The sequence below is a fragment of the Phaseolus vulgaris genome, chromosome 3, assembly GCF_000499845.2.
Source record: "Phaseolus vulgaris cultivar G19833 chromosome 3, P. vulgaris v2.0, whole genome shotgun sequence".
Classification (NCBI taxonomy): Eukaryota; Viridiplantae; Streptophyta; class Magnoliopsida; order Fabales; family Fabaceae; genus Phaseolus; species Phaseolus vulgaris.
The window spans coordinates 25,319,106-25,391,194 of NC_023757.2; the positions used below are offsets into that span (position 1 = coordinate 25,319,106).

At 37.7% G+C, this 72,089-nt stretch overlaps 3 protein-coding genes and 2 pseudogenes across 3 annotated transcripts; 1 reads left to right on the plus strand and 4 right to left on the minus strand.

Moving 5' to 3' along the window:
* Window positions 1–6,433: 6,433 nt before the first annotated feature.
* Window positions 6,434–7,261, minus strand: LOC137839424 (uncharacterized). The gene has a single exon (XM_068648541.1). It carries the CDS (start codon window positions 7,259–7,261, stop codon window positions 6,434–6,436), a length of 828 nt encoding a protein of 275 aa, XP_068504642.1.
* Window positions 7,262–15,227: 7,966 nt separating this feature from the next.
* On the minus strand, window positions 15,228–42,594 carry LOC137839425 (uncharacterized; annotated as a pseudogene).
* A 5,174-nt stretch (window positions 42,595–47,768) lies between these two features.
* LOC137839426 (uncharacterized) lies at window positions 47,769–49,496 on the plus strand. Its single transcript, XM_068648542.1, has 2 exons — window positions 47,769–47,902; window positions 48,002–49,496. The coding sequence occupies exons 1-2, from the start codon at window positions 47,769–47,771 to the stop codon at window positions 49,494–49,496; spliced, it is 1,629 nt and encodes a 542-aa protein (XP_068504643.1).
* Window positions 49,497–54,984: 5,488 nt separating this feature from the next.
* Window positions 54,985–56,747, minus strand: LOC137805838 (tryptophan aminotransferase-related protein 4-like; annotated as a pseudogene).
* Window positions 56,748–62,535: 5,788 nt separating this feature from the next.
* Window positions 62,536–63,444, minus strand: LOC137839427 (uncharacterized). The gene is made up of 2 exons (XM_068648543.1): window positions 63,183–63,444; window positions 62,536–62,930 (listed from the first exon to the last, which is right to left on the minus strand). Exons 1-2 carry the CDS (start codon window positions 63,442–63,444, stop codon window positions 62,536–62,538), a joined length of 657 nt encoding a protein of 218 aa, XP_068504644.1.
* Window positions 63,445–72,089: the final 8,645 nt, after the last annotated feature.

Genomic DNA, 72,089 nt, shown 5'->3' on the forward strand with positions numbered 1-72,089 from the left:
ACATGTTGTGTTTGATGAAACAGATTTTTCTGTGCCCAAATCTGTTGTGGATGAACCTGGTATGGATGATTTAAGAACAATTATGCAACAAAATCAGTCTAGTGAGCTTGATGCTACTAATCCAAATTCTGTCAAAGAATCTACTGTGAATGCAGGACTGCCTAAAGAATGGAAGACTCCAAGGGATCTCACTCTTGACAATGTAATTGGTAAAATTTAGAAAGGAGTCTCAACAAGGAATTCACTCAATAACTTCTGCAGAACAGTAGCTTTTGTGTCACAGATTGAACCCAAAAGCCTGGAAGAAGCACTGCAAGATAGCAATTGGATAACAGCAATGCAGGAAGAGCTGAACCAGTTTGAATACAATGAAGTATGGACCTTGGTTCCAAGGAAGCATGAGATGAACATCATAGGAACCAAGTGGGTGTACAGGAACAAGATGGATGAACATGGAGCTATCACTAGAAATAAAGCAAGACTGGTTGCTAAAGGGTATAACCAAGAAGAAGGTATTGACTTTGGTGAAACCTATGCACCAGTAGCACGTCTTGAAGCTGTCAGACTTCTTCTAGCATTTTCCAGCATACAAGGTTTCAAGCTGTTTCAAATGGATGTCAAGAGTGCATTTCTAAATGGCTACATCAATGAAGAGGTGTTTGTATCTCAGCCTCCAGGATTTGAAGATCACAAGAATCCAGAACATGTGTTCAGGCTTAAGAAAGCCTTATATGGATTAAAGCAAGCACCTAGGCAATGGTATGAAAGGCTAAGTGAATTTTTGCTGTCTCAAGGTTATAGCCGTGGCAATTCAGATAAAACTCTCTTTCTAAAGAAGAAAAGTGAAGATATCATACTTGTGCAAGTCTATGTAGATGATATTATCTTTGGATCCACAAATGAAGAGATGTGTGAAGACTTTGTGAAAACCATGAAAAATGAGTTTGAAATGTCAATGTTAGGAGAAATGAATTTCTTCCTTGGTCTACAAGTTAAGCAACTCAGGGATGGGATTTTCATAAGCCAAGAAAAATACTGCAAGGAACTGCTCAAGAAGTTTGATATGAATCAATGCAAAGCAATCAGCACTCCTATTTCAACAAATTGTCAGCTGGATCAAGATTCTGCAGGAAAATCAGTGGATCAAACAAAATATAGGGGTTTAATTGGTTCCTTATTATATCTAACTGCCAGCAGGCCTGACATTATGTTTGCTGTATGTCTATGTGCTACATATCAATCTGATCCAAGGGAATCACACTACAATGCAGCAAAGAGAATTCTGAAATATCTGCAAGGATCTAAAGATGTTGGATTGTGGTATCCTAACAAGGTATCCTTGAATTTGATTGGTTTTTCAGATTCTGATTTTGCAGGCTGCAAAGTTGATAGGAAGAGCACAAGTGGGACTTGTCACATGCTTGGATCAAGTCTAATCTCTTGGCATTGCAAGAAGCAAGCTTGTGTTGCTCTCTCCACAGCAGAAGCAGAATACATAGCTGCTGGAAGTTGTTGTGCTCAAACCTTATGGCTAAGGCAGCAACTAAGTGATTTTGGTATTCTGTTAAATAACATACCTATAAATTGTGATAATACAAGTGCCATAAATTTGTCTAAGAATCCTGTCATGCATTCTAGAACTAAACATATTGAAATTAGACATCACTTTTTAAGAGAACATATAGCTAATGGAACATGTGATATACAATTCATTGGTACTGAATTTCAACTAGCTGATCTATTCACTAAGCCACTTGCTAAAGACAGGTTTCACTTTCTTTTAAATGAATTGGGTATTATTAGCTTGAATTGTCCTCTGCAGTGAAAATTTCAATCTGTTGTTTTATGTTTTAACATGTTTCATTCCCTGTTTCAGAAATCACAACTGTGACTAGGAAAGAGAAAGATTTATTTTTTCTCTCTCTCACTTTATTGTTGACTGCTTTTACGGTTATTAACCAGCAGGCCTATGCCAATTAGCTTGTGGGTATCCCAACTGATTGGATTGTGTGTAAGTGCAACAGATTTGATTTATCAAATTAAAATCTGGTTCCAATATATTCTTGTGCAAATCAATATCTGAATCTGCTGCACCACAGGAATAAAATCTGAAGCATATCAAATTGATTTTCTTTTTAATCCATAATTGCTGAAATCTGATTTAAGTGATTTTCTTTTACAATTGGTGATTTCCAAAATCTGATTTAAGTTCTATAAAAACCTAGCTCAAATCAGTTCTTTCTCACACTTTCTCATTTGTGCTATAAGCTGTCCAGGTTCACACTTGCTTCACCACAGGTTTCGTTTCTGTTCTGAGTAATAATCTGTGCTGTTTTTCTCTAGAATTGTATGTTAATAAACTGATGCAGGAAAACACAGATTAAGCATGGCATCCTCATCACACAGAAGGAAGAAATCCAAAGAGCAATCCAGCAGCAACCAAGGCATTCTGGAGAAATGGTTTGCTGGAGATTCTGAAGCAATGACAAGGTACATCCATGAGACAAGCAGGAAGCAAGTCAATGCACCCAAAGTGCTGGAATTTTCTTGGTTGAGAGAAGAAAATCTGACTGAAGCAAAAACCTTGCTCAAGCATCAAAAACTGAAGAACTTTCTAGAGATGACTGGAAATGTATATCCAGATTTAGTGAAAGTTTTCTACAGCAACTTGGTTCGAGATGGCAAAAATCTGGTCTCCCATGTGAAAGGTGTGAAGCTGAAGATTACAAGGGAAATATGGAGCAATGTGGGAGGAATCAAATACTCTGGAATGAAGGTAAGCAAAGGGAACACTGCTGGAATCCAGGGATTCAACAAGATGCAGTTTTACAGAAGTTGTGTGAGGAATCCTGCTGAACCAGTGGCTAGATTTCATGCTGGAAATCTCACAATCATTCCAAGACTCCTTGCCTACATCATTGCTTGGCAGCTTACTCCAAGAGGAAGTAATCATGCAACTCTCCATGAAGAGGACTTGATTTTACTATACTGCATCATGAATCAACTCAAGGTAAATTGGGTAAGTATTATGGTGGAGCATATGCTCAAATCCACAAGGTTACCAGACTATCGCTTTCCATATGCAATTTTTGTGTCAAAGCTAATTGATTACTTTGAAGTTGACACTACAAATGAAAGAAATGACACAATTAAGGCAGCAAGTGAGATAGACAACTCCACTCTCCTCAAGATGGGATTTCAAAAGGAAGATGATAGTTGGATATTCAGAAGGAATGCTGCAAACAGAGCTGAAAATGAAGCTGCTGATCCAGAAAATGAAGAAGAAAATGCTGATGGAGTGCAGAACATGGATGCATCACCAGTACACTCTGCTGGACATGAGGATATTGCTGCTACAAACCAAAATGCAATGGTTGCATATGAGGCACCTGAATACAGAGGTGAACCTCTGTCTATGTTTGAAAGACAAGTGCTAAGCAGGCTGGACACACTCACATATGAGCAGAAAGCACACTATGAAATGACCTACGCCAGGTTTCAACACTTGGATGACCAACTTGAAGGAGTTCAAGTGCAGCTAGCTGAGCTTTATTACAACAACAAGTGATCCTATTTCTAAGTCTTTATCTTTTATATGTTGTTGAGCAATTTGGAATTAATATGTACTGTTTCGTTTCTGCACTGGTTTTTAGTTGTTTTGTGATTTGTAATGAACCTCTATGGTTTATTGGTTTTATTTGAACTGTTATGTATGGCTATTATTGTTTCTGTGGTATTTTGTGCTCCCATTCTGTTTGATGAATCCAAAGGGGGAGAAGAATAGCCTAGAGAACAGCCTAAGAATAGCCTGGTACAGGTTCTGCAGATGATATTCACAGTGGCTGCTGATATGATTCAGATGTTAAATCTGCAGGTATATCATTTCTAAATCTGTTGTTCTGCTTTAACACCTGTTTTCTTTGTATACAGTTCTGTACAGATTTGGTCATGATCCTTCTTCAAAGCTGTGCAAAGCAAAGGGAATTTGTCTCCATCAAACAGGGGGAGATTGTTGAAGCTGGAGGAAGCTTCTTCCCTACCAAGGCTTGATGTGTGTTTGATGAAGAAAATGGCATGAGTGCTTTGAAGATTGTAATAGGTTTTTAGATTCATTTGTAATTAAGCTTGTAAGTGTGTATGATTGCCTTTTGCTGTGTAACCTATCCTAGATGCCTAACCAAGTCTAGATCAAGCACATGATGTGGTTAAATGGTTTTTGAAAAGCCTTTTGAAATGTTTTTAACAGTTTTAAAACATTACACAAATAAATCTGTTTTATGGAGAAAGAATCTGTTTATTTCTTCTCTGTTAAAAAGGCTTTCGTTAAATAGTTTTTGAAAAGCTTTTTAAAATGGTTTTAACAGTTTTAAAACAGTACACAAATAAATCTGTTTTATGGAGAAAGAATCTGTTTATTTCTTCTCTGTTAAAAGGCTTTTCTAAATTTCTGTTAAGGCACCAAGGGAAAGCTCAGTTCGTTATTTCAGTTAAGATGAGCTGGCTTGTGTGCTATACTTTAATCTGTTTCACTGTGAAAGAACAGGTTTATTCTTTGGTCTGCTGAAAGGTTTTCACAAGTTAGTTAGGGCACCAAAGGTACCACTCAGACAGTTATTTCTGTTAAGCTGAGTTGGCAGTTTTTACAAAATAAATCTGTTAAGTTCAAAACTGAATCTGTTGTTTTCTTAACTGCTTTTCAACTGTTTTTTGAAAAGAAGTTAGAAACTGTTTTCTATATAAACAATAACTCTCTCACATGAATAAGTGCTGAGGAATTACGCTTTTGACAGAGATCAAACAACTTCCATGTGAGAAGAAGGAGTGAATAGAGTTTTTGAAAGGTTTCCAAAGATATTTTCAAGTGTGCTTGTTCTAGGAAACCTTGAATCTTGGTGAAGGTGCTGGTGCAGTTTCTGCAGCAAATTGAACTACTGGTTTTGAGTTCTTGCATCTTCTTTTCAGGTGTAATCTTTCCTTTATTCTGTTTTGTAAAGATGTAAGTGTTAGCCACTCCTTGATAGGGTTTCTTGGAGTGCAAGGTGTGCTGAAATAGGGTTTTTCAGCATTGTGTGTGGTGTTCTTGTAGTGTTCAAGAACTGCTGGTTTTGTAAGTGATTGGTACTGTTTTTAGTGAATTCCACCTTGGGGTAAGGTGAGACTGGATGTAGCTCTGTATGAGTGAACCAGTATAAAAACGTGTGTATCTTGTATTCTCATCCCTGCACTCTTTTCTGGTTTTTGCTTAATTCTGTCAAGAACTAAATCTGTTCTTTTTAAATTGAATCTGTTAATTCTGGGTTAAGTGAAAACTGTTCTTCCTGATTTGTTGAAGTTTTCTGATCATAAACAAGGTTGCTGCATAGAATGGTTTAAGTGAATTGTGAACAAACTGATCATTCATTGAAACCTGAGAAAGGATCATACTTCTTGAAATCTTGTGTTGTGTAGCTTTTGATTGATTTCTAAGCATAGCTGTATCCTTCATCCTCACAATATTAAGCTGATCTGGTTCTGTTATATTTCTTGTTGAACACAATTTTACATTGAACAAAATTCAAATTGTGCCAAGACTGCTCTGAAGAATCAATCTGTTTCATGTAAAAACAATCTGTTCTTTTTGCCTCTGGAATACTGAAAAATTGTGTGTTCTTGCGAAAATTTTATAAGCTCAATTCACCCCTCCCCTCTTGAACTTAGACACTAATAGACCCAACAGAACATTTTGCCACCAATCTGCCTCTCGACCACATTGTCTACTGGTTGGGGTCGCCTATCTCGCACGCTCTCTGCACGAGACTCGCTTCTGCGACATTCGCTTAAAGGCGTCGCCTCATCGGGTACTTCAGGCGACGCCTCCTCTGATATTCCCTCCATGGGCAAGACACCCTCGGATACTTCTTCCATTGGCGAGGCCTCCCCATGTGTTTCTTCTAAGCGCACGTCTTCCCTAGGCGTCTCCTCCGCGGGTGAGGCCTTGACAGGCGTCGACTTCGCAGGCATCGCCTCTTCCAAGGGCTCTACCTCCATTGGCGTATCTGAAACGGGTGGGCATTCCATCACCATGACCACGCCTCTCTTCGTTTTTAAGCTATTTTCGTAGCATTTCCGGGCCTCCTCTTGGTCTGATTTGATCACAATCACTCTGCCACTAAGATCTGGCAACTTCATCTTCATGTGGCGCGTGGAGGCCACTGCCCTTAGCCTATTCAGCGCAGGCCTACCCAACTAGATGTTGTAGGCTAAATTGGCATTCACAACTAAGTAACGAATGTTCTCGGTACGTGACGTCGTTTCATCAGTAAACGTCGTCCTTAGCTCCAGGTAGCCACGTACCTCCACTTGGTCCCCTGCGAACCCATACAAACATCCAGTGTAGGGCCTCAACAAGTCAGGGGACAACTGCAGCTTGTTGAAGGTCGACCAGAACATGACATCAGCAGAACATGACATCAGCAGAACTGCCCTGGTCGACGAGAACTCGATGCACCTTTCTTCCAATTGTGACAATCGAAATGACCGCGGGGTCATTGTCATGTGGGACGACATCACGTAGATCAGCCTTCGTTAACATCAGGTTTGACTCCCACGGGTCATCCGAACCTTCCTTAGCAACTGAGTTAACTAATCGCACATACCTCCTGCGCTGAGAGGCAGTGCATCCTCCTCCAGAGAAGCCACCAGAGATGGTGTGTACTGTCAGGGCCGCGGCCGTAGCAGACTGGGCTAGGTAATCGTTCAGAAAACCGTTCTTCACCAACTTATCCAACTGATGACCTAGTGCCAAGCAGTTGTTGATGTGGTGCCCAAACGCCTCGTGGAACTCGCACCACGAATCTTTGTGAGGTCCCAGCACTTTATCTGTCTTCACTGGTGGCCTCAGCCTGTCAGCTATGTTAGGCACGACAATAAGGTCTTTCTGCTTCACCAAGAAATTGTGTCTTAGCGGCCTATTTCCTTCCCTCGCCGGCCTGTTTCCCTCTGCTCGACCCCTGGTCTGAGGCCTCCTCGCCTCGTAGGGGTGCCTCCTGTTCTGATTCTTCTTCCCTGTTGCGGCCTCGTTGACCCTAACAGGTTGTGCACGCGACGACGCTCTTGGGCGTGTGGGTGCAACACTTGTGTGCTTCTCGCAAACTTCGCCCTCAGTGGCGATGTGTTCCACAGCGCGACGCCTTATCTCAACAAAGGTTCGGGAGTAGCTTCGGATGATCGACTCACAGAAAGGCCCAGGACACATTCCCTTCCTGAACGCGTAGACGATCATAGGCTCCTCCGTGGTGCCAACCTTCACCACTTGCGCCCCGAAATGATTGATATATTCCTTCAAGGTTTCGCCTTGATACTACTTTACGTCAAACAGGTCGTACGGAACTGGTGGTGGAGCCCTGTTTGCTAGGTACTGCTCCCTGAACAGCTGTGAAAGCTGTGCGAAAGATGTGATATGGCCATCTGGAAGGCTGATGAACCAGTCCAAGGCCATCCCAGTCAAAGTGCTCATGAAGAGCTTGCATCTCACGGCGTCGGAGCCACCTACCAGCATCATCTGCATGTGGAACGCAATGAGATGCGCTTCGCGATCTTCCATTCCCGTGAAAGTCACTTTAGGACCTACGAACGTGTTAGGGATCACCGCCTCCAGGATCGACTGCGAGAACGGCGTAGAGAACTCCCTTGGTGGAGTGAAACACTCGCACTCATCTGCACCGCGTAGCCCTGAGTTGTTGCGTAACCCGCGGCGCAACTCCTCATTCGTACGGCATAGCTCTTCATTTCTCGCCTGAGACGTCGCGAGATCCGCCTACATGCGCTCCTGCTCAACCTTTGATGCCGCCATTGCTTCTTGCAACTCTTGCATCATATCCATGACCTGTTGCATGGTCATGTCTCCGCTCTCAGCGCGCGTTGAACATTGCCTGGTGGTCCTCATTTTCAGCGGTTTCTTAGAAATCTTCGAGCTGTTACGGTGGTTCTTGACAAACTCTCCGGCGGAACCGAATGAAATCACGAAAGAACGACGAAAACTCGGGAAACTAAAGAATGAACGGTTGGAAACTTCAAGAAAACAAAGGTAACTAAATTGGATTGACTAACAATCGGTGAGAACTGAGCCAAATCGAAAAACGATCGGTGGAAGCAGAGCAAACCACGAACAAACTACAATCAGCGGTAGATCTTGGAAGATTCTTGGGAATTAACACGAAAACTGTGACTGAAGAACTGAACACTTGCGGTGGGACTGATGTTTTAAATCGGCCCCACGATGGGCGCCAAATGTTCCTGCCGGTTGACCGAGAAAATCTTCGTGCGTGGCTCTGACTTGCAAAGGACTCCTTTGTCTTCAACTCAGATCTCCGCCTTACGCCGCCGTGAGTACCTGAAATGAAGTGAGCAAAAGGGCGCCCTCGCTGCCGTTTGCACTCCGACGATCAAGTCAACAAGCAAGAAACATCAAACACCTCCGTATCGGAGCACCGTAACTGAATGCTCTGAAGGTGTGTAACTGAATCGTAACTAACTTTCTCTCTCTCTCTCCAACCACTCGTGCGTACAGTCAGTAAGCGAGCGAATCATTAGAGTGTGTGTAGACTGAGCAAAGCGTACCTCACTAAGCTTTCAGAAAAGCTTATATACCTTGAGTTTCAGTGCTTGCTGCCACGTGGCCTCTCTGACTTAGCGCAACTCCACGTGGAAGGCCTTACGACGCTGTAACCCAACTTAGGGAAATTCCAGCGTGTAAGTCTTCCCTCATCGAAGTGCATCTGGCGCGAGGGGTGACCACCTGGGTGCCAACTCATGCGCCCTAGCTTCTAGTCACTCGCCCTGGGAGTGTATCTGCCTTCCTCTCGCACTACGCACATGGTTCGCCCCTGGGCGTGGCCCTCTCCTGGGTCGTATCTATCCCAGGGATTCTCCAGAGGTGGCGTGGGTACTTCACGAGTCAGGTTACTCCCTACTGGTACTGGGATTTGGCTTAGAAGCTACCTTTCTCTTCTCTTTATTATTGCTTTGAGGTACCGGGGCCCGAGGCCTCCTTGTCCGTACCGTGGCCTCTTACTGTGCCCCCCCCCCCCCCCACGATCTTCCCTACCTGTGGTTATCGAGGGGTGACTTCATCGACGCCTCAACCTGGCGACGCCTCATCATGGCGACGCCCCAAGAGGTCAACCTATTGACCTTCTTCCTTAGGGCCCCGCCCACCTTATGTTTCACTTTGACTTTGGTCAACGCCCGGGGACGGGTCGGTACAGATATATATATATATATATATATTGTTGAACAAGATACTTTGATGTCTCCATGATCCTAGTGGAAAGCTTGAAGACCTTGCTGATGTTGTGTGTGTGTGTGTAATTGTTTGAAACTTGTTAATTCACTCCTTAAGTTGATCCAAACTCAATTGAATCTTTAACATTTTGAAAAGATGGATTTTCTAAAAAGAAGTGAAATTTCAACAGGTTGAAATTTCGTTTTAACAGGTTGTTTGACACTTAGTAGATTTCAAACTGATTTGGAAAAGCTTTGTCTTTGTCTTTGCTGTCAAACAAATTTTAACAGGTTAAAATTTTGAAACAACAGGTTATTTGACACTTAGGGATTTTGTATGCTGTCAAAAAACATTCAATCGGTTATTTCCAAAAATCAACCGACTGTTTTGCCGAAAACCTTAAAAGAATGTTGTTAGGTGGTTTTTCTGTTTTGAATGATTCCAACTGCTTTTGGGCTTTTGTTGTAAACTATTTTAACCATTTGATTGAAAGATAAAAATGTTTTACGCTCCTATGTTTGAACTAAGAAAGAGATCAATGAAGTTTTTTTATTCTGATCTTTGATCTTGTGATTTACCCAGGTGTTTTCTATTCCCTTCCTTCTTGAAAAATTGTATTTTTGTATTGGTGTTTCCAAGAAGTGTTGTGTGTTCTTGAGGGGATCAAGATCAACATTCTTGGAGTGTGAAATCCTGTAAAGTCAGTGGAATTCTGGCTTGAGGTCTGTGGTGTTGCAAAAAGGGTGAGTGGGTTTTGTGGGATTCAAAGTCACCTCTTTGTGGTTGTGTAATTTGTAATCTGTGATTGATTACATAGTGAATTCTCAGTGGTTTCTGAAGACTGGATGTAGCTCAAGTGTTGAGTGAACCAGTATAAACATTCTGTGTGAATCTCTCTATCCTTACACTCTTTAAATTGCTTTAAATCTGTATTGATAAAACTGCTGATAAAAACAAGCGGTTATTTCGTAAAAACAACAAGTTGAATTTCTGCATCAAGCTTAAAACAGTTTTATATTTGGCTGAACAGTTTTTCCATTAATTAATTCTTCATAGCCTTTCACTCTACCTTCAATACTTGTGAAAATCTTTCAAAAACAATTCACCTCCTCTTGTTTTAGCGCTATAATTCCAACAATTGGTATCAGAGCAAGGTTCTTGAAAGTTATTCAAGTTTTGATCCTAAACCTTTTTTAAATGGCTGAAAAATTACCCTTTGGGGAGGGTGCTTCAATAAACCGACCACCTCTGTTTTTTGGACCGAATTATCAATTTTGGAATGATAGAATAAAAGTCTTTGTTGAATCAATTGATAGAGGAATTTGGGATGCTATTGTAAATGGCCCTTTTGTTCCTAAAATTGAAAAAGATGATGTTTTCATTGAAAAACCTTGGTCCCAATGGACTGAGTTCAAAAGTAAAAGAGCTTAATATGATTGCATTGCTAAGAATATCATCTCTTCTGCCTTAAATTCCAATGAGTTTTTCAAGGTCTCAAAATGTGCTTTTGCAAAGGAGATGTGGGACATCCTTGAGGATTTCCATGAAGGTGCAATTGATGTGAAGAACAACAAGGAGAATAATCAGCCATCAAATAGGTATAATACCAAGAATGTTAATGAATTTAATTCTACAAATTGCACTTGTTTTGGATGTGGTAAACAAGGACACATCAAGGATGAATGTCCAAGCAATGTGAGCAAAGAGAAAGAGAGTTACAAGAAGTATAAGAAGAAAGGCAAATCAAGAAGAGCATACAGTGATGATTCATCTTCAAGTTTTTCATCAAAGGATGATGAGGAAGCCAATCTTTGTTTCATGGTAAAGGAAGAATCTGAATCAAGCAGTGTAAGTCCAAGCTCCTCCATTAATATTGAAAATTATAGTGAACTTCTTGAGGCCTTCAATGAGACTCATGAAGAAGCTAATAGGTTGACCCTTTTGAACAATCGATTGAAAGGTTTAAACAATTGGTTGGAAAACAGAGCCAAAACTTTGGAAGAAGAGTTGAACAATTCAAAAACATATTTTGAAACTTTGGAAATTATTTACAATAATTCTTCTTGCAAGTGTGATTCTAGATTTTGTGAAAATTGTGAATCACTTGAAAAGAAAGTGCACTACCTTTTAAAAACCATGGACAAGTTTTCCAAAGGCCAATCCAATATTGAAACTGTTCTTGCTTCTCAAAAATGTGTTTTTGGCAAGGCTGGGTTGGGGTTTAATCCAAACAACAATAACAAATATGTTTCAAAACCCTTTTCAAGTTTTTTTGAAAAACAACCTGTTGTTTTGTCGAAACAACCGGTTAAAATTTGCTTTTACTGCATGAAAAAGGTCATACTGTTAGATTTTGCAGAGTAAAGAGATTTTATGTTCCTAAAGGTATTTTGAAATGGATTCCTATGGTTTCTAAGATTCCTAAGGCTCCTACTAACATCATTGGACCCAAATTCATAAGGGGACCAAATCTTGCTTTTTAATCTTTTCTTGTAGGTATCCTTGGCAACCAAGAATAACTTTTTGATGTGATTCCAATAGCCATATAGAGAAAGGTTCTTGACCTTCTTAGGAATCACCTTGAGTTGGACATTATAGAGGCACTTTTCTTAGAGTTGGATCATTGTTCTAAGACAAGAACTCACCAAAAACTAGTACCAAATCCCAAACTCATTTGGATGAACCAATTTTAGTCAAATTGAACCGAACAAAAGAGTAAGAAAAGCAAAGGAACAAGATGAATGGACTGAAATATAAAACTGCCGAACCAAAACTCATAAAAAAACAGCAAGAACACCAAACCAAAACTCAAGAACACAAGCTAACAAAAACAATAGAAAGAGAAGAAAGGAAGGAGAAGAGAGTGCTCATGAAGATGGAAGAATGTTGGATGATCTCGCCACTAGAAGTGTGGAATGCTCCTAGATGAGAGTGATGCCGCCACTTGAGGACTCCAATGATCCATCAAGATAAGACTAGAGAAGAAGGCTCAAAGCTCTCCAAAGTTCACTCAAAATTTGAGTAGAGTTTTCTTAGATTAATTCCAATCTGAATTTTACAAAGGAAGCACCTCTATTTATAGCCTAAGGTGCTGAAAAATAAGCTACACAAATTCAAAAAAACTCCCTCCTAAAAAGCTTCTAGAATTTGCGCCTAAAACAAAGCATGAGGAAGGTGTGATCCCTTCTCTCACTTTGGCACCTCCTTATTTACTCCTACACCTATCTACTAACACACCCCCCCTAAGACTCTTAACTAAAGACTAAAAGATGCTTTAACAATAGAGGTTTCTAATGTTTCCCTCTAAGCACCTTTATAAACAATATTTATTTAAAACTTGGCTTTGCCCTTCATGGGATGGTCTTTGGGCTTTATCAATTGCAAAGATTAACAAGAAAAACTTTAAATGTGAAGGCGAATGATCTTGTTCTTCATTATAAAAAGCCACCTTTAGTTGATTCTCATCACTTTTGGTCTTGAAGAATGACTGCTAAAGGAAGAATATCAAGATCAAAGTGTGTCTTTGTGCTTGTACTTTTCAATTGTATATGTTTTGCAGGGTTCTCTGAATGTAAAGAGACATCCTTGGCTCATGCATAGTGGTTGGGAAATAGAGAAACTTCAAGAATAAAGAGTATGTGTGTTTTCATTTCTCAATTTATGTAAGTGTGCCTTGTGACCATATGAACATCTCAAAGTGTTCTTTTTGGGTGAATCTATTGGGGTTCTCTGTGCAAAGGAACTTTAAGGTACATGTGCTATGATGAAGAATAATTAAAGTGATGCTTATGGTTCAAGAGCATACACCTTACTCAAATTCTTGACAAAGTTCATGAGATATGTAAAGTAAGTTGTACATGTTCATCCTATGCTTTTGGCTTCATAAGACCAAATGAAATTCTAAACAAGCTTAAGGTAATGCAAAGGTATGAATGTATTTCATTATGCATTTCCCATCTCTTTAAAAGATGATTTGCTTTGAAAAAATAACATTTTCTTGCTGTCCCAGAAAAACAACCGATTGTTTTCACGAAACAACCGATTGTTTTACCTCTGACACATTTGAATAAAGTTGTTATGATTTCTTATGCATGATTACAGCTGTTTCTTTTCTTTGAAAACCCATTGTGGGTCAAAATGCATTTACTATGCCTCTGAATCAAATAATAAAGAGATGTATTCTTTGTTTTCCTTGAAATTCAAAGCTTTTTAAGAATGGAAATCACATTGGTGGTCATGGGGTTGATGATATTTGTGAATGTGATTACATTTGAAGTATTCACCTTGCTTGGAGATGGTGAATGAAAAGGAGAATTGCTAGAAAGAAAGGGAAAATTGGTGGTTTGTGTGTTGTAATTCTGCACTCTTATGGTGTGTTGAAAACTACTTTGTTCTGCTGCTACACACATTGATTTTCTAGTTTATTCTGCTATGTATCTGCTACATATCTTCTTTTAAACTGAGTTTATATGATTTAGTTAGCTGCTACATAAATCTGTTTTTGCACCTTGCTTTCACTAGTTTTCACACTGATTTTGTTGTTTCCTTATGAGAATCACCTAGTGAAACTGGTTCTATGGTGCTATTTATGTATGGATATGATTACTTCTGGTACATGCACAAATTATGTTTTGCAGGTACTAACAAATTCAAACAAAACATCACAAGCACATCACAAGCAAACCAAGGATTTGTCTTCATCAAATAGGGGGAGATTGTTGAATAAGATCCTTTTATGTCTCCAAATCCTAGTAGAAAGCTTGAAGACCATGTTGTTGTTGTGTGTGTGTGTCTAGTTGTTTGAAAATTGTTAATTCACTCCTTAAGTTTATCCAAGCTCAATTGAATCTTTAACATTTTGAAAAGATGGATTTTCTAAAAGGAAGTGAAATTTCAACAGGTTGAAATTTCGTTTTAACAGGTTGTTGAAAACTTAGTAGATTTCAAACTGATTTGGAAAAAAATTGTCTTTGCCTTTGCTGTCAAACAAATTTTAACAGGTTAAAATTTCGAAACAACAGGTTATTTGACACTTAGTGATTTTGTATGTTGTCAAAAAAACATTCAATCGGTTATTTCGAAAAATCAACCGACTGTTTTGCTGAAAACCTTAACAAAATGTTGTTAGGTGGTTTTTCTGTTTTGAATGATTCCAACTGCTAAGAAATAACATAATATATATATATATATATATATATATATATATAATATAAATGTATTGAAGTCTAAGAAATTGTTTTAACTCTAATATTAAGCATGCCTGAAGCATTGTGTCCTGTGATGAAACCAAAACATTACACAAAGAAATTTTAAAGAGTAATTCTACTATTACATCAAAATATGTTCTTAATAGAAATTAAATAATATGTACAGAGTAACGAATAGACTCTAAAACTGTCCAAGTAGTGCTAATAATACATAAAAATTCATCATTAAAATTACTTCCTTTTCAATCTTGATATTTGCCCTTAATATCTTCAATGAGATATGATTATCTAGTCTGTAGCCCTTAATAGAATTCAAGTAAAAAAGTCATGTATGAACTTTAATAGTACACAACTGTTTCTTCTGATAAGTAAGCAATACCTCATCAAGTGCTTCAGAGAATCATCATGTATGAACTTTAATAGTACACAATTGTTTCTTCTGATAAGGAATTCCTTTAAAATATGAAATGAAATTAAAAACCTATGACAAAGGTATTTTAGAATTGGATGTACCACATTCTACAATTGATAAAGAATACGTACCATACTTTCAAGATGACCTTCAAAATATTTTTCGATAAAATAAGGTTCGTACAGACTTTTGTGTCACACAAAATCAATGGTCAAACTTATTACAGTTAATGTATATTAGTTCTCAAATTGGTGTTCATATATTACAAAAAACAATATGATAAATAAGAATATTCAATTAATTAAAGAATTTTCATACCTCGTATGTAAGGCTATAAGAATATACTTCAAACATTTTCGAATATTTCTCTAACCACATTAGTAGTTAAATTAGTGGTACTACCATTATCATCCAAAATCAATATCTTCAACCCTTTCTTAGATTTTACTCTGGAAAGAGCAACATATAACTGTCTATGTGTAAACACTGGACGTGGTAGATATAGACCAACTTTATTGAGCATTTGACATTGACTTTTATTTATTGGCATGGCAAAGCACAAAGATATTGGAAATTGCCTTCTTTGAAACTTAAATGGCAAACCTGTTTCGGAAGGAGTCATGTTCATTCTTGGAATCAATATTTGATCACCAATATTTTTCCCAGTAATAACTTTGGCACCAATAACATTCTTCCCCAAGTGAGTTACATGTAATCTTGTTCCATTGCAAAGTCCACTGGCTTGATCAATATTTCTTAGAAGCGTTATTGGAACTCCAACTTTTAATTTAACACGGTGACTGGGAATTCCAGAGCATTTGATATCGTTCAAAAATTCATTTGTAAACCATTCAGCTTGAGTATTTTCTTTTTCTTCAGATTCACAAGGACCTTCTTCTTAAATAAGTAACTTTGTATCCTGGTATTAATGATAAAATGGATTCATTCACTTGATCCACACATTCTATAGTAGGACATAATATTGCACCATCATCAAAAGAACCATCACATGTCACATTGTTTATGTAGGAGGGATAAACAAAGTCAACCAAATGCAGTAAAGGTTGTTCAACATCTAAAATTAAAATGTCTTCCGGTATTTCAATACTTCCTTGTCCCAACTCATTTAACTCCATATCTCCATCTCCAATGTGAAGTATCCAATCAGCAAACTCTTTTATTTCTGTTTGACTCTGCATTAATGTATGACTCTTTAATCTCATATTCTCTGTAAATTTTAGGACTTTGCAATGTTTCCATAACTTCGAGTAATTTATTGTTGCCTTCATAATGTCATATCATGATCCATTTTTTACAACAGGTAATATTTGTCGGAACTCTCCTCCCAATACAATGACTTTACCACCAAAAGGTTTAAGAGCATTTTCTTCACTTTCAGCTCTCATCAAATCCCTTAAAGTTCTACCCGGGCTTCAAAACACAACCTATTAATCATTGGGGCTTCATCCCATATAATTAATTTAGTTTCGATCAACAATTTGGCCTTAAGACTTCCTTGAGGTATATTGCAGGTTGACTCTTCATTTTTTAACAAAGGAATGCAAAAAGTAGAATGAGTTGTTTTTCCTCCTGGAAGTAGCAAAGAAGCTATACCGCTAGAAGCTACATTCAACACAATCAACCATTTTTCCACATGAAAGTTTTTCCGGTTCCTCCATAACCATATAAGAAAAAAAAACCACCAACCTCTGACAAGACTGCTGTCATTATATTCTCATAGACTTCCAGTTGCTCCGGAGTAAGAGATTGAAAAAGAGAACAATGCATTTCAGACATTTCTATTTTGTCATAATTCAATTCATCAATAATGAAACTATTTTGATAAATAAAAGAATCTAAATGAATAGGTTGTAGCAGACTTGAAAATTCTTTCAAAGACTTACCATTTGAAATTAATAAGTCTTCTACTTGTAGAAGAATGGTTTTGTATTTGAGCATCTTCAATTCTAAGACCTAGGAAAGAAATTATATGTCATACAGTAATTATAAATTATAAATTATAAATTGTAAATTATAAATTAGAAATTGTAAATTATAAATTATAAATTCTAAATTCTAAATTCTAAATTGTAAACTATAAATTCTAAATTCTAAATTCTAAATTCTAAATTCTAAATTCTAAATTCTAAATTCTAAATTCTAAATTCTAAATTGTAAATTCTAAATTCTAAATTCTAAATTCTAAATTCTAAATTCTAAATTCTAAATTCTAAATTCTAAATTCTAAATTCTAAATTCTAAATTCTAAATTCTAAATTCTAAATTCTAAATTCTAAATTCTAAATTCTAAATTCTAAATTCTAAATTCTAAATTCTAAATTTAAATTATAAATTATAAATTATAAATTATAAATTATAAATTATAAATTATAAATTATAAATTATAAATTAAATTATAAATTATAAATTATAAATTATAAATTATAAATTATAAATTATAAATTATAAATTATAAATTATAAATTATAAATTATAAATTATAAATTATAAATTATAAATTATAAATTATAAATTATAAATTATAATTATAAATTATAAATTATAAATTATAAATTATAAATTATAAATTATAAATTATAAATTATAAATTATAAATTATAAATTATAAATTATAAATTATAAATTATAAATTATAAATTATAAATTATAAATTATAAATTATAAATTATAAATTATAAATTATAAATTATAAATTATAAATTATAAATTATAAATTATAAATTATAAATTATAAATTTTCAAGAAATAAAAAATTTATACGTGGTAGGGCAAACTCCTTTCTTTTTTGGTATAAAATGTCATCTGATAACAACTTCCATGTTTTGTTTCACACTTCATCTGGTCTAGACATAGTATTCACCAGTAAAAGAGTAACAAATAGTCTTCTCAGCTGAATTCCTGAAGCAAGGTCACTGTACTCTATAATGGCATCAATAAACTCTTTATCATCTGCCAATAACCCCTTTGCACAACATGCCTCTTTATATGTTTGGTGAATGAAACCATTAACAGTCTTGATGCTATCATAGTTACAACAACCCTTTTGATAATTCAACAATAACCTCAGATAGTATAATTCCCCTGACCCTGGAGGAATATATGTTAACCTTCCAATACTAACACCAATTTTGCTTGGCTTCCACTCTCTTCTGTCTACCATCCAAACAAAATGTCTAGGGTATTCACAATAATTCAATTTTTTTCCCAGTGGATAAATTTTGTTAGCTTCAATCCAAGCTAAAAACATTGTTCTTTTATGTTCATTGAAGTTCAATATTTCATCAATGTCTTCATTGTCTTTAAAGAGAATCGGTTGCTCGTACAATAGATGAAAAGTCAATCGTTGAACTGGAGGCCATCTATGATGAATATCAAAGGCAAATATTCTCCACACAACTTCACATGGGGATATGTATCTACATCATAATACTGTTTAATTTCATCTGTCTCTGTAGAGTCTTTATGAGTAGTAGTAATTTTCAAATTGGGCTTGGTACCTCAGTAGTAGCAATGGGCTATATAGCACAACATTTCTATTGTCCAACTTAATTCCATTTTTAAGAATGAATATTCCATTATCTTGACGTTTGTAACAAGGATATCCATCCTCATCAATCGTAGTCAACAATTTAAATTTCTTGGGGTAAAATTTAGAACATCTACCATTAATCATGCAAGGTGAGCTTATTTGAGTTACCCCGCATGGGCCATGTATCATGTAGGTTGCAACTGCCTTTGACAATTTAGGATATAAATTTGCATCCGGTAATTCTGCAGAAATGACTCCATCAATATCTGTTGAAGTTCTTAACATTTTCTCTCCATCCAACCACAATAATATGTGGGCATGAGGTAAACCCCTTTTTTGAAATTCCACATTGTACATACCTATAACAATATGAAAAATTCTTCAAATGTAATACATAATAATACAGCAAGAAAAGTGTTAAATATGGGTTAATGTGGATTACCTGCATTAACTTTGCCAAAATAGTAATATTTTTTTTAGTCAATCATCATTTGATCTAATTTCATCTTGAATACTCTATAAATAATGTCTGGCCTATCAGCAACAGTTAATCCTTTTGAGGTAACAAAGTCATGTATTTCAGACCAGTTTACATTGCAGGTAATAGTGATAAATAAATCAGGATATCCAAATGTTTTTCAAATGGCCATAGCATCTTGGCAATTGTTGAACATATACATCATTCCTCCTGTGAAAGATGCAAGTAAAATTATACGCTTTCCAATTGCAGGAGAATTTGTTTCTCCTTGATTCATTGCTTCTTGTACACCTTGCAAAATATCACAACGTATTGTTTTTTGGTTTAGCCTTATGAACGACAACCTTTGAGCTTCAACCATTGTATATGCATCAACCAAAAATTGTTGAAACAATCGACGTGAATGGACTATATTCCCAAACTCCACATTTCTTTCTTGAATTCTAAATGCAATAAATTCTCTTAATGAAATACGAATTCTTTCATGTTCTCTGCTCTTACTTCCAGAATTCCGTATTGGAATTTGTTCTTGATAGCCATTCTCTCCAAAGGGGAATATTAATGGATATTGTAATGGAATAAAGGCTTTATGTTTTTCATGGAGTCTAAACAATTGTCCTGAACTTTTTTTCACTATGATATCTCGTCCTACATCCATGTTGCTCATATCACCCACAATTAACGTTGCTATCTCATATGTTGTAGGGGTATTGTACACTCTTGGATCTATGCATCGATGTCTAGATAACCTCAATGAAAAATATAAATTTACATCGTTATGTACAAAATCTATTACCCTTCTAAAACTTTTCGCCAAAACATTGTTGTCATCAATCATCTAGGTAAGATCTTCAATCAAGGATTTTTCAAACTTCATATGTTTCAATTTCGACCTACAGGCAATTTTTAAAAATATATCATTAAAAATTATCTTTGAATTAATTCAGGTAATATAAAGTAACTCAATAAAGTAACTGAATATAACACATACACAGAGTGAGATAATCTATTTGACACTTCATTTTGAGTGTCATATATGTAAAGTTGTGCAAACTTAGGAGATGATCCACTATCAGGGAGCAAGCTTCCAATCATATGATAGTTTTTTCCATGCAGAATAAATTGAGGAGGTTCATATCCATCATTTATCGAAGAGTGAACATTCCCTCCAATTGAAGTAAATGAAAACATACTATTGTTACTTCTAATATTTTGTAGATAGTGTTCACTTCGACTATCTTGCCCATTTAATAACTCTAACAACAATTTAGGAGGTTCTTGTTGGAAAGGGAGTTGCACTTTTCCCTTTTGACAACAAATAGAAAAATCAACGTTAACATAAGTCTTAGATTTCTGAGATCTTTCGTCATACCACACCTTGCCCAAACAGTATTCACATTGAATAGTAGGTTGTCCAAATTCAACAATATCTATTTTCAAAATATTAAGAAAGGTGATATATTACTTTGTTGAGATAAATGCATTTAGTTTGCATGAAGAAGTTATAGTTAAAGATATGCACCTTCATTTTCAGCTTGTGACTATAATTCAGAACTATAAACTTTTGTGGTGTCATCTGAAACAAAAAATAATAAAAAAAAGTGGTTGTTAAAAAATTAAAAAAATTAAAATTATAAATTAACAATTTTTAGTACCACTATTTTCTTCATTTTGCACATCTTCGTCAAAATTCAATATCTGAGTCACTGATTCAAGGATTTGAACATTGTATGTTCCAGACTTGTTATGTAAGTTTAGTGTGTTACTAACTACATACCCTACACTCCCTGCAACTGAATTACCTGGACACAATATGTTCAAAACCAGCAACTAAGTAGTAGTAAAACCAACAATATGATTTTGAAATTTACTTGTCATAAAAGAATAAGGAAAGAGAATTTACATTGGTTTCCAGAACTAACCTTGAACTTTAGGTGTAAGAAATTCTTGTGCAGTACAGATTGTTTGTAAATCTGACAATGATTACGAAGTTGTATCCATCACGTTCAAATGATTATTAGATGTCATTGATTGAGAAACATAATGATTTAGTTTAAAAAATTGTCTCTTTCATTAAATGAATTTTCATTTGAATGATGAATTATTTTATAAGTCATTATTGAAGGAATAAATGTATGAAAATGAGTAATGTTTCAGTTTATATTTCTACTACCTCTTGCTTGATCACCCTTTTGCATCTTTCCCAAAATGTGCACAAATACAAACAAAAAAAATAGTTTCCAAAAAAATAATACAGAAATAAAATTCAAATGTGCTATTGCTATATATTGTAAAAAAATACAAACAAAAAAAATAGTTTCCAAAAAAATAATACAAATATAAAATTCAGATGTATATTCATGTACTATTGCTATATATTGTAATCAACTATAACAAATAATGGATTGTAAACTAACCATGAGGACGTTCAGTGAGGCTAATTTCTCCATGAGTAATTGTTTGCATTGAAGACAATGCTTTGGTAGTTGAATGCATCATGTTTAAGTCATTGTTAGGAGTAAGGTTGTGAGAAAAAGAGAAATTTGAGCCTGTAATTTCATATGTCTAATAACCAAAATCCTAACTTGATTTAAGAGTACTTTGACCTACAACAAAAAAGTTTAAATGAGTGATACAATAAGATAAATCAATTAACAATGACTATACAAGAACTTATAAATTCTTTTACATTAAAGTTAATCTTTCAACAATGATTTGAAGAACTTTAACATTTCATTGTGTTTGAATCATATATATATGATAATTATTACTACTTAATGATTTCAGCTAGTTAAGAAAATTTATAGTAAAACATAAATTAGTACTATAATTAATAAATCTAAAATGTTTGTATCTTTGTAATAATACTATAATTGTAATTAAACCATGTGAATGATCCATTAAGAATTAACCATGAACCTACACTGTAAGCCCAATTTCTTCATTACTAACTGTACCCATTGATGACAATACTTTTGTACTTGAATGCATGGTGTTGAATTCATTGTCAGGAGTCAGGTTTACAGAGATAGAATCATTTATGCCTGTATTTCGAGAAGTTTAACACCAAAATTGCTTACTTGAGTTCGCAATAGTTCGACCTAAAAAAAATGAGGCATAAGATTTGACTTTAGTACTATAATTAGAAATTTCATTGAACGACATACGGCGAGAGTTAAATGAAATAAAATGTCATTGGTACTACCTCTTCTTTGGTCAACCTTTTTGTGCTAATCATAAATGAAGATTTTCCTCTCTTCCCTTGCATATTTACCAACATTTCATTAATATAAACACACACAAAATATTCCACAAAAACAATATATATATATATATATATAAATTAAAATGTTTATTGATGTAGTATTAGTCTAAATTGTAATCAATATAATTAATAATATGTTCTTAACTAACCTTGAGCAGTTCTCTATTACTAACTGTACCCATTGAAAACAATACTTTGGTTGTTGAATGCATTAATTGATTGTTGGGAGTAAGTTTCTCATAAATAGAGATATTTGTTATCATAATTCCTGATGCTGGATAACCAAAATCGTGCCATGAGTTAGGAGTACTTTCACATACAACAAAAAGTCTGAATGAGTGATAAGATAAGGTACACGAATGACAAATTACTATGTATTTGTTTTACACATTCAAAATCAATTGAAAAATAATTTAAATTTGTTTTACACATTCAATATCAATTGAAAAATAATTTTAATTCTATTTGAAATATAAATATAAATATAAAAAAAAGGTAATTAGGTTTCACTACCTGTTGTTTTGACTTTTTTGCTGCGCAGTTCATACAATATATTTCTTCTTTTTCTTCTAGCATATTTTCCATTATCAGCATCAAGAACTAAAAAAAATTACAAAGAAAATCATATATAAAAAAAATTACAAAGAAAATCACAATCGTGCTAAGAGCTTACCAGCAATATGAGGAGTACAAGGCATGGATCTGCTGCACCCTCAGGAGGGGACAACGCCACCATGCAACAATTCATGGAGACGATGCGCACCCTCCAAGAGGCGGTAGCGGCGTCTAGGGTCGATCAAGAGCGTTTTCAGGTTGACCTAGCCGCATCACAGGCAAACAACGAAGATCTGCGCAGAACCAATGAGGAATTGCGTAGGAGTTTGCAACAGGAAGGGGAGCGTGCAGTGGATGAGCGTACCCCACCCATACCACCTAGGGCACGCCCCATGCCGTTCTCTCAGGAGATCACGGATGGTGTGTTACCAGCCACGTCCATGGGCCCGAAAGTCACCTTCACAGGTGTAGAGGACCTAGAGGCTCACCTCACAACGTTCCACATCCAGATGATGCTTACAGGAGGATCTGACGTTGTGTACTGCAAGCTGTTTATGAGCACATTGGCAGGCACAACGTTGGAATGGTTCATCAGTCTCCCTGATGGACACATTACTACCTTCGACCAATTCGCAACGCTGTTCAGATAGCAGTACCTTATCAGCAGGGCTCCCCCTCCGATCTCTTACGATGTCTTTGACATAAAACAGTACCAAGGAGAGTCATTGAAAGTGTTCTTGAACAGGTTTGGGGTCCAAGTGGTGAGACTGAACACCAAGGATGAAGCCATGACGGTGCATGCCTTCACCAAAGGAATGCTACCAAGGCCCTTCAGTGACTTGCTGCTTAGATATTGCCTGAAGAAGTTCTGCGAGATCAGGCATCGGGTTATGGCGCACATTGCCACGGAAGATCAAGTCACAGAAAAACGTGGCAGCGTCGGTCCTGTTCGACCTCGAGCAGCAGGTCGACCTCAACCCATGAGGGTGCACGAGGCAGCAACAAAGAAGAAAGGCTCAAGAAAGCAGCAACCATATGGGACAAGGAAACCCCATACTAGGGGACGCACAAGGGGGGACGCGCCCCCCAAGCACAATTTTCGTGTAGAGCTCAAGGAGCTGATCGCAATCCCTAACATAGCGGCAAGGCTAATGATGCCCTTAAAGGTTGACAAAAAGTTGGGGCCCAGCAAGAACGCTTGGTGCGAATTCCATCAAGCCTATGGCCATGCCATATGCAACTGCTTGTCACTGGGGTACCAATTGGACGAACTAGTGAAGAGCGGCTTCTGGAAAGACTACCTCCTATAGCCGCAAGGGGATCATGCGTCAGCAGCCACGGGAGCAAATCAGGAGCATGAGGTGCCCATTCATGGTGAGATCAACACCATCTCTAGAGGTTCTCAGGAGGAGGATGCACCACTTCCCAGCATAAGAAGTATGCACGAGAGGTGATGGCAGTAGAGGTACAAGAGGCAGATCAGACTCTCGATGTCGACCTCGTCTTCACTAAGGCCGACCGCCAGGACGTCGTTCCACATGACAATGACCCGGTGGTGATTTCGGTAGTGACAACAGGAAAGAGGGTGCATCGCGTCCTCGTGGATTAGGGAAGTTTGGCCGATGTGATGTTCTAGTCGACCTTCAACAAGTTGCAGTTGTCTCCAGACCAGTTGAGACCTTATACCGGTTGCTTGTATGGTTTCGCAAGAGAGCAGGTGGAGGTGCGTGGACACATAGAGTTGAGGACAACCTTCACAGATAGCACAACTTCATGCACTGCAAACATCAGTTACCTCATTGTTAACGCTCCATCAGCCTACAATATACTTTTGGGTAGACCTGCTTTGAACATGATTGGAGCGGTGGCCTCTACGAGGCACATGAAGATAAAGTTGCCTTCCCTCAAGGGTTTGGTGATCACTATCAAGTCTGATCAGAAGGAGGCTAAAAAGTGCTACGAGAATAGCCTCAAGACGAAAAAAGGAGCGTTTGTTGTTACCACTCAACCTCCGAGGGAAGAAGGGGTCACCCGCGCAGAGATCGCCCGGGAGAGACGGCTCGAACCTGCCGAAGACGTGTTAGAAAGAGAGATCGGCAGGAAGAAGTTCAAGCTTGGCAAATCCCTAGGCCAAGAGACACTTAACCAGATCACCGAAGTCATAACTCGGCACTTGGATGCTTTTGCATGGTCTGCCTCAGACATACTCGACATAGATCCTGACTTCCTGTGTCATCGTCTCACCATGGACACCCAAGTCCGACCTGTTCGCCAGAGAAGATGAAAGTTCAATGACGAGAGGTGTCAGGTCATCAGAGAAGAGACGCAGAAGCTGTTGAGCGCTGGCCACATTAGGGAAATTCAGTACCTTGAGTGGCTGGCAAACGTGGTGTTGGTGAAGAAGGCTAGTGGAAAGTGGAGAATGTGCGTCGACTTCACAGACCTTAACAACGCCTGTCCGAAGGATTCCTACCCACTGCCCAGTATCGATGCTTTGGTAAACAACACATCTGGTTGCAGACTACTCAGCTTCCTGGACGCCTTTTCTGGTTACAATCAGATCAGGATGCACCCCAGGGACGAGTGCAAGACAACGTTCATGACAGAGTTGTCTTGTTATTGTTATAAGGTGATGCCCTTTGGGCTTTATAATGCAGGCGCGACCTACCAGAGACTGATGGACAAAGTACTAGCGCTAATGATAGGGCGAAATGTCCAAGCATATGTGGATGACATGGTGGTCACCTCCCAACAGAGGAAACAACATGTAGCAGATTTAGAAGAGCTATTCACCACAATAGCTAAGTACAAGTTGAAGCTGAACCCTGAGAAGTGTGTGTTCGGGGTAGAAGAAGGCAAGTTCTTAGGGTTCCTACTCACCGAACGAGGGATAGAGGCGAATCCTGAGAAGTGCGTTGTGATCATAGCAATGAGGAGCCCAATCTCAGTAAAGGAGGTGCAGCAGTTGACAGGGTGCATGACCGCTCTATCCAGGTTCGTGTCAGCAGGGGGAGATAAGGGGCATTCCTATTTCCAGTGTCAGAAGAGGAATAGCAGGTTCATATGGACCAGGGAGTGCGAAGAAGCGTTCCTTAAGCTAAAGGAGTACCTGGCCAGTCCACCGGTGTTATGCAAGCCACAGTTGGGTACTCCACTTCGTTTGTACTTCGCAGTTACAGAGCGGGCGATCAGTTCAGTCCTGGTGCAAGAGCAGGACCAGGTGCAGAAGCCAATCTACTTTGTTAGCAAAGTATTGCAGGGGCCTGAAGTTAGATACCAGGCCATAGAGAAAGCAGCTCTGGTAGTAGTGTTCTCAGCGCGAAGACTTCGCCACTACTTCCAGAGCTTTACAATGATAGTGATGACAGACCTTCCCATTCACAAGGTCTTACAGAAGTCGGATGTTGCAGGAAGGATGGTGCGTTGGGCAGTAGAGCTATCAGAGTTTGACGTGCAGTACGAGCCTAGAGGCCCTATTAAAGGCCAAATTTATGCTGAATTCGTGGTAGAGCTCTCCTCGGCGACCACGCACCAAGAATGAACAGGTTTTAAATGGGTACTCTCTGTAGACGGTTCCTCAAACCAACAGGGTAGTGGGGCTGGTGTAATCTTGGAAGGGCCAAATGGGCTACTGATTGAGCAGACCCTGCGGTTCCCTTTCAAGGCCAGTAACAACCAGGCAGAGTATGAGGTCCTAATCGCTGGAATGTTGTTGGCTAAGGAGATAGGTGTGAAGGGTTTGCTGGCAAAGAGTGACTCCTTGTTGGTCATGGGTCATGTCACAGGAGAATACCAGGCCAAAGATCCACAGATGGCTGCATACCTAGAGTACGTCTAGATTTTGAGGGAGAGGTTTGAGGCGTTCGAGCTAGACACGTCCCCAGAGAACAGAATGCCCGAGCTGACTTGCTAGCAAAGCTCGCCAGTTCGGGCAAGGGGGGCAGACAGAGGACCGTCATTCAGGAGACCCTGAGGACACCTCGAACTGCCACAGATAGTACAACAGAAGTCTAGCAGATCAGCACTTCGGAAGAGGTGAAAAGGAGTCATCGTTCGTTGACTCAGGAGACGTTAAAAACGCCCAGAATAAGCGTGTACCCAGTTGCTGGGGAGAATTCTTTGCAGGTTTACCTAGTAGAAGCAGAAGAAACTTGGATGACACCCTACCAACGCCACTTGGTTGATGGGGTACTGCCGCTAGAGCCTACGGAGGCTAGAAAAATCAAGAAAAATTCGAGCAAGTACACCTTGATCGATCGAAAGTTGTTCAGACATGGGTTCACTCACCCTATCCTTGTATGTGTAAGTGGTGAGTAGTGCACACGCATTATGACAGAACTTCATGAAGGGATATGCGGGAACCACATTAGCGGCCGAGCTCTCTCATCAAAGGCCATTCGCGCAGAATATTATTGTCCAACCATGAGGGAATATTGCACAAGGTATGCACAGCGATGCAAGCAGTGCCATCAACCTGCTGACTGGCACAAGGCGCCTCCAGAAGAACTCAGATCGATCTATAGCCCATGGTCGTTTCATACTTGGGGGATCGACATTCTAGGGCCTTTCCATTTAGCGGTGTGGCAGATGAAGTACCTCGTGGTAGCCATAAAATACTTCACAAAGTGGATAGAGGTTGAGCCAGTGGCACAGATCACAGCCCACAACTGTGTGGAAGAACATAGTATGCCACTTTGGAAGAACAATAGCACCCAGTTCGCAAGCCAATAGTTGGGTAAGCTATGAACGGAGTTGGGAATAAAGTAGGTGTTCGCATCAGTCGAACAACCCCAGACAAACGAGCAGGTTGAGTCCGCCTACTGAGTTCTGCTCAGAGGACTGAAGAGAAGGTTGGAGAAGGCCAAAGGGACCAAGGCAGAGGAGGTTCCTAGAATTGTGTGGGCTTACCACACTACTCCCCAGTCCACTACCAAAGAAACACCCTTTAGCTTGGTGTATGGTTCAGACGCAATGATTCCTGTAGAGGTTCAGGAGAACTCGCCATGTTTCCAGAACTTTGTGGTTGAAGAGTCCAATGAAGAAAGAAAGGTGAACCTGTACCTATTGGATGAAGTAAGGGAGGAAGTGAGAATCATGGCTGAAGCTTTGAAGAGAAGGGTGAAGTACAAGTACAGCTCCAAGTTGAGACCTCGGCAATTCCAGGTCGCCGACCTGGTAATGCGAAAGGCCTGCTCATACCAACTAGAGAACAAATTAACTCCGCAGTGGACTGGTCTCTTCAGAGTGACAGAGGCCCTTGGGAATGGAGCATACAGGCTCGAGACATTAGAAGGTGGAGCGATCCCTTGTACATGGAATGCAGGTAACCTTAAATTTTATTTCAGTTGAATTATCGCATTGTACACAGTTTTTAGGGGACACTTTTTTTCTCTTATAAGGGTTTTTTAACGAGGTCACCCAATAAAATTCCAGTTAATCAGTTAAAGGAATATATCTTCAAGCATTTTGTAAAGTGCAATTACGAGCCTCTCACTTTGGGAGAGGATGGTTCGTAGAGAACACCTCCCCCTTGAGTGAGAATGCCAAGGTTGAATAGTATGGTTCGCCAGTTAAATCCTCCATTGCCCTCAAGAGCGAGGATGAGGTCAGTTATGAACCATTCACTTGGGTTAGAAATCTCAAGATTGGGATAGATGGTTCGCAGAGAACGCCTCCCTCTTGAGTAAGAACGCCAAGGTTGAACAATATGGTTCGCCAGTTAAATCCTCCCTTGCCCTAAGGGGCGAGGACGAGGTCAGTTACGAACCTTTCACTTGGGTTAGAAATCTCAAGATTGGGATAGGATGGTTCGCAGAGAACGCCTCCCTCTTGAGTAAGAACACCAAGGTCGAACAACATGGTTCAACAGTTAAATCCTTTTTTTCCCTCATGGAGCAAGGTCGAGGTCAGAAAGGTGAACTTCTCCCTTGTTTGTAAGTTAAGGTTGAGAACAACATGGTTCACCAGTATCACCAGTAAGACATCTCCCTTGTCCTCAGAGGCAAGGATGAAATCGGCAGGAAGACCTTTCCTTTATCTTGCAAGACAAATGTCAAAATAACAAGTGAGGGTTTTCCTTATCTTCGTACAATGAAGGTAAGGCCAGCTAAGAGTTGTGCGTACATCACCGATACCTTAAGACAATGAAGGTCGTAAGAAGGTAAATCAAGTGGGAGAAAGCGTGCTACTTAAAGTGTGAATATGCGTCAAAGGCGTTGTTAGCAAAGTTAGCGCAACACACGGCTGATAATGACCAAGACAAGAAAACATATTAAAGAAAGGCAGATTTGATAAGAAAAATATATACGAATTATCGAAGTGTTCATCAAGCAGTTAAGTTACAAAAGGGGGGGATTACTCCTTGGCAACAAGCTTCCCATCAATGACTCGCTTGGTCAGATCGAATTGGGAGAGATCCCTCCCAGGATGCACGACATCGTTGGTGAGCTCTTCCTCAGTCTGCTTGAAGAGTTCAACCTTGTGGGCTAACTCCCCCTCCAGCTGGCCAAGTTGGACCTCCTGTTGAGTGGCCCTTTCCTCCAGCTTGACCATCTTGGCATGCGTCTCTTCAGCTTTCTCCTTCAGCTCGATGACCTCATTCCGAAGGGGCAGAATCTTTGAATGAGCGAGAAGGGCCTCTTGAGATTTTTCAAATAAGAGCTTCTTGGTATCCTTCTCGATTTGGCGAAGATTCGCCAACTCCTGGTGCAGGGCAGTCTTGCGTTGGGAGAACTTCTTGGCTTGGAGGGTTGATTCCTCCCTCAGCTTCAACACCTCAGCCCTCAGTTATTGTGTTTGAGTTGAGGCACGGCTGGATTCGACGAGGAAGGCCCCAAGACCTCTGGCCACAGGCCCTCCCAGGGAATCTTCGCCCTGGCTATCTACTTCTCTACCTTGAAAGCCTTGGAGAACCTCTTGGAGGAAGGAAGGCAGATCATCAGCAAAAGGCATGGTGTGATCTCCCACAAGGGCGTTCTTCCCCCCGCCTTCGAGAACTATGAGTTCACGAGGAGAGGAAGCATTGAGGGGGTTCTCCCTGAAGGAGAGAGTGTGGCCATCTAAAGTAGAGAGTGATGGGGCCACGACGTCGTCCACTCTTTTCCTCTTAAAGACGAGGCATGTGCAAGTATCCTCATTTTCGGAAGCAGTAGCCTCCACCACCCCTTTTTGCCTATGGTCGATGGGGGCTGGTTCGGGAGAAATCGGAGCAGAGGTAGCCACAAGATGAGGGCCCGCAGGGGTTGAGGTGCCTGCATCGGCAAGAGCGGCCTTGCGACAGGCGACCAACTCGACCAGTTTGTTCCTCTTCTCTGCATCAAGCACCATATCTGCACAAGAAGCCAACAAAGCATAAGAAGCTAAAACATGCAACTAGCAACAAGTATATAAGCAAAGTTAGGTAAAGGCATAGACAAGTACCAATATGGGATTTCAGAAACTTAGGGTGGAACTCATTTTTTATCAAATCAACAGTGTTGAACCCATGCTAGAGAGGAAGCCACACACCTCACGATTGAGTGGGCTCAAGTCCTCTAGACTCCTTGGCTTCTTGAGCCCAGGCTTCTCCACCCAGTAGAGTGGGAACCCATCCAGCAGGGTAAGGTCGTGCACACTGCAACATACTTTAAAGAACTTCTTCCTAAAGCCTTTGTAGGACTGCTGGAAGAGAGATAAGAGAACTCTCCCCACCACTCAATTGAAACTCAGCCACAGTATCTTGCCAGGATTCTTCGCTTCGAAGAAGTACAACAAGACGTCCACTGAGGGTGTATGGCCAAAATGGTTGCACAGGATGGAAAAGGCCCTCACAAAGGCCCAGCTGTTGGGGTGCAGCTGGGCAGGGGCCACGTTAACTTTTTTTAGAAGCGCGCGCTTGAACCCCGTGAATGGCAAGCGGAGCTTGATCCGCTTGAAGATTGTGGAGTACATGAAAAAGAAGGGTTCTTCAGGGCTTGCACAATCATCGACGCATACGGGTTCTCCTGCCCTATAGGGCTGGACCGATACGTATGCGTCGTGTTCTCTCCCAAAGATTTGAAACTTCTCATCGGACTCGTTTTCCTTATAGGCCTTTACGTCCTTGGTGGAGGTTATTTTGGAAGTTTCAGCCAAGAGTTCATCAGGTGCCCAATGGTAGAGGGTTTTGTAATCGACAGAAGGAGTAGGGTTCAATGTGGTTTAGGTTCTGGCCATCTCGATAAGAAAGCTAAAAAGGGAGAAAATAAAGGAAGAAAAACGAGGGTTTAGAAGAAGATGATGGTGTGACTCAATAAACCAGAAAAGCAGAGACTCGAAAACGAAGAACAGAGAAACGAAAAATGCAAAAAACATAAACAGTCCTAGAACAGTTATAGCATGCTATGAGCATCGAAATCATAAAAGCAAGAGTAATCGTAGAGTAAAGATCATACATTTGAATAAATTTGGTTTCAGAGGTAGAGGTTTTCGAAGAAGAAGAGAGTGCGTTTCGGGAACGAGAAATGTTGGGAAATACTTAAGTGAAGTAATGAAATAGTGAAGGGAGTGTAAGGGTTTAAGGGTTTAAACGTACACGAAGAAGCACAAGCGGCAATGAGCCCTAACCGTTGATCTTGCCACGTGTACGCTGATAAAAAAAGTATGGTGAGATGTCACTTCGGTGCACTGTTCATGTCCTATGACCCAGTGCCACGTTGGTTGCCAAGGGAGATCACTTAGTCTTTTCACTAAAACAAGTTACAGTTCGAGACTGGGGGGCTTGTGTACCGACCAATCCTCGGTCATCGACCCCAAAAAAGACCTCAGACATCGGACAACGGTGTCAGATAGTAAAGATGGCCCACGTAAGTTGGGTCCCACAAGCAATATGAGTTAACATGAAGTTAACTCCAGATACTAAGAAAAGGCCTAAGTCACGAGGGATCCATGCACGCGGGGTGTATAGCGCATTCGGGCGCGGCACAAGTAAACAACCTTTGGAGGCGCTAAGGCCCGTTAGGGTTAGGGTTTCCAAGGGTAGGTTGCATGCATGGCACGTGAATACTTAGGGCACCCATAGAACAGATGGCTCCGCAACATTGGTGCATGAGTTGGTACCTTGGTGGCCATTTTGTTAGTCGTTGCACTCCAGTAAAGGGAAGTCTTATGTGCCAGATTATGTTAAGATTCTGTAATAGCGACGCAGGGACATTCTCCAAGGAACCCTAAACATGGGTAACAGAACATAAGTAAACCCTAGTTTCTACCTATATAAAGGGCGTTAAGAACCCTAGCAAGGTACACCGTTTCTAATACTGAAAATACTTTATACACTTACTTTTTCTTTGTCCCAGTACTGACTTGAGCGTCGAAGTGCAAACGGCCGCCAAGGCACCCTTTGTCTTTGCAGGTGATTCGTTCTTCAACCCAAGGAAGTTTGATTCTCAGGCAGAGACAGGAGGGCCAAAGACTGTCGTCTGAGTCAACTGAAAAACGAGTCAACCAGCGAAAGCAACGACATACAATACTTTGAAGTAAAGAATATACTTAAAGTTATGCTTACCATTACTGGATTCGGATATGCATGTTGTGTTTGGATTTTGATTCTCTGGAAAATAAAACCCATGTAAAACAATAGGTCAAATTATACACAGACACTAAAGCTATTAAAAACTATAACATACCATTTATTTTTTATATATTTTTACCACTAATTATGTTGAGAGTTCATTCATTCTTACATCATAATTGACTATGAACTTGTTTTCTGAACCTAATTTTTAAATATATATCTATATCTATATCTATGTATATATGACACTTAAAAATCTAAATATAAGTTGTAGTTGTTGTACCTGATACATTAGAATTTGTTTGAGAAAGGCTAACAATCTTATTTCTTCTATTAATATTTTGCTTGAGTTGCTCCATAACTATTGAAAGCTGAATGACTGAGGTTCAGGGATTATTGTAGTAAGAAAAACTATTTTCAGCCATAAAAGTATGTACTGTTTTGAGGACTAAGTGTGTACAATATATTGTTCTCGCTATATTTGTTTTGGTTGTTTGTTTTTGCGCCAATTTTTACGGTACATGATGAGGAACGGGACTTCCTTATATGTTATTACTTTGGCATAATGTAGTTATTAGTTAAAATATTAAAATATTTAACAAATAAAAAGGTGTAATATTTTTATATAATAATAATGATATTTAATTATATATAATTATAAAATAATGATATTTAATACTTAAAAATGTTCAACCAAAAATTTACCTTTCAAAAGGGATAGCATTTGTACTCTTTTTCTTTATTTTGCATAATAATCAAACAAACTTCGAAATGTAACGTAATTAAAAAATCAAATAATAACAACCATAAAAACAATTATAAATTTAGGTAGGATCAATGTTCAATGAAGAAAGCTCATGCAATGCATGTCTAGAAGTTGTTGTGAAAAAAAGGAACTTAACTTTTAAGATGTGAAAACAAATTCCTGTTCCAATCCAAAAGAACAATGTTCTACTTTAAGCATTGTCATTAATGAATTGTTGGTTGACTTTTGAAAGAACAAACCTGCAGAAAATATACTTATCATATTTTATATATAATAATATATATAGTAAATAGTAAATATAGTAATATATATAGAGAGTAAATATATAGTAATACATTTGATCCGACATTTATCTAGAAAAAGTCATCTCTTAAACCACAGAAGAACGAAGCATTGTCCAAAAACAGAAACATAAAGTACGTCAATTTAAAAAAGATAGCATGATCTGACAACCCTAATAAGCAAAAAAAATTGGCTAACTTTCTTTTGCACAATTGTAGAACAGGTTTTCTGTTTAACAAGAAAAAAGAATCATTGCATTGGAAATATCTGAAATAATAGACAGCTTGCAAGAACACGTAATATATGTATACCACGAAAAAAAATTGACTTTTTACTTACACTCCGTTTTTCAGATATGCTTATTTTGTAGTTCCTAATTTGACTAAAACAGAAATCAAACAACAAAAAATATAAATGAAGAAGATGGTAAATAAAATTATTATTATAACCCCATTTTTTTTTATGAAATGTATATACCTTAAATTTGTGAACTAAAAACATTTAAAATTGGAAACTTTAATCAATATTTATGCTCAAAATGAAAAAAGATCCAAACTTTAATTACCTTTTCCATTCCATGGATACCTCTACAGTGCATATGGTTACCAAGTTCTATATTGGGAAATCACAGTAGAAGAGAAACAATTTTTATGTCTTAAAGCTTAAGAATAGAGAAATATTATTATAACATTTTTTTTTATGAAATGCATGCACCTTAAATCTATGAACTAAAAACATTTAAAAATGGAAACTTTAATTAATATTTATGGTCGGAATGAAAAAGATCCAAACTTTAATTACCTTTTTCGTTCCATAGATAACTCTACAGTGCGTATGGTTACCAAGTTCTATATTTGCAACTCACAGTAGAAGAGAAACAATTTTTATGTCTTAAAGCTTAAGAATAAGAATAGATAAATATAAGAATAAGAATTAAGTGAGAATGAAAAAACAGAAACCACTTGTGGCTTGTTTTGTAACATGTCTAAGTTCTACAGCGTTTCACTTGTCACTCCCAGAATCAAGCCGAAACAGAGTAAACAATCTGGTAGATCTAGTATAATGGACAAAAAGAAGTTGCCTGAGACAAAGAATAGAGCATGGATATTGTAAGTAAGGTTGTTTCTAAACTGTAACAAATATATATCAGTTGGCTTATGAATGTCGAAGAAGATGAAGATGATAAAGGGACAATGAATTTGCACTAATATTAGCACACCCAACTTTATGTGCTTTTCCACAAACTTCCTCAGTCATTTGTTAATGATTTACTGTGAAAATTGTGTTATTCAGTTATTTTTAATATGCACTAATATTTGTTTTTTTTTAATTTTTTCTAATTTAACTTCGAAATTTGTACTCGGTGTTAAAGTAATGATGAGCTGAAAGTTCTCGAAGTGTTAAATATTATTTTATCCAACTTTTTTTCTTGGAAAATAATACAAATGTCCTTTCTTGGGCTACTTTAATTCTTCTTAACAATATTTGTAAGCTATTCAACATTTTAACTTATTTTTTTATTGCACTTTAAAATTATAATAACTCTGGCTAAATATAAAAATTATGAAATTGAGGAATATAAAAATAGTGAAATTGAGGAATTGAAATTAAATTAAATATAATACAAAAAAATTCAACATTAAAATTACACAATTTTACAATCTTAACGATCCACAAATTATATGTAAAAATGAAAGAATAATTTTTTTCCATAACTTGTAAATTACAATACATTACAATAATTTAAACTAATTTAAATTAAATAAAAGTTTACGTTCCCATAAGATATATACATGAAAAATGAAGTATTAAACACCAACTTCCTGTAAAACAAACAAACACTCACACTTGAATTTTCTCTCTATTGTATTTCTTTGTGTGGTGCATCTTACAACTGCGAGAACATCTTTTTTATAGGCTTTAAGGAAGCTCTTCTAGAAAAATCTTCACTATGGCCTTAAAATCTCACTAACAACATAATTAAAATCCCACTCACAACTTTTGACTTTTCACCTATCCAAACTCTCATTCTACTATTTTCTAGTAACTTCTAATTTTAAAACCCACAAATTACATTTAAAGTTTATTCAACAAAAATCCCCCATAAACTTAAATGTTTCTACCATCCATCATGCCAATCATCTTGTATTTTCCGAAAAGTACTTTCGGTAGCGGTTTTGTGAAGATATTCGCAACTTCATCCAGACTTGCCACATGCACCAATTCCACACTTCCTTTCTTTACATGATCACGGATAAAGTGAAAACGAACATCAATGTGTTTGCTTGTTTCATGGTTCACTAGGTTCTTTGCCAACTCAATTGCTTATTTGTTGTCAACTTGAATCATGGTTGCACCTAGTTGCTTTAGCTCTATCTTGCTCAACAAGTTCCTAAGCCATATTGCATGACATACACACCAAGATGCTGCCACATATTCAGCTTCACACGTCGATAGCGTCACGATCGGTTGCTTCTTTGAAAGCCAAGAAAATGTTGTGTTGCCCATAAAGAATACATATCCCGATGTACTTTTCCGATCATCTATATCTCTGCACCAATCGTTGTCAGAGTAACCCACCAACTTGTAATCTTCTGCTTTTGAGTAGAACAATCCGAGTGATACAGTACCTTGGATGTACCGTAGGACTCACTTCAATGCCTTCGAATGTGAGTAAACTGGTTCCTCCATGAATCGACTTATGATGTCGACACTTAATGAAAGATCCAGCCTCGTGCATGTGAGATAACGAAGGCTTCCTACCAAACTCCAGTATCTACTTGCATCAACACGTTCTCCTCCATCGAACTTTGAGAGTTTTGCACCCAGTTCCATTGGTATTGATACTGGGTTACAATTTTCCATCTTGTACTTCTTCAAAATCTCCTTTGCATATGTCTCCTGTGATACAAAAACACTCGTCTCTTTTTGTGGAACCTCCAAACCAAGGAAAAACTTCATCAATCCCAAATTTGTCATCTCAAATTCTCGTATCATTGTGCCCTTAAACTCTTCTATCATCTCATTATTGTTACCCATAAAAATGAGATCATCAACATAAAGAGCAACAAATATCATGTTACCTCCATTGTTCTTTGCATAAAGAGCATGCTCGTAAGGACATTGCTTGAACTCGTTCTCCTTGAAGTATGTATCGATACAAGTATTCCTTGTCCGTGGTGCTTGCTTCAACCCGTAAAGTGCCTTATTCAATTTTAGCACCTTCTTCTCGTCTCCGATTTTCATGTACCCGGGTGGTTGTTCGATGTAGACTTCTTCAAGCACACCATTCAAGACTTCTTCTTTAAGTTCAACCTGCAAAATATAATCCACAATAATTACTGCAATTAAAAGTAGAATTCATTAGATTATACCAAGTAAAGTTCTCGTAAAATAAAAAAAAAATGTGTGTTTCTTCCAGAAATAAATTGTAGGCAAATTCATATTTAACTATGAAGTCACCTTTTGTCATATAAAATAAAGTCAAATACAATATAACAAATATTTATAGAATGAAATAGTACTCATAAAAATTACTAAAAATTAGAAAAATGATACAGAAAAACAAACATATATACATCAAAACGTTTCAAGATAAAAAAATAACAACTTAATACATCAATGACTAATTAATTAATAATAAACAATGTAAACATAAACAATATATACAAAATCAAATTAATATATATGCATTCCACAATATGAAACAGGTTTATGATTTTTCTTAATATACTGACAATTCTTATAGCGTTGAGCATATTTAGAAATGTCAACACATTATTAATATGCCAAATAATAAATGAAAAATTAAAAACAGTATGTATACAAGCAAATATTGGAAACAAACAATAAATACAAAGATATAAAATGAGATAATTAAACATAACCATAATAAAATAAAAATAAAGAGTAATCCAAATAAATTGTTTTTGTTTCAAACAAAGTGGAAATTTGATGTTTCCCAGCAAAGGAAGGAAGCAATACTTGCAAAATAAAATAACTAAAATATACTAATATAGTTCAAAACAATAAACGAGTATCCTAAAAGCTTAAAAAATTTAATTATACACTAAGTCTTTTTGTAGTGACTCGTCATCAGTGGTAGAACCCTAATATCAAAAGAGGGCTTCTTGTTATGACATTCAAATATAATTTTGTCATCTTCACGGATAGAATGAAGATGACAAAATTGTTTCCACCTGCTACCAAGTGTAACGCTTCTGGAAGGAAACCTGGACTTGAAAACGTTGCATTCCACATCTTGTAGTCATCCATGTAGAGTAACCTTCTTGAACTTCCTTCTACGAACATATTCAACAAAAGGAGAAGGCAGATCCTTCAACAATAACCAAATTATTAGTTAATAATTAGTTAATAAAACAAATATAATATACCAATAACCATTTAAAAAGAAAGGATGGTAAACTGACCACATATCCTCCATAGACCTGTTTTGAAGACAACTTTAAGCCAAAATGTATAAAGGAGCCATTGTTGAGCGACTCCCTCCCTTGAACATCATTCAGAAAATTTCTTATAACACTTTCACATAACTCCCCCATATAAATGGTTATATGGAAGGAGTTATTACCCACGTAACGAAACAATATATTGTAGTGACCTTTAAACCCTCAAAAATCACTCAGACTGGACCATCCATAGAAAATTTTGGGACAAAGTATATCTTTGTTATAACATACTATATGAATATTGCCTTGATTGTCGTTGAGGGTCCATTCCTCACCCAATTCATTTTCAAACTCGATGGCGAATGCACGATCCACGTGCCCATTCTATCCATTTTAAAACCATAAAAATACTCAAAGAACTGAAAAAATTATGAATAAATAGGAATCTCAAAAGAAAAAAAAACATACCTCACCACGAATGTTAATTGTTGTAAACAGACCTCGAGTAGAAAGTTTTACGATCTCTTCAAGAATGACAGCCATGACAGTGAGAAAAGGAAAGATGATGACGATGAAGTAGGGAAGAGTAATTTAAGAAGTTACAAAGAAGAAAGCAATAGGATTGTGAGTAATAAAAAACATTACTTATTTATAGCAATCATACCTTTACAGTCACAAATCTACGATAAGTTTTTTCTGAAACAACATGTCCTTTCATTTTCTATATTAAATAATAAAAGAAATTAAAATCCAATAATGATACTAACAAAATTTAAGAAATTAATAATTATTAATAAATAATAATAAATTAAAAATCAATAAATACGAAAAGACAAAATTACCTATAATTATTCTTTGACGTTTCGATTTTCCATTGCCTTATACAACAGATCTTTTCAGTTAAAGCAACTATTTTCATAGATAAATAATTATAATATTAATGACATGTATAATTAATTAGCATTATATAATAATAAATTAAAATAGTAAACATAAAACTGTATTATAATTTGTCATATATATATATATAAAATAAATATAATATAAAATATATTAAACATAATAAATATTAAATATTAAACATTAAATATATTAATGAAATATATTATATATTATTATTATTATATATATATATTACTATTATTATTATATTATATATATTATTATATTATATTATATATATATTTAAATTACATATTTAAACCTTCAACCCTAAATCCTAACCTTTAACATTAAATAACCTACCTATAATTAAAATTTAAAATATAATTTGATACTAAATTTAAAATATAATACTTTTAACTTATGTAATTATTACTTCTTTACATAATATTTAATTAATTAATCTAGAAAGATGAAATGAATACTTTGAGAAAGTGTAAAGGATACAGAAGGAACAAATTTTATGCAAAAATAAAAAATCAAGTGATGCCTTAGTTACTCTGAGAGGTGTTTAATGTTATCCTATATTGCGTTTGAATCCTTAGAGGTTCAGTGTAATGGGAATATATTTTTTAAAAAAAATATTTTTCGTAAGGACAAATATATCGTTAGATAAAGAATTTTTTTTTATCACATACTAAGGTATTATCTATAAAAATTGAATTGACGAAAAAATAATACTTGTAATAAATAACCTGTGAAAGGAAAATAGTATTTCAATAACCTTCACACAAAAAAATCACAAATTATAATTAATAAAATATTATATTATTCTATATAAATTCATGAATTAAAGAAAAACTAAAAGTTGATGCACTTACCATTACGATTCTGAGCTTTCATGAAAGAACCATTGTTACAAAATAAAGTTACAAAAAGTATGCCATTATATGAATTACACAAAAACAAACTCATTAAATAAATTAAAATGTACACATAAAATTGAAAAACAACGAAATATAACAACGTCAAAATCAACTATAAAATCATTATGTATCTCAAACATAATGTCAACTTATGAAACCAACAATATTACATAAAGAGATTTAAAAATATAATTGTACTAATACATCATAATATGTTCTACATAGAAATTAAAGAAAGTCTACAATACATGAAAATAGATCATTCAAGTTACAAAACATTAGAGAAACAGTATGAAATTTTACTAATCCCTTTTTTATCTTGATATTTTTTCTTAATATCCTCAGTGGGATATCATCATCGGGTGTGTGCGCAGGTGAAGCAAGATCTCTTGTAACTCGTGGAGCAACCACTTCAGCAGCAGTAGCTAAGACACTATCACTGCCTAAATCAACAGTTTTAGATTACAAGTCAGCAACTTCATTGGAAAATTTATTAGTAAGATTCAATTATTCAATTTTTTAAAACAATACTTTAAATGAAAATTACTTGAGAAAGTGGTACAGAGGAATCATCCTATTCGACATCTTTAACAGTACACCGTCTTTTCTTCTGAGAATGAAGTTTCTTCACAAAATGAGAATTAAATTAAGTTAAAACAGTAAAAATAAGGAATTTCAGGGTAAAATGTAAGTCAAAATAGACTGAAATTAGGAAACATACCACATTTTCAACACGACCATCACAAAACCTTTGTAGAGTACTGTACCGCCCAGGTAGTCGGAATTGATGACGTGGCTACAAGCAATAGTATAGGCGTGTTGAATGGGACGCCTGGCTGGCAGAGGGGAAGGACGTCGGGGGGTTCGTGTGATCGTCAGTCGTTAAGTTGGCGTGCCCCGATCTCTAACATACCTAAACCAGCGGTCACCAAGTTTGTGTTGTAGTCGTCGGGTGTGAACTCAGGTGACAAGGCGATCGGAGATCACCGAGAGGAGGACATCGCCGAAGGATCAGGAAAGCTTGTTCCAGGCTTTCGGAGCAAAGGATGAAGTCGTCAGATAGTCGTTTCTCAGCTTACCCGAGTGTGCACAGTGAAGTAAGTAAAGTAGAGTATAATGGCGGCCGGCGAGACCACAGGGAAGGTGTGTATGAAGACACCCGTACTCGCCACGCAAAAGAGATCGCGCTCCAAGGCAGCTACACGCTGAGTTGCTTCCTGAATAAGTAACTTAGTCGAACAGCCTGAAGAGTAAGAGGTGACGCTCAAGTCAAGGATGCTCCAGATGGTGACACGTGTACATCTGGATGCGAGCCACGTGTCCAGATGTGTAACTGTCAAGAGAGAGAAAGCGCACAGGTATATCAGGGATCCTAACAAGCTTCTGAGGTACACGCGCGTTTTAGAATACTTCTTTTACGCTTGTGAGAACTTGAGTACGCTGAGAGAGAATATTGCACGGTTCCTGAAGTTCTTAAGTTTTCTCTTAGTATTTTGGTGGTTCAGTCGCTGACTTGGGCGTCGGAGCGTGATCGGCCGCAGCGGCGCCGTTCTGTCTTTTGCAGGTTCTTGAGGTGAATCAAGGCGAAGGACGGAAGCTAGCACGGTGCAAAGTCGATCTAGATTTGACGAGGCAAGGCTCTTGCGTTCTGGTCAACAGGCAGGATCAAGTACTATCATCAATACACACTTTTTTGACACAAAATGATTGGTCAAACCTAAGAGATTGGTCTTTAACACAACCAACTTTAAACAACACAACTTTGCCAATCAAAATATCAAATTCTTTTGGTAGTACACCGAAATCACCGTTCTAAATATTAAAAAAAAAATATCAATTAATATAATAACCTTTTCTTATATGCATAAATAGACATATGCATGGATGGAAAATTTACCTTATCATGACTTTCAAATAATTCAGCGCAAGATTTATTGATCAGTGTAGTGGCATCCCTGTCAAATAGAACGAAAGTAGTGGAATCTGTTTCATCAATTACTCGCAACTTAAGCTTATACCTGAAATATAAAATACATAAAGGTTTACAAATTATATCTATAATTTAATAAATATAATTAATAATTAATTAATAGTTAATTATTAACACAATAATAATTATAATTAAAAATGAATAATTAATATAATAATACAATAAGTATTAAGTATTAAGTATTAAGTAATAAGTAATATGTAATATGTAATTAAAAATAAATTCAGGCAAGTACAAACATTACCTCTGTTGGACTTTGATAACATGTTTGTTACATTTCTCACAAAAAACATTTTGGAATCCGGGTAAACAGCTTTACCGCATAAGCAAGCCGTGTACCACCAATCGTCCTCAATTACAATATGTTTTATTGTAGCCAAGATAACAAAAGTGTTTTGGAATCTGGGTAAACAACTTTACCGCATAAGCAAGTCGTGTACCACCAATCGTCATCAATTATAATATGTTTTATTGTAGCTAAGATAACAAAAGTGTTTTCCTGTAAAAAGAAAAAAAAATTATCTTAAACTATTAATAATCCATTTCAGTAAACTGTTAAAAAACAATAGTAATACCTTTTTGCAATTTTTCAGGCCTTGAATAGTATTTCTACGAATGAAGTTGATGAATTCATCCTCAACATTTTGTTTTCCATAATCACACGATTGACGGAGTCCCTGTGTAGGAGAATCTGTACTTTCAATCATCCTACACATGTAAAAGTTGTGGTTAGAAAGGGTCATACATTTTAAGTATCGAATAAAAATGTATTAAACTAACTTTTTCTTGAGTTTGGTTGCATCTTTAGACTGTATATTACATATTATTTTTGTACAGTCCAAGCAATGTTGTAGACAAAACTTGTCTGCATTAAAATATAATGCATTGTTTTATAACAAAAATCATGTAAATACAATAATAAAATAAAAAATTTAAATAAAATTACAAATTCATCACTTCACATACCCTGGAAAATGTTTACTTTAGAAAACTGCACACTGATGACAATATCTTGCAACTCTCCACATGACAGAAATGCATTGAGCTCATCAACATAGTTACCAAATAAAGTACACTTCATGCGGTAGCTATTGTAAATTAAAATTAAAATTGTAAGAAAACATATTTTGGATTCGTTATGGTACAAAATATTAGCTTACCCATCAGCTTCAATAGAAATCACATTTAACTTAGTTGATGATCCTTATCTATTCAGCTCTTTTTCATTCAGTTCCCACACCAGTTAATATTCCAATAATTATCTGTAAAAACATATTCATTTAAACACATGTCGAAAGAAATTTGTTCAAGTAAAAGAATATTACTTACCGACTAAGTAGTCAATATCAAAACCAAGGGCCCTTAACACATAAATTAGGGTGTAATGAGGTATTGCACATGAAACTAGATCATTACCAACACAAGTTACTTTGGTTCCAAACTGAAAATTTATTTTGTATTGGTGACAGGTAGTGCGATAAGATCCTGAATTAGTAGACACACTAAAGAAATAGAAGGAATAAACTGTATCCTCAAATATATCATTTTGAAACTTATAAATTAGAGTTCTTCTAACGGAAACATGAATTATATCACCCTGAAAGATAGCAACAAACATTAAGAATGATTAATAAAAATTACATTGAACTGTAGTAAAAAAAATATGAAAGAAAATGATAAAGTATTTTACATCTTTGTCTTGTATCACCATTTCCATGGAGAATGGAAACTTTGTTTTCTTGAAATCAAAAACAAACCACAAATGTATAACTATCAGGATCCAATTTTCACTTTGTAGATTAACATCTTTGAAACAATTTGTATTTTGTCTTAACACAAACATTGTAATGGTGACCTTTGAGTAAAAGGAAAATGTAGAATGCAATGGTCAATGTGAAACACAAAACATACCGATTATATATATATACATACACACTGAGGAAGTGGTACGAAATTATTTTCAAAAATATCAAAAAAACAACTTTACAATTTCAAATTGAAATAGCTAGGAATAGTAAGAAAACATAATAAAAGTATAAGAGTATTGTGAGACAAAAACAAACATTCCAATTTTCAAATGGGATATAGTTTTAGCTAAGAATAAACATGAATTTAGTTCAAATATGTCATACGACAAAAATAATCATAAATAACATGAAATAAATATTCAGGTAATGAAAAAAAATTAAGTTTAAAAATGTTAAATGAATGACAAAAACAAAGTTAACCATGTCAGGTTTCATACAGAAGAGATTAAGCATATAAAAAATCGAAACTTTAAAACATGCAAACAATTTTGCTTTTAGATTCAGAAAAACATGTTTCTACTTTCAGCATTGTGATTAATGAAATTTTTGTTTGACTTTTAAAACATCAATAAACAATCAGGTTGCATAAAGAAAACATTTGAACAGACATGTATGTATATAAACAATAAACAATCACACTAAACAATTCAACATCCAAGCAATGTGTCCAAAAATTGAAACACAAAGTACAACATTATTGAAATTCTTAGCATGATCTAAAAACCCTACTATGCAAAAAAAAATGGAATTTTAGGTACGTTTGTTTAGGACATTTGCAAAAGAGAATTCTTGTTTAGCAAAAAAAAAGAACCCTTGCTTTGAAATTTCTGAAATAATACACAGATTGTCAGAATACACAGATGCAGAATATAGACAAAAAAAGGTGGAAACCATAAATGACTAAAAATTATAATGAGTGAGATAAAGTTTTAGAAGAGAGTTCAACAATAAAAAGGAAATGTCTTTCAGATAAAAAATTTGAAATATGTTTCAAAGGACAAAAAGTCGAAACAGTAACTACCCAAACAAAAACATTAATCCATTAACGATTAAAAAAACAAAACAAAAAACATAATGAAAAAAACCAAGTGTACAGAAGAACAAAAATATAAAAGAATGGAATCCATAACCGGGAAATCACACCAATTTCATTTAACCATACACTCTTGCTTTTCCATGCGGACGAAAGAAGGAAAAAATATTTCCTTAGTGCTTGATATACTGGGGAATCAGTTTGAAAACATGAAAATCAAGAAGCAAAGCTATAAAAGTAGCGGTGGTGTTCACAGATTACTGAAAACGTAAAGAAGTCAAAGAGGAGAAAAAGTGAGATAGAAAGCGCAAAGATCAACATTAATGATTTAACATAATTAGGTAATAAAAACAAAAGAACCAAATGAAAGAAAGTCGGTAGAAGTATAAAATCATATCTAACATTACTGAAAGTACAAAATGATATTTGAAAAAATGGTAACTCTTTTAATACTTCCTTTGCAAAACATGAAAATGAAGATACAAAACTTGATACAAAGAGCACAAAACAACATCAATGACTTAAGTCAATAAGGTAATACAAACAAAAAAACCAATGCAATGCACGCAAGTAAAGGTTTAAAATCATATTTAAGTTTGCTGAAAGTATAAAATGGGAATGTCATATCCAAAATTTTTAGAGAAAGTGGTTTGAACCAAATGGGATATATGTGTAAAAATGAAAACTTTATCAACACATCCTGTGCAAACATGAAAATGAAGAAACAAACCTATCTTTGACTTGAATACATTAAAAATACAAATTTTCTTAACACTTTCTCTGAAAAAAAAGACAAGATGAAACCTTTATCCCCTTTCCGCCTCATTGTTAACCACACACTTCCTATGGTCCTACCTTGACTATTAACAACACAAACTAAAACAAAAATAAAGGTCTTATGCTATAGACGATGAACATAAAACAAGTTCTTTATCCAACAAAAAGAATCACTTCCATTCAATGGACTATTTTGAGGATATAAAAAATGAGAATGAATGAATGAACTTTACTTGGAGCTGAAAAAAGGACAATAAATGAAGTATTGCAAGAAACCACAATGAGTAAACTATTGGATGAGTTGAAAAACCAAAATGAATGAAAAATTGCATTTATTTAATGGTATTTGATATTTATAAATTTTCAATTAACTTTTATAAATTAAAATAACTTTTATTTGTGTAAAATATTTAATCATTTAGATTTTGTATTTATTTAGGATTTTGAAAGATTTAGAAATATTATTTATTTTAGATTATTATTTAAGTAGGAAATAAAATTATTTAGGATTTGTATTTATTTAGAACTTTGAAAAACATAGATATTTAATTAATTTAGATTTTTATTTAAGAATGACATTAAATAATTTAGGAATTGTACTGATTTTGAATTTTTATTTAAGAATGACATTACATATTTTTGGACTTATATTTATTTATAATGTAGAAAAAACTATAAACTTCATATTTTAGATTTTTATTTAAGTTGAAAATAAAACAACTTAAGATATTGTGATTATTTAGGATTTTGAAAAAAATAAAAAAAATTATTTATTTGAGATTTTTATTTAAGAATGACATTAAATTATTTAGAATATGTGTTGCTTTAGAATTTTGAATAATTTAGTAAATTTATTCATTTTCAATTTTTATTTATGAATGTCATTAAAATTGAGTGAATCTATATTCATTTAAAATTTTGAAAAACTTATAAATTTTATTTGATTTTTTTAAGTAGGAAATAAATAAAAGGACCAAGAATATAAGAAAATATAATGAAAGTATTGTCAGACAAAGAAACTATTCTCATTTTGCAGATGAACAGATTGCAAAAAAATATGAGAACAAAATAAACGAAAGCAAAATATTTGCACAAACAAAGAAAATGCTAAATAATAGTAATAGTAATAATGGACATTTAATATGAATCAGAAAGGTAATTAATGATCTTGGAATTGTAAATTTTGAAAATCTGAAAGAATAAATAAAAATAATTAATAATATAAATAATAATAATATTGGAATTGGAAATAAGTGTGCAACAGAAGTCAGAAAAAGATATGAATCAGAAAGGGAATTAATCATCTTGGAATTGTAAATTTTGAAAATATAAAAGAATAAATAATATTAAATAATAATAATAATAATCAATAATAATAAAATGAAAGTTATAATACACAAACACAATTACCTCTTAAACCTTTTTATACCGACTAGTCCTCGGACATCGATGACTGCTAGTAATGGTGGGCCACATAAGTTGGGTCCCACAAACGGCATGAGCCAGTGTCCCACAAGCGGCATGAGCCAGTGTGCAATTAGTTGTCCGATGTTGATCACCAGGATATGTCGACGTGTCCTCGGCAACAGAGTAAGGCCGATGTGGCATCAGGCATCGGTTGTTTAAACAACTAAATTGGGCCACGAAAGGTGGGTCCCAGAAAACACACCAGTTAGTAATGAAACACCCGGAGGTAGGGGGAAGCCTAAGTCACAAAGGATCCATGCGTGTAGTGTGGACAGGGTGACTAGGCGCAGCACGAGTAAAGAGTCTTGGAAGCCACGAATGTCCGTTAGGGTTAGGGTTTCCAATGGAGACTGCATGCATGGCACGTGAATACTTAGGGCGCCCCCAGAACAGATGGCCCTAGAGATTGGGTGCACAAGGTGGTACCCAGGTGGCCATTCTGTTAAAGGTTGCACTCCAGCAAGGGGAGTCTTACGCGCTAGATTACACTAAGATTGGGTAATAACGGCGCAAGAGCATTTCTCCAGAAACCCTAAATGCGGGTAATGGAAACAAAAGAAACCCTAGACTATATAAAGGGTAGTAAGAAAACCCACAAGGTACGCAGTTTCTGAGATTAGAACTATTACACTCACATATTATTTCTTAGCCCCAGTATTGACTTGAGTGTCGGAGTGCAAACGACCTCTAGGGCGCCCCCTTTGTCTTTGCAGGTGCAGAATGTTTCGATCGAGGGAAGCGCAAACCTAAGAAGGGAAAAGAGGGCGTAAGATCATTGTTAGAGTCAACCGGCAAACAAGTCAACCAGCAAGAACATTTGGCACCCACCGTGGGGCGTTAAAACTTGGTCCCATTGACAAGTGAAGAGAATAGATCCAACAATACGAGGAACACGAGGCAAGGATCCGTCGCACCGAACGGAGGGGAAAACATCACCATGCAACAAATCATGGAGTCTATGTGCGCCCTTCAGGAGACGATGGCGACATCCAGAATGGATCAGGAACGCATCCGGATTGACTTGGCTGAGTCGCAAACAAGGAACGAAGAACTGCGCAGGACCAACGAGGAACTGCGCAGGAATTTGCAGCAGGCAGGGAACACGTGGTGCATGAGCGAGCCCCGCCTACACCACCCAGGGCTTTCCCAATGCCATTCTCGAAGGAGATCATGGATGCCGTGATACCAGCCACCTTCGTAGGTCCTAAAGCCGCCTTTACAGGTGTAGAGGATCCGAAGGCTCATCTCACGGCCTTCCACACCCAAATGATGTTGTTTGGGGGATCTGATGCAGTGCATTGCAAGTTGTTCATGAGCACGCTGACAGGCACAGTGCTAGACTAGTTTCTCATCCTCCCTGACGGACATGTAACGTCGTTTGCGCAGTTTTCTACGTTGTTCAGGGATCAATACATCGTCAATAGGGCTCCCCTGCCAATCTCTTACGATCTTTTTGATGTAAGACAGTACCAGGGAGAATTCTTGAAGGACTTCCTCAGCCGATTTGTGGCACAGGTGGTAAGACTGCACACCAAGGACGAGGATATGGTGGTGCATGCTTTCAGAAAGGGAATCTTACCAGGACCCTTCAGTGAGTCACTCATCAGGTCTCTCCCCAAAACCTTTTGCGAGATCAGGCGTCGAGCGGTAGCGCATATCGTCGCAGAAGAGGAAGTCACCGAGAAGCGCAAAATCGTTGCCCCTGTCTTCCCGCGAGGGCCGAATCGACCTCATCCCATGAGGGTACATGAGGCGACGACAGAGAAGAAGTCTCTAAGGAGCAGTAGCCCTACAAGGCCAGAAAGCCCCAGACCATGGCGCGCGAGGGAGGATGCGCCCCCCAGGCACAACTTCCTGGTAGAGTTGAAGGAGTCGATCGCTATTCCCAACATAGCGGAGAGACGGAAGATGCCCCCGAAAACAAACAAGAGATTGGGGCCTAGCAAGAACGCTTGGTGTGAGTTCCACCAAGCGTATGGCAACCCCATACGTAACTACTTATCACTAGGGCACCAGTTAGACGAACTAGTGAAGAACAATTTCTTGAAGGACTATTTGCAGGAGCCACAAGGGGTTCAGACGTTGGTAGCACCAGGGGGTGATCAAGGGCACGAGATGCCCGTTCATGGCGAAATTCACACCATTTCAGGAGGCTTCTCGGGAGGGGGATGCACTCCTTCTCAGCGGAAGAAATACGCACGAGCGGTGATGACGGTAGAGGTGCAAGAGGCAGACCAGGCTCTTGACATCGACCTCGTCTTCACCAAGGCCGACCTCCGAGATGTCGTCCCCCTCGACAATGACCCAGTGGTGATCTCGGTAGTAACAACGGGAAGAAAGGTGCATCGTGTTCTAGTGGACCAGGGAAGCTCGGCAGACGTGATGTTCTGGTCGACCTTCAACAAATTGCAGTTGTCTCCCAACCAATTGAGGCCTTACATCGGCTGCTTGTATGGATTCGTTGGAGACCAGGTAGAAGTGTGTGGACACATAGAGCTGAGGACCACCTTCACGGATGGTGTAGATTCCCACACAGAGAACATCAAGTACCTTGTTGTTAATGCTCCCTTAGCTTACAACATACTGTTGCGAAAACCTGCCTTGAACAGAATGAGACTAATAGCATCGACAAGGCACATGAGGATGAAACTACCTTCCTTGGAGGGGACTGTGATCACCATCAGATCAGACCAGAAGGAGGCTAAGAGGTGTTACGAGAATAGCCTCAAAACAAAGAAAGGAGTGTTCACTGTCACCACCTGGGCCCCAAGTGAAGAAGGGGTCGCCCGTGTAGAAGTCGCCTGGGAAAGGAGACCCGAACCAGCAGAAGACGTCCTGGAGAGCGAGATCGGTGGCAGAATGTTTAAGTTTGGCAAGTCTCTAGGCCAAGGGACGTAGGACCAAATTGCCGAAGTCATAGCACGCCACCTGGACTCCTTCGCGTGGTCCACCTCGGACATGCCTGGCATAGACCTCGACTTCCTAGCCATCGTCTTACAATGGACCCCCAGGTCCGACCTGTTCGCCAAAGGAGGAGAAAGTTCAACAAGGAGAGGCAGCACGTCATCAAAGAAGAAACGCGAAAGTTGCTGAGTGTCGACCACATTAGGGAGATTCAGTACCCAGAGTGGCTGGCAAATGTGGTGCTGGTAAAGAAGGCCAACAGGAAGTGGAGGATGTGCGTAGACTTCACAGACCTCAACAAGGCCTGCCCAAAGGACTCCTACCCCCTGCCAAGCATTGATGCTTTGGTAGACAGCGCCTCCGAGTTGCAGGTTGCTCAACTTTTTGGATGCCATTTCTGGGTACAACCAGATCAAGATGCATCCCAGGGATGAGTGCAAGACGACATTCATGATGGAGCTATCTTGCTATTGTTACACAGTGATGCCCTTTGGGCTGAAGAACATAGGTACCACCTACCAGAGGCTTATGGACAGGGTACTCGCGCCCATGATAGGGCGAAATATGCAAGCATACGTGGATGATATGGTGGTGACCTCGCAGGTAAAGGATTAGCACGTTGCTGATTTAGAAGAGTTATTTACAACAATAGCTAAGTATAGACTGAAGCTAAACCCAGAGAAGTGTGTGTTCGGGGTGGAAACGGGCAAGTTCTTGGGCTTCTTACTCACCGAACGTGGGATAGAAGCGAACCCAGAGAAGTGCGCTGCAATCCTCGCAATGAGGAGCCCCGATCTCAGTAAAGGAGGTGCAGCAGTTGATAGGGCGGATGGCCGCTCTGTCCAGATTTGTATCAGCTAGAGGGGATAAAGGTAACCCCTATTTATTGTGCCTGAGGAGGAACAGTAGGTTCATATGGACCAGAGAATGCGAGGAGGCATTCCTCAAGCTGAAGGAGTACTTGGCCAGTCCTCCAGTATTATGCAAACCGCAGCTAGGCACACGGCTTTGCCTATACTTTGCGGTCACTGATCGGGCGATCAGTTCGGTCCTCGTGCAAGAGCAGGACCAGGTACAAAAGCTAATTTAATTTGTGAGAAAAGTATTGCAAGGGCCCGAGGTGAGATACCAAGCCCTAGAGAAGGCAGCTCTAGCAATAGTATTCTCAGCGAGAAGACTTCGCCACTACTTCCAGAGCTTTACTGTGGTGGTGATGGCAGACCTTCCCATTTGCAAGGTCTTACAGAAGCCAGGCGTTGTAGGAAGAATTGTGTGTTGGGCGGTAGAGCTATCAGAATTTGACGTACAATATGAGCCTAGAGGCCCTATCAAAGGCCATGTTTATGCTGACTTCGTAGTGGAGCTCTCCTTGGAAGAAATGCACCATGAAGAGTCTAACTTCTTATGGATGCTCTTTGTAGATGGTTCCTCTAACCAACAAGGCAGCGGAGCTGGCGTCATCCTGGAAGGGCCAAATGGGCTATTGATTGAGCAGACCCTGCGATTTGCTTTCAAGTCCAGTAACAACCAGGCAGAGTATGAAGCTCTGATCGTTGGAATACTGTTAGCTAAGGAGATGGGTGCACAATGTTTGTTGGCGAAGAGTGACTCCCTACTAGTCACGGGCCAAGTAATAGGAGAATACCATGCCAAAGACCCTCAGATGGCTACTTATCTAGAATATGTCCAAATCTTGAAGAAGTCATTTGCGGTGTTCGAATTGATACATGTCCCTAGAGAGCAGAATGCCCGAGCTGACTTACTAGCAAAGCTCGCCAATTCGGGCAATGGGGGAAAACAGAGGACAATCATCCAGGAAACCTTGAAGACACCTCGAACCTTCATTGCATATAATTTGGTAGGGGTCCATCAAGTTAGCACGTCGGAAGGGAGGAATAAGAGTCATCGGTCATTGTCTCAGGAGACATTGAAAACGCCTAGGATAAGCACATACCCAATTCTTGGGGAAGAGTCATTGCAGGTCTGTCTGGTTGAAAGAGGAGAAACTTAAATGACGCCCTACAACCGTTACTTGGCTAATGGGATACTCCCGCTGAAACACACAGAGGCCAGAAAAATAAAGAAGAATTCGACCAAATACACCCTCATTGATGGGGAATTATTCAGACACGGGTTTACCCACCTTATTTTGGTATGTGTAAGCGGTGAGCAATGCGCGCGAATAATGGCATAACTCCATGAAGGGATATGCAGAAGTCACATCGGTGGCCAATCTCTAGCATCAAAGGCCATTCGCGCGGGATACTATTGGCCAACCATAAGGGAAGACTGCACGAGGAACACACAGCAGTGCAAGCAATGTCAGCAACACGCCGACTGGCACAAGGCGCCACCAGAAGAGCTCAGATCAATTTATAGCCCTTGTCCATTTCATACCTGGGGAATCGATATCCTAGGGCCTTTCCCTTTGGCGATACGGCAGATGAAGTACCTCGTGGTTGCCATATTTCACGAAGTGGATAGAGGTTGAGCTAGTGGCGCAGATTACAACCCACAAGATTCAGCACTTCGTGTTGAAGAACATAGTATGCCGCTTTGGAGTACCAAAACAGTTGGTGTCTGATAATGGCAACCAGTTCGAAAGCCAGCAGTTGGGAAAGCTTTGTACAGAACTTGGGATAAAACAGGTGTTCGCATTAGTCAAACACCCCAGACGAATGGGCAGGTTGAGTTTGCCAACCGAGTTCTGCTCAGAGTTCTGAAGAGAAGGTTGGAGAAGGCCAAAGGGACCTAGGCAGAAGAAGTCCCCATAATTGTGTGGGCTTACCACAGTACTCCCCAGTCCACCACCAGGGAAACACCCTTCAGCTTGGTGTATGGTTCGGACGCGATAATTCCCATAGAGATCTAGGAGAACTCGCCACGCTTTCAGAACTTCGTGACCGAGGAGTCTAATGAAGAAAGAAAGGTGAATCTAGACTTACTGGATGAGGTCAGGGAGGAAGCAAGAATCAAAGTTGAAGCCTTGAAGAGAAGGGTGGAGTACAAGTACAGCTCCAAGCTGAGACCTCGGCAGTTCCAGGTCTCTGACCTGGTGATGCGGAAGGCCCACCCATACCAGCTAGAGAACAAGTTGTCTCCCAAGTGGACTGGTCCTTTCAGGGTGACAAAGGCCCTTGGAAAAGGGGCATACAGGCTTGAGACATTAGAGGGCGGCGCGATTCCTCATACATGGAATGCGACCAACCTCAAATTTTACTTCAGTTGAACTAGTGCATTGTACGTAGTTTTTAGGGGACACTTTTTTTTCCTTACAATGGTTTTTTAACGAGGTCACCCAATAAAGTTTCGGTTGAAGTATATTCTCGAGTATTTTGTACAATGTAGTTTCGAACCATTCACCTGGGTTAGAGGTCTTGAGGTTGGAAAAGGTAGCTTCGCAAAGAACACCTCCCCCTTGAGTGAAAACGCTAAGGTTGATTAATTCCCTTTCTGATTCATATCTTCTTTTTCTGACTTCTGTTGCACACTTATTTCCAATTCCATTATTATTATTATTATTATTATTATTATTATTATTATTATTATTATTATTATTATTATTATTATTATTATTATTATTATTATTATTATTATTATTATTATTATTATTATTATTATTATTATTATTATTATTATTATTTATTATTATTATTATTAATTACTTTTATTTATTCTTTCAGATTTTCAAAATTTACAATTCCAAGATCATTAATTACCTTTCTGATTCATATTAAATGTCCATTATTACTATTACTATTATTTAGCATTTTCTTTGTTTGTGCAAATATTTTTCTTTCGTTTCTTCTGTTCTCATATTTTTTGCAATCCGTTCATTTGCCAAATGAGAATAGTTTCTTTGTCTGACAACTCATGATATTTTCTTACTATTCGTGGTCCTTTTATTTATTTCCTACTTAAAAAAAATTAAATATAATTTTTAAGTTTTTCAAAATCTTAAATGAATATAAATTCACTCAATTTTAATGTCATTCTTAACTAAAAATTGAAAATAATAATTTAAATAATATAAATAATTGCATTTATGTAATAAATCTCAAATAACAAAATTCACAGATTATTCATGCTTTCAAACATATAATAATTCATTCATGATACATATAATAATTCATTCATGATACTGTAATATCTTTAAACAAATCCACATAAAATAATTTATTTATATTATTTTGTTATTTATGATTTGACTTATTTGCTACATTATGTATCAAATTAATTTTTAACATTACATAACTTATTACCCAATATATAAACAATAAAATTAAATATATATATATATATATATATATATGACGTGGCAGAAATCGTGTCAACTTGGCACGGTTTCAGTATGACAAGGCAGAAGTCGTGTCAAGTTGGCACGACTTCAGTATGACATGGCAGAAGTCGTGCCTAATTGCGACGATTTGTGCATATGAAGTCGTGTCGAATTAGCACAACTTGCCTAAATTTGTAATTTTTTTTAAACGGACCCTATTTTGGTAAAAACCAAAAAAATAACCTCATCATGGTCAAAAAACCATTTACTTAATTATGATTTCAGTTCTTCAAATTTGAAAGTAAACTCTTCAAATTAAAAAAAAAAATACATCTTTTAAATTAAATATCATTCCTTTTTCGTTTAAAGAACTGAAAACGGTAAATTTCGAGGTTGAAAACGTATTTATTTGGCATTTTGGGATTATATATACATTAAAGATGGTTTTTTTTTCATAACAAATATTCCTTTATCTTTCACGTTTGTAATTTCTAAGATAAAATTAGTATTTTTATCAAGCGATATATTAAATATGACTAAGAACTTCTACCTAACACGGAAAAATTATTTAATGACTTTCAAACAACGTGAATGTAAAACCAAGAGGATGAATTAATACTAAGAAAGTGATCAATGAGAAATCCAACCAAACGGACAAAAAGGATAGTTCACGTGTGAAACTAAAGAGAAAAATGGAAGACTAATGAAAATAGTTGTTTTAGGGATTTAATTAAAGGTTAAAAAATTTACTAAATAAAAACTAATTTTAAAAATAAAAAATCATTAATTACAGTATTTATTAAATTAAGTATATATTATTTTAAAAACGAAAAATTAATCTATATTATTAATAAAATTATAAACTAGTTTTTAAATTAATATCTAATTAACTATTAATTATTAGAGTTCAAAATTTCTAAAGTGTGTAGCTAAAATATTAGTAATTAATTAAATATCAAAAACTAATTTATAAATTTTATTAATAATAGAAATTATTTTAAATATCAATAATTTTAAATTTCTAAAATAATATCTAATTTAATTAATATAATGATTAATTATAATTTATTTTTAAAATTATTTTTTGTTTAATAATTTTTTAATATATTATCTTGTTAAATAGTAATATATACCCTTGAACAAAAGTTTTAATTTTATTTTAGAAATGTCAAACACATTATAAATTATTTCAAACATTTTTTTTTATCTGCAAAGAATGGAATTAAAATTAAAGGAGATACAAAGGGGTATCCCAATCCTTTTACACAAAACACCCTCAAAGAAGGAGAGATCGAACCATTTGCTATAAAATGCTACAAAAACTAACATTAAAAAACAACCTACCTCTAGAACACTAATAAAACTAGAACAAACAGAGGCAACAACGCCATCAACATCCCCACAAACCACAGGACCTCCTTCATCCTCACAATCTATATAGCCTGACAAAACTGAAAAAAACCTGAAGGCTGCAGAATTCAGTGTTTTGTGGCATTTTGAGCAGTCACCACCAGCCATTCCCTTGTTTCTCCTATTCAGCTGTTGGTATTTCAGGACTCGACAGCATATAAATGTGCCCAAAAACGAATTCCCGGGATTGGCATTCATCTTGGCTTCTAATCAGACTGGGAGCACGTAATGATCATCATCAGTATATATACTTCCTGTACGACCATTGATGCCAGTAGCTTCAAGGGTTTCATAGCAGTTTTTATCTTCTTCTCTCTCACACTTCAACCAAGCGTAAGCTGGTGAGATATCTCTTTCCCTTTTGAAGAGGGTGCAGTATTTGGTAGACAGTTTCTGCAAAGAAAAGCGTTTTAATTTAGATATGGTTTCTTTCAACTTTCTCCAATGATGCCTCATGGTTGAATATGCAAATTTGAATATCTGTTTTCCATCATCTTCTTCAAAAACAACGTCCAGAAGCATAAAAGCTCTCAGCTGAGCCCCGCGGGAAACTCCCATGGTGTTCATATCCAAATATGTCAACATCTTTTCATATACTGTTTCATCCTATGATATTACCCGTCCAAATCGGCTCCCAGCATGGCCTGTGAGATTTAAGAACTCCCTTAGTCAACTTTCCATCCGGATTGCTTGGTGAAGTGACAAACTCAATGAATGTAGAGTTACTAACTGTGTTGTTAATCCGTGAGGATGTGCTTCCTTCATAACTAAAACTCCTAGCATTGAAAAATTGTGAATGTGTTCTATACACAGGGTAAAGTGGTGGTGTGGCTAGTACTTTTGCTAGAGGTAGTACAGATGTGTCGGGAGACAAGGCATAAACTACAGCATTTAGGAGTTGTGTTAAGCCACTTCCAAATACAAAGTATTTTCCTTCAGTGATTGCATTTCCAACTATACCATGGAGTTTTTGGATAAGGTCCACCAAAAGTTGTGAGATGTATGATCCATCACTATAAGTATAACCCATTTTGTGCCACCCTGATACTAATATAACACTGCTTCTGGCATGTTTCTTCCAAAAAAGGCTCAAAAAAATATGGATCCCCACTGAAGGCTGCAGAATTCAGAGTTTTGTAGCACACACCCCTACCGATCCCGCAAGACATACTCTGCCGAGGCAACAATCACAGCAGATATGGTCTGTCTAGAGATCAAAATAGCACCAAGATTCCTTTGCTTCTACAAAAACACCACAGGGCTTGACCCAGGGGGAACCATGTCCGCTTTCATGGATAAACTCCCGAAACACGACTACTACCAATGACAGAAAAATGATCACCTTATACCTGCTAAGAACCAACCTCACTTCCTTATTATACCATACCTGTTTCAGCTCGAACTCCAACCACTCAGCGAACCAAGAGAAGACATTGGTTCGGATACAAGAACCAGTCCGAGAAAGCATACGAAAAATCAGATGTTTTGTGCTTTAACCATAACCATGACTGCAGCTGAGCGTTCTGGAAAATCTCATCGGAGTCAGGCACCCCTTGTCTGAAAATCACTATGTTCCTATGCTCCCAAATACAGCTAACGATAGCCGCCTAAAAACCTAACCATACCTAATTCTGTTGACTGGAAATATGTGTTAGATGAAAATTCATAAAGTGGTTCATGAGGTCCTTATTTGGACACCTAGAATACCAATCCACCTATAACATCGGGACCACACTTGTTGTGCAAAACCGCATTCTAAAAAAAGGTGTTGAGAGGATTCCTCCGACAGATTACAAAGAGCACAAAGGGTTGAGGTCACATGCACACCTCATATCAACAAATTAACTCTATTAGGAATTCTATCAATGAGGATTCTCCAAGTTGTAGTAAGTACTTTGGGCATGGCTTTAGCTTGCCATAGGAGACTAAACACACCTTCCCTTGCGGCTGAGCATTGGTGATTATCCAACATAGAATATGCTGACTTAACCGAGAACGTACCCTTCTGGTCCCCCTTCCATAGAAGTTGGTCAAGGGAATCCTTACACAAAGCACCCGTACTTAGTCTGGACAACATGTCTACCTCCATATCCGTCTCCCAATGAAACCTGTCCCTCCTCCAATTCAAATTCCACTGCCAACTATTCTTTTCCCATACTCCTACCTCCCCCACCCTTTTACCTTGGTCAAGTGACAAGGAAAATAGTCTAGGGTACACTGATCTAAGACATTCATTCCCAAGTCACAGATCCTCCCAAAATCTCACTATGGCTCTGTTTCCTACTTTCCACCCAATGGCCTTTTGGAACCAACCGTCTTCAACACCTTCACCGCAGATTTTAGTGAGATCCTTCCACCACCATGATTGGTATTTCGACCTAAGCTGTATATTTTCTGCTACTGTGCCGTATTTAGATGAGAAAATCTCTTTCCATTTTCCTCATTCACTACTCATGAGCCTCCATCTCCATTTCGCCAGGAGAGCCACATTAAAGTTCTTCATTTCCTTCACCCCCATGCCTCCTAACTCTAAAGGCTTACACACATTATCCCAGCTAACCCAAGATATCGACTTGCTTGCTCTGTTTTCCCCAAGCCCATAAGAACTTCCTCTGAATGCTACTGATTTTATTGTACACTGCTACGGGGGCTTTGAAAATCGAGAGGTAGAACAAAGGAATGGCAGTGAACACCGATTTCAACAGACAGATTCGTCCTGCCATTGAAAGAAATCTCCCTTTCCAAGAGCTAAGTTTGGCTTCGACCTTTTTAACTACCGGATCCCAGAACTGTATCTTCCTCGGATTACCACCCACCTCAACCCCAGATATTGGAAAGGAAGCTTCATCGTTTTACGATTCAGATAATATAATTTCAAACATAATCATAGAAATATAATTCTCAGATAATATAATTTTAAAAAAAATTATATACCAAACACAGATTTTGTCGTATATATAGTTCGTTAATTTTTTATCTCTCAAAACTTATTAAATATATTTCAAATTCCGCTCCATATATTTAACAGAATAAATATTTACTTTTATAGTTACAATTTATATTTGAAATAAATTATACTATAATATATTTATCTAACGAATATTTTAAATATAAAAATTATATTTTCTTTCATAATAAATACTTTAAATTATTGGAATGTAAAATTATTTTAAAATTGAACTAGTCTCGGTTTAACTTTAATTAACCCAACTATTGAAGAAATTAGTGCCCAAATGTATCTACATAATTAATTATATCTTGCTTGTTAAATTTGGTGTCAAATTCCCATCTATTACTATTTTTTATATATAATGAAAAGTATTAAGAGAGACAAAATTTACTTCAGTAATATATATTTTAAGTATAAAAAGAACAACCACAAGATTCATAAAATTAGTCCATGATATGTTACAAGTTTCAAATAAATTAGAGTGGGGAAATCACAGAATTTCAGTTTGGTCAAGTAAAATATATATCTTATTTTTTCTTCTAGAAATGATTGGTAATAACCGCTTTTTTATTTGTTTGTGTGTGATTCCTTCAAATAAAGACTTTAAATTGACTCAGCTGCTGCAGTTGACCATCCCAACATCATGTTTATACTTCTTCTTTTAGAACAAAATGACATATTTTTTACAACGCACTTTATTACACATTTAATAAATTAATAAAATATACAGATAAAATAGTTAATTAGATATTAATTAAAAATTATTTATTATATATCAATAATTTTTAATTGAATTACTATATTAATTAATAATTAATATTTTTTATCTTCAAAATTATTTTTTATTGTATAGTTTTTTTATAATGATCTGTTTTATATTGGTGTATTTTTTATAAGATTTATATTTTTCTTTTACACAATGACAAATAATATATTAGACATTTTGTAGATATCTTCAATACTGTTATTTCATGTAATATTCAATTCTATCATAGTTAAAATTGGGAAATACATATTAGTTACTATGCATAATTTATAAACGAATGTGAATATTACTAGAAAATCATAATATAAATAATTTTAGTGATAAAAATAATTAGTGTTTCTGTTGGTTGACTCGATTGTCTTCGTACGTCTACGACGATCGCACGTCCAATTATCTTTGTCTTCGTTCGTGCCTTTCTTCGATCAAACACCTGAAAATGAAAAGACAAAGGGTGCTCTAGAGGTCGTTTGCAATCCAACGCTCAAGTCGGTATAAGGCTAGGAAACACCGAAACTTAGTTGTGTAAAGCTTTGTGTATAATCTGTGTGTGTATTAGCGTAAGCGTTGCGTAAAAACTTGCGTACCTTATTAGGTTTGATACTACCCTTTATATACTCTAGAGTTTTCGTTGTTTTCGCTAACCGCAATTAGGGTTACCAAAGGTGTGCCTTAGCACCACTACCACCCACTCTTAGGGCAATCTAGCGCATAAGGCTCCCTTACTAGAGTGCAACCTATGACCAGATGACCACCTTGGTACCAACTTGTGCACCTAATCTCTAGGGCCATCCGTCCTGGGAGTGCCCTAGATGTTCACGTGCCATGCATGCAACTTACCCCTGGAACGTGACCCTCACGTATCGTATCTCTTCTAGTGGCTTTTTACTTGTGTTACGTTGGAACGCGTCATCCACACCGCACGCATGGACCCCTCGTGATCTAGGCTTCTCCCTAACTAATAACTGGTGTGTGGTCTGGGATCCACCTCTCGTGGCCCAGCTCTGTTGTTTGAATCACCGATGTCTGATGTCTCATCGCCCTCACTATATTGTCGAGGACACATCACTACATCTGGGTGATCAACGTCTGACCACTCTTCGGCACCTTAGCTCACGTGTCTTGCGAGACACTGGCTCACGCCGCTCCTAGGATCCAGCTTACGTGGCCCCATCATTACTAGCGGTCAACAACGCCCGAGGACTGGTCGGTACAATCAGTTTCTATAATGATTAAATTAGATACTATTTTAGAAACTAAAAAAAAATAATTAGTAAAAAAAAATAATCAAGATTGTAAAACTTTTTCTCGATTTAGGTCGATTTCAGCAAAAAATGTGAATCCCTCCCAGTCTCAAGACTTCTAACCCAAGGGAAAGCTTATGACTGACCTCATCTTCGCTCAAGGCGGAAGAGGATTTCTCTGATGAACCATTTCTTCCAACCTTAGCGTTTTCACTCGAAGGGGAGGCATTTTCTGCGAACCTACCTTTTCCGCACTCGAGACCTCTAACATAAGGGGACGACTCGTATCTGACCTCATCTTCGCTCAAAGGTGAAGGAGGATTTCTCTGGTGAACCATACTTGTTCATTCTTGGTGTTCTCACTCGAGGGGGAGGTGTTCTCTACGAACCTACCCTTCCCACTCTCGAGACTTCTAACCCAAGCGAACGATTCGTAACTGACCTCGTCTTTGCTCAAAGTTGAAGGAGGATTTCTCTAGTGAACCATTTCGTTCAACCTTGACACTATCACTCGAGGGGGAGGTGTTCTCTGCGAACCTACCTTTCCCGCTCCCAAGACCTCTAACGCAAGGAAAACAGTTCGTATCTGACCTCATCTTTGCTCAAAGGCGAAGGAGGATTTCATTGGTGAACTATTTCGTTCAACCTTGGCATTCTCACTCGAGGGGGAGGCGTTCTCTACGAACCTACCTTTCCCACTCTCGAGACCTCTAACGCAAGGGAACAGTTCGTATCTGCATTGTACAAAAATTTGAGAATATACTTCAATCGAAATTTATTGGGTGACCTCATCAAAAAACCCTTATAAGGGAAAAAAAGTGTCCCCTAAAAACTATGTACAATGCTAGAGTTTAACTGAAGCAAAACTTAAGGTTTGTCGCATTCCATGTACGAGGAATCGCGCCTCCGTCCAGCGTCTCAAGCCTGTATGCCCCATTCCCAAGGGCCTCTATCACTCTGAAAGAACTAGTCCACTTGAGGGACAACTTGTTCTCTAGCTGATATGGGTGGGCCTTCCGCATCACCAGGTCAACGACCTGGAACTGGCGAGGCTTCAGCTTCGAGCTGTGCTTCTACTCCACCCTTCTCTTCAATGCTTCAGCTTTAATTCTTGCTTCCTCTCTGACTTTATCAAGTAGGTCCAAGTTCACCTTTCTCTCTTCGTTGGACTCTTCAGCCACGAAGTTCTGGAAGCGTGGCGAGCTCTCCTGGATTTCCACGGGAATCATCGCGTCCGACCCATACACTAAGCTTAAGGGTGTCTCTCTGGTGGTGGACTGGGGAGTGGTGTGGTAAGCCCACACAATTCTAGGAACCTCCTCTGCCCAGGTTCCTTTGGCCTTCTCGAGCCTTCTCTTCAGACCTCTGAGCAGGACTCTGTTGGCAGACTCGACCTGCCCATTCGTTTAGGGGTGCTCGACTGATGCGAACACTTGCTTTGTTCCAACTTCTGAGCATAGCTTGCCTAGTTGTTGGCTTGCAAACTGTGTGCCATTATCAGACACCAAGCGCTTCGGTACCCCGAAGCGGCACACTATGTTCTTCCACACGAAGTGCTGGATCTTGTGGGTCGTGATCTGCGCCATGGGCTCAACCTCTATCCACTTCGTGAAGTACTCTATGGCGACCACGAGGTACTTCATCTGCCTTATCACCAAAGGAAAGGGTCCCAAGATATCAATTCCCCAGGTATGAAATGGCCAAGGACTGTAAATCAACCTGAGCTCCTCTGGCGGCGCCTTATGCCAATCAGCGTGTTGCTTGCACTGTTGTGCGTACATCGTGCATTCTTCCCTTACGATTGGCCAATAATATCCCGCACGAATGGCCTTTGATGCTAGAGATCGACCACCGATATGACTCCCACATATCCCTTCGTGGAGCTCCGCCATTATACGTGCGCATTGGTCTCTGCTTCCACATACCAAGATTGGGTGGGTGAAGTCGTGTCTGAACAACTCTCCATCAATGAGAGTGTACTTGGCAGAATTTTTCTTTATTTTTCTGGCCTCTGTGGGTTCCAACGGGAGTATCCCATCAGCCAGGTAGCGCTTGTAGGACGTCATCCAGGTTTCTCCTCCTTCGACCAGGCAAACCTACATTGCTTCCTCCCCCAGGACTAGATATGTGCTTATCCTGGGAGTTTTCAGTGTCTCCTAGGTTAGTGACCGATGACTCCACGCCCCTCCTCTAGACGTGCTGACTTGGTGGACCCCCACCAGATTATCTGCGGTGAAAGTTCGAGTTGTCTTCAGGGTTTCCTATATGACCGTCCTCTACCTTCCCCCCTTGTCTGAACTGGCGAGCTTAGCTAGCAAGTCAGCTTGGGCATTCTGCTCTCTAGGGACATGCACCAACTCGAACAGCGCGAATGACCCCTTCAGAATCTAGACGTACCCTAGGTATGTGGCCATCTGAGGGTCCTTGGCCTGGTATTCTCCAATCACCTGACCTGTGACTAATAGGGAGTCACTCTTCACCAACAGACTCTTCGCACCCATTTCCTTGGCTAATAGCATGCCAGCAATGAGGGCTTCGTACTCCGCTTGGTTGTTGCTGGCCTTGAAGGCAAACCTTAGGGCCTGCTCGATCAATATCCCATTTGGTCCCTCCAAGATGACACATGCCCCATAGCCTTGTTGGTTAGAGGACTCATCTATAGAGAGCACCCACCGGAAGTCGGCTTCCTCATGGTGTGCATCTACCGAGGAGAGCTCTACCACAAAATCTGCGTAGATTTGGCCTTTAATAGGACCTCGGGGCTCGTACTGAACGTTGAACTCTGATAGTTCCACTCCCCATCATACCATCCTTCCCGCTACGTCCGGCTTCTGCAGGACCTTGCGGATAGGCAGGTCTGTCATTACCACCACTGTGAAACTCTGGAAATAATGGCGAAGTCTCCTTGCCAAGAACACCACCGCTAGGGCTGCCTTCTCTAGGGCCTAGTATCTTACCTTAGGCCCTTGCAATACTTTGCTCACAAAGTATATGGGCTTCTGCACTTGGTCCTACTCCTGCACAAGGATCGAACTGATCGCCTGCTCCGTCACAGCGAAGTACAGGCGGAGCGGAGTGCCCAGTTGTGGCTTGCATAACACTGTGGGACTGGTCAGGTACTCTTTCAGCTTGAGGAACGCCTCTTCGCACTCCCTGGTCCAGATGAACCTGTTGTTCCTCCTCAGACACTGGAAGTAAGGGTGACCCTTGTCTCCTCTAGCTGATACAAATCTAGACAGAGCGTCCATCTGCCCTGTCAACTGTTGCACCTCCTTCACCGAGATTGGGCTTCTCATCGCAAGGATTGTAGCGCACTTCTTGGGGTTCGCCTCTATCCCACGCTCGGTGAGTAAGAAACCCAAGAATTTACCTGCTTCCACCCTGAACACGCACTTCTCGGGGTTCAGCTTTTGTACTTAGCTATTGTCGTGAATAGCTCTTCTAAATCAGCCACATGTTGATCTTTCATCTGTGAGGTCAATACCATGTCGTCCATATAGGCTTGCACGTTTCGCCCTATCATGGGCGCGAGCACTCTGTCCATCAGCCTCTGGTAGGTGGCACCTGCATTCTTCAGCCCGAAGGACATCACTGTGTAACAGTAGCAAAACAACTCTGTCATGAACGCTGTCTTGCACTCGTCCATCGGATGCATCTTAATCTGGTTGTACCTAGAAAAAGCATCCAGGAAGTTGAGCATCTTGCAGCCCGAGGCACTTTCCACCAAGGCATCAATGCTTGGTAGAGGATAGGAGTCCTTCGGGCAAGCTTTGTTGAGGTCGGTGAAGTCAACACACATCCTCCACTTTGCGTTGGCCTTCTTCGCCAGGACCATGTTGGCCAATCACTTAGGTTACTGGATCTCCCTTATGTGGCCAGTGCTCAGCAGCTTCTTTGTCTCTTCTTTTATTACCTGTCGCCTCTCCTCGTTTAACTTCCTTCTTCTCTAGCGGACAAGCCTTACCTGGGGGTCCATGGTGAGGCGGTGGCACAGGAAGTCTGGGTCTATGTCTGGCATGTCCGAGGCGGACCACGCGAAGGCATCCAGATGTCATGCTATGACCTCGACAATCTGGTCATGTGCTGCTTGGCCTAGTGATTTACCAAGCTTGAACGTCTTGCCTCCAATCTCCCTCTCCAGGACGTCTCCTACTGGTTCGAATCGCCTCTCCCAGGTGAAGGTGGTCCTCAACTCTAAGTGCCCACGCACCTCCACCTGGTCTCCCGCGAAGCAGTATAAACAACCAGTGTAAGGCCTCAGTTGATCGGGGGACAACTACAGCTTGTTGAAGGTCGTCCAGAACATCACGTCTACCGAGCTTCCCTGGTCTACCAGTAGACGGTGTACCTTTCTCCCTGCGGTCACTACTGAGATCACCACTGGATCATTGTCGTCCTTGGTGAAGACAAGGTCGACATCAAGGGCCTGATCTGCCTCTTGCAACTCTATTGACATCACCGTTTGTGCATACTTCTTCCGTTGAGAAGCAGTGCACCCTCCACCTGAGAAACCCCCCGCAATAGTATGAATTTCGCCATGCACGGGTATCTCGTGCCCCTGATCTTCTCCTGACACCATTGAGTTCTGGGCTCCCTGTGACTCCACCAAGTAGTCCTTCAGGAAACCATTTTTCACCAGCTCGTCTAACTGGTGTCCCAATGCCAAGCAGTTTCATATTGGGTGGTCGAACGCTTGGTGGAGCTCACACCAGGCGTTATTGTTAGGTCCCAACTTCTTGTCAGTCTTAGCGGGAATCTTCAATCTCTCCACTATATTGGGGGCGGCGATTAAGTCCTTCAATTCTACTACGAAGTTGTGCCTTGGTGGCACATTCTCCCTTGTGCGCCCCCTAGTTTGGGGCTTCCTGGGCTCGTAGGGCTGCTGCTTTGTTGGGGCCCTCTTCTCCATCGTTGCTTCATGCACCCTCAAGGGCTGAGGTCTACCTGGTGCTCGTGGGCGCGAGGGGACAACGCATGTGCGCTTCTCGTTGACCTCTCCTTCCGCGACAATATGGGCCACCGCTCGACGTCTGATCTCGTCGAAAGTTTTGGGGTGGTTCCTGATGAGCAATTCACTGAAAGTTCCCGGCATGATCCCCTTTCTGAACGCGTGTACCATCATGGTCTCGTCCTTGGTGTTCAACTTCACCACTTATGCCCCAAAACAATTGAGGAACTCCTTCAGGGACTCTCCCTGATATTGTCTTACGTCGAAAAGATCGTAAGAAATGGGTGGGGGAGCCCGATTTGCGATGTACTGCTCTCTGAACATCTTAGAAAGTTGCACGAACGACGTTACGTGGCCATCAGGGAGGCTGATGAACCAATCCATTGTTGTGCCCACCAACGTGCTCATGAACAGCTTGCATCGCACCGTGTCGGAGCCCCCAACCAACATCATCTGCGTATGCAAGGCCATGAGATGAGCCTCTGGGTCCTCTACACTTGTGAAGATGGCTTTGGGTCCCACGAACGTGGCTGGTATCACGGCGTCCATGATCGCTTGCGAGAATGGCATTGGGAAATCCCTGGGTGGTGTCGTAGGTTCTTAATCTTCCACCTCACATTCCCCTACCTGATTCTACAACCCCCTACGCAATTCTTCATTGGTTCTTTGCAATTCTTCATTCCTTGCTAGCGACGCAGCCATATCAATATGGATGCGTTCTTGATCCGCTCTTGATGCAGCCACTGTTTCTTGGAGGGCCTGCATCGTTTCCACGATATGTTGCAGGGTGAGGCTTTCGCCTCCGTTTGGTACAACGGATCCTTGCCTTGTGTTTCTCATCTTGATGGATCTTTCTTGTTCTTGTGAATGGGACCGTGTTTAAAATCGTGCCCCACGGTGGGGCCAAATGTTCCTGCCGATTGACTCGATTGCCTTCGTACGTCTACAACAATCGCACACCCAATTATCTCTGCCTTCGTTCATGCCTTTCTTCGATCAAACCCCTGAAAATGAAAAGACAAAGGGCACCCTAGAGGTTGTTTGCACTCTGACACTCAAGTCAGTATAGGGCTAGGAAACACCGAAACTTAGTTGTGTAAAGCTCTGTGTGTAATCTGTGTGTGTACTAGCGTATGCGCTGCATAAAAACTTGCGTACCTTATTAGGTTTGATACTACCCTTTATATACTCTAGGGTTTCTGCTATTTCCGTTAACCGCAATTAGGGTTACTGAGGGTGTGCCTTAGCGTCGTTATCACCCACTCTTAGGGCAATCGAGCGCGTAAGGCTCCCTCACTGGAGTGCAACCTCTGACGGGATGACCAACAGGGTACCAACTTGTGCACCTAATCTCTGGGGCCATCCGTCCTGGGAGTGCCCTAGTTGTTCACGTGCCATGCATGCAGCTTACCCCTGGAACGTGACCCTCACAGGTCATATCTCTTCTAGTGGCTCTTTACTTGTATTACGCCTGAACGTGTCATCCACACCGCACGCATGGACCCCTCGTGATCTAGGCTTCTCCCTAACTGATAACTGGTGTGTGGTCTAGGATCCACCTCTCGTGGCCCAACTACTGTTTGAGTAACTGATGCCCGATGTCTCATTGCCCTCACTATATTGCCGAGGACACATCAGTACATCCGGGTGATCGATGCCTGACCACTCTTCGGCACCTTGGCTCACGTGTCTTGCGAGACACTGGCCCTCGCCGCTCGTGGGACCCAACTTACGTGGCCTCATCATTACTAGCAGTCAACGACGCCCGAGGACTGATCGGTACAATCAGTTTTTATAATGATTAAATTAGATACTATTTTAGAAACTAAAAAAAAATAATCAAGATTGTAAAACTTTTTCTCGATTTAGGTCGATTTCACCAAAAAATGTGAATCCCCCCCAAGACCATCAATGTATATATTACCTTTGGGTCAAGGAAGCTTTCACTCCAAGTGAATCCCTCCCGAGTTGGTATCACATTAATAAATATCGATGTGCAAATCATATTCCATCAATCAAAATAAGAAATAAAACACCAGAAGCTCTCGACTTAAAAAAATTTCACGAAAGTGAATTCCTCCCGAGAGAAATCATATTTCATCATTTAGACTAAGAAATAAAATATCATAAGCTCTCGACCTAGGAAATTTTCACGAAAGTAAATCCCTACCTAAAGAAACTAAATTTCTCTTCATCAAATCAAAAGCGAAAGAAGTTCTCGGTTTTGGAAATTTTCACGAAAGTGAATCTCTCCGGAGAAAAACTACATTTTTCTTCATCAAATCAAATCGAAAGAAACTCTCAGCTAAGAAAGTTTTCACGAAAGTGAATCCCTATCAAGACAAACTAAATTTATCCTCATCAAATCAAACTGAAAGAAGTTCTCGACTTTTGAAGTTTTTACAAAAATAAATCACTTAAAATTTGAGTGAGTTGAGCTTATTTCTAGTCGAAATCCTTGATAAAAATATCTTTCAGTAAAAAAATTCGAAGTGATTAAAGAGGATCTCTCTTGAGAAAAACTTAAATATTACTTTCTTTATCATATATAAAGACTAAACGAAAGTTTATCTTTCAAAATTTCATGCTAACTTTTATTTCGTAATTTTAAACTAACAATTATTTCATAAAACAAAACTGAAAGAATATGAATAGAATAAAACAAAATGACTAATATTAATCATAAAAGAGAAGCTGAAAACTAATGGAGAACCTACAGTAAAAAGCAAAAGCTAAGTTACTTAATATGTACAATAGTGTCTTCAGCATTCACGACATCATTTTCACCTTCTTCATCATAAGGAATTTCTTCAATTGGAACAAGATTTCCTTTGTAGAAATCCTTTCGGACATCGAAGTTTCCTTCATAATTCAAATTCATACCAAATTGAAATGTAATCCACAATTCAAATTCAAACCAAAATTTGTATCCACAGTTCAAATTAATACCAAAGTGAAATGAAAATTTAATTAGAATGGAAAAAAAAAGTGTAAAGTGAAATGTGAATTGTGAATTGTATTTACCAACATCATTAAATTTGTACCAGAAATCATGTCTAAGACATGAGTAGCAGGTAAAGTTTATGATCTTAATTAACTAAAAATGACAGTAAAGAATGTATAAATAATGAACATAAAGATAACATAACCTAAAACAACAACAAAATTGAAAGTTTAGAAGATATAGGGGTCTGCCAAATATATCATATTGGATGGTCAATACAACCTGTGAAAATAATGAGAACAAATTAAACAAATCAAGTATTCGTATGACAATAATTAATGAAGTAATACATAAACTAAAACCTACTTAACTTGAAGACACAATTTAGAATTTGTGAATGAAATAGGACACATGCACATTTATTGAAACATAGGCATAAAAGGATACTGCAATTAATTTTACTTACATTCATGATGAACTCAAGGGCACAATTTGATTGTTAAAGTCTTCAGCATAGTGAGGATGGATGTGACTCGTACCTTTGGAGGTATCACCGTGTTGTCGTTCCATCATCATGGATAATTTTTTCTTCTATCATCTTTATTTTATCCTCCAACATTGCACACTTTTGACGTGTTTCATTAACTCTTTCATTTGCTACTTTAACAATCTAATTTGCTTCCACTACTTGTTGATGAAGTTGTTCATTCTTAGCTAAGTAGTTAGTGGAAAGAGGTAATAATGAAGGTTGAGTCAAGTGTAAGACTCCATGGCGAATGTTGATAGTTAAGTCTGTAGTACTATAACATCTACTCTTGTCTCTAGCAACATCCTTGTAGCATTAAAGCTTTGTTAATGTAGTTATATGTTAGAGGTCGGAAGTTGAGCCTTCTAAGTTGTCTGATTGGATGGTAGGTTTCCTGTGTGTTTATGGGAATAATGAGTGACACAATAATAAATTAGAAATATAAATTAACTAAGCAATAGTAGACCAATAACTTACATAAGTGGAGCACGAGTATCTACCTAAGCATCATCCTTCTTAGTTTGTATGGTCATAAATAACTCATCTAGTTCAACAAGTTGACCATATTTACGTTCCTGGAATAAATGAAAACAATTAGCAAAATTAGATACTACATACTGAATTGAATAACATGTAACAAAATATAAAAAGTAATGTAGTTGTACTTAATAGGTCCAATACAATTTCAATATGTGATTTACAACTAGTCGAGTGCAATGTCCCACTTCGAGAGAATGATCCATTCAATTTATTTTTGATTGATTTCTAATTTTAAAATTTTGATAGTTTCAAAAGACCAAATATTGCATGTTTATTATTCTAAGTTGGTTTGGGACCTTTTATCCTAGCTTTAATAAACATATCACAAATAGCTTTTTTAACCTTTGACTCGTAAACTTTTTTTAATTTTCTATTCATCATGAAGAAGGTCAAGTCCCTTATGTAAAAATAAATAGTAAAAATATGAATTTTTATGATAAATTTGTGAGATTAGATGTATTGTTGGACAATATAGTCACCAAGTACTTCTATATCATAAATAGATATTAAAATTAATTTTATTTTTTCAAAATTAAAAATATAATCTATGTAGAAGTTACAAAAGTAGCTAACTTATAACAAAAAAAAAAGTTATATTTGTTTATATTCCTCTATTGTGATAAATTGCTATGAAAGTAAAAGATGACATATAAAACACACATTAGTGCAAAAAAAGACTTTTTATGAAGGTTCTACAAAACTTTTTATGACGGTTTTGATGGCAACATAAAATAGGAATTATAAAAATTTTGCACTTTCTATGTTGGTTGAAAAACTGACATAGTAAGTTGACTTACTATGACTGTTGCTTATAAACTGTCATAAAATATACAAAACAATGTTTAGATAAAACTTTTTATTACTGATATTTCTATAACCGTCATAGAAAATACGACTTACTATAACGTTTCTCATCACAACCGTCATAGTAAGTGGTTTTCTATGACAAATATTTCAACATCCGTCATAGTAAATAAGACATTTTATATCATATATTGCAATAACCATCATAGTAAATTTGTTTTTTTTTTCAGAAAAATGATTGATTTATCAATTTTTCAGCATTCATTATAATAATTATCTGCATATTATTAAATTCAATGATGTTGATCAAAATGTTAAGAAAAAACTTTATTAAATATATATTTTTGTTTAAAAATAAGGAACTTTAATTATTCACAATTTTTTTTATGATTTTGATATTCTGTAGCCTAATTAGCTATTTATATCATGGAATATAGTTTTTATAATTTCATTTTATCTTTTTAACGTATTTCACAATTTGTTTAATAATTTATAATAAATAAATAACTTACTTATAAAATTAAAATTTTAATATTATGACAACATCATATATTTATCAAATTGTTGTTAAGTTATGTAATACTAGCATCTTCGCATCTATGCAAAAGAAATCAAGCAAGGTAGAAAAAAATAATACAATTTATTTGTAAATAATACAATTTATTTGTAAATAATACAATTTATTTGAGAATAATATTTGGGTACTATCCACCTAATCTAATTTAAAGAATTTTTAATCCTGCCTATTTGGGAGATTAACTAATAAATGTCATAATTTGCTCTATTTGTTTTGAGTCCAGAAGCAATAATCCAACCACAACTCTATCTCATTCTTTTTTATAAAAAGTAAAACCGAAAACCAACTTCAATTTAGTGTTTTGCACTGAGAAAATAAACGAAACATACTTTAGTCATCCAACTTTTTTCAGATAGATTTTCCATAGGTATTCTTAATTTATAAAGTAAGCATTACATTGACTGGATGAACAATATTGTAGCAAACAACAATTCCAATTCAAAATCACAAAAGATCAAATTAGCATCGAATATCCAAATCCAACAATGGAGCTCAACTCAATTGTTGCTTGGGAAGAGTCCTTGGGTATGGGAAACATCAAGGACACCTCAAAAAGTAGCGCTTAGTGCATCCACACCTCTCAACAGTGAATGAAATATTAAAAATAGCACAGATCTAGAAAGTAACAATGAAATAATATTATTTTCTCAGGTTTACTAATCCATGGTATTAGCAGTAATTACTACGTATAATACGGTCTACATAATTAACAGGCTAACAAGGTTAAACTCCAATTTTAATTAAACAATACTAAAAATTGTTGTTTCATCCAGAAAAAAACACTAACTGACTTGAAATTACAATCGACTCCTGCAGCACCTTTGAATCCATCTACGAAAACCTGAACACTGAAACATGAAAATAAAATTACAAAGCACAAAGAGGAACTGAAAATGGCAACAGAAGCGAGAGAAGCACGAGCAGGGAGTTTGGACGAAGGTGTTCCTGAAGCGCTAACGGTTGCCGCCTTGAAATCCCTAACCTTGAACTCGTTGGACATGGTGCCATTCTTGTTGAGAATCCCAAAGCACTTGAACGCGTCTTAAGGCTCAAGAGCGGTGACCTTAATAAAGTTGGTTGTGGCGGAGAAGAAGATGAGTACGAGTGTCGTGAAGTTCGATTAGGGAGAGCAAAGTAGACTCAGAGTGAGAAATAAACTAAATAACAGAGGAATACGAGAGTGTGAGGGAAGAATGAAAATGAAATTCAATTTCGCTAATCCTAAGATGCAGTTACTATGTCAGTTAAAAATATAAGTGAGATAATAACTTTTTATTATTTCGTATTTAATTTTAACCATCATATTAAATCTATAATTTATTACGAAAATGTCATTACACTATTTATTATGACAGACAAATTATAACTGACATAATAACCTGTCATTGAATGATATTTTTCCACCCATATTAGATTCTTGGACAAAAATTGCATTTGTTTGTAGTACCAAAACCCTAATAATATGTGAACTGGTTTAATAAATAATTTAATTTTCAATTTAATGTAGAATTTCAAAATTCAATTTGAATGTTAATTGCATTTATTAATTTGTTATTAAAAAGGTATATTATACTTGAGCAAGCATTATCATATATAATGCAC

Bases quoted from the DNA above. Each gene is read 5' to 3' on its own strand.
- LOC137839424 (XM_068648541.1), bottom strand. From the start codon at position 7,261: ATGATCGTCTACGCGTTCAGGAAGGGAATGTGTCCTGGGCCTTTCTGT.
- LOC137839427 (XM_068648543.1), bottom strand. From the start codon at position 63,444: ATGAGAAGCCCAATCTCGGTGAAGGAGGTGCAACAGTTGACAGGGCAG. The intron at 62,931-63,182 runs GTTCGATCCTTG...TGGAACTATCAG, and splicing joins TGTGACGGAGCAGGCGATCA to AGTTCAACGTTCAGTACGAG.
- LOC137839426 (XM_068648542.1), top strand. From the start codon at position 47,769: ATGGATGCCGTGATACCAGCCACCTTCGTAGGTCCTAAAGCCGCCTTT. The intron at 47,903-48,001 runs GTTGTTCATGAG...TACGTTGTTCAG, and splicing joins TCTGATGCAGTGCATTGCAA to GGATCAATACATCGTCAATA.